This window comes from Canis lupus, chromosome 14 (genome assembly GCF_011100685.1).
Source record: "Canis lupus familiaris isolate Mischka breed German Shepherd chromosome 14, alternate assembly UU_Cfam_GSD_1.0, whole genome shotgun sequence".
NCBI classification, from domain to species: domain Eukaryota; kingdom Metazoa; phylum Chordata; class Mammalia; order Carnivora; family Canidae; genus Canis; species Canis lupus.
In genome coordinates, this window is record NC_049235.1 from 9,801,974 (window position 1) to 9,874,062 (window position 72,089).

The following is a 72,089-nucleotide window of genomic DNA, read 5'->3' on the forward strand; positions in this document are numbered from 1 at the left end:
ATCATAAATAACTACATTCAGAGGTCTAGCCTAAGTAGCTTGTTCAGACTTTTGTTTGTCTTCATCCAATTACATGGCTTACCAAAATAGCAGTTAAATGAATGAATAAATGACCCATTCACAAGCCAGAAGAAAGGTAGCTTATTATTTGATTACTATTTGATCACCGATCACTGCTCAGTGAAAACCAGGAAACAGGAGGAGACAGAGCAGTGATGCCGAGCAGTGGTCTAGAATCAAATGGAGACAGGAGAAAGCACCCAGGGGGGCAAACCAAGTGTCAGAGACTAGCCTCTCCCTTCGTCTAATTTCAGTACAAAATGTGTTGAAGGAAAGAAACAACAAAATGAAGAGTTTCTCTACTGTGGGTATTGGGACAACCAGGCCCTGTAAGGAGTGAGTTTTCTTTTTCATTTAATACAAAGGAAATTTGTAAAGATGAGGATATTTTAAGATATTATCATTCTTCTAATTATTAGAATTATATTATTTTGAAATAAGGACATTAGTATAAAGCCAAGCACCTCCTTCTCTCTTTTTTCTTTCTCTTATTCCTTCTTGGTTTCTCTATACCTCTGGCTCTCCGTCTGTTCTGCACACAGGTGGGCTCTGTCTCTGTTTCTGTCTCTCCCTCGCTCTCTTTCTCTCTCTGTCTCTCTCTGTCTCTCTGTGTCTCTCTCTCTTTCACATGCACACATGCACGCACACATCCTCTCAGGCATGCACCTCGATACAGTTAGCACTGCTTACTGATAGTAGTTAACCCTGGGACTTAAAGGAAAAAAAAGCATATCTAAATACTTAAAAATGCCAGAGTACTTTATAATACCTACAATTACTCATTGTAAAACTGATTATAATTATCTTGTAAGATTACCTCTTGCAAAAAACAAACAAAAAAACAAGATCCCTCAGTTCACCATCTATTAAGAAATCTTTTTTCTTACCCTGAAAAGCTCGCATTGAATGACCAGAGTGGCCCTTTCTTGTGTGTTCCATTATTTGGTGGACAAGTCTGTGTTGATCTTACAGTATCATAGAAGCACTAGGCTAAGAAAGCCCACACCAGGCCACTTGAATATGGATAAGGAAACAATTCCTTTTATGTATTGGGAATAATGTGATAATATTTCCACACCAAGTGATGAAAAAGAAATGAATGCCTATTCTTGCCTGGTTTAAAACTTGGTGTTATAATCTCTAACTAAACTTTATGTACCTGGTTAATTAATGTTCTGGATTAATCCCTGACTTGTGATTCCTATCGTGACACCCAGTTTGGTGTTACATTGTCCCGTGGCTTCTGTCCATTCACTGATTAGCCAAACTTCAGGAAATTGTTGTAATAATCCTTCTGAGCCTGGGTTTGGGAGAGGGCACAGGGGAATTGCTGACACCAGCAGACAGTGCATAGTCTCAGCGTGGAGGGAATGAAGCAGTCCTGGAATCAAAGTAGAGTGCACACAGGCACATGCAGGTTGGTGAACTGATGCCCCTTGCTCAAGCTGTACCTTTATCTCCACATACCTCTGGCTAGGTATTAAAAAAATATATATTTTATTTATTTATTTGACAGAGAGAGAGAGAGAGAGAGAGAAAACACAAGCAGAGGGAAGGGCTAAAGGAGAAGGAGAAACAGGCTCCCCACTGAGGATCCCAGGACCCTGGGACCTTTACCCCAGCGTAAGGCAGATTCCTTACCTGACTGAGCCACCCAGGCACCTCTCCACAGTATTTCATATTATTTACTGGGTCACCCTTAAGAGGACTCTTCTGACTTGATACAATGCTTAGTTAGGTCCTCTCTGTACCTCTCTGATTTCTCTATCTCTATTCTCCCAAAATACTATACTTACCTCCATTTAGGCCATTTTCCCATTCTGTGGGCATTTTGTTGCTTGTTTATTTATTTATTGTTGTTGTCATTGGGTTGATTCTAGTTACTAACTCTCTTTAAATTCCTAAATCAGTACTTTCATTCCTAACATCCCTCCCAAGTCATAGTCACACACTGCAGATTGCCTATTAGATCTCAAATACTGTTTAGATTTCAGTTGTAAAGTAACTCCTTCTGTGGTTTCTACATTTTATCATTATCAGTTTTCTTGAAAACTCACATGATTCATTGACAACTCCTTCACCCTTTGCATAAACCCCTCAATCTAGTGAATTCCAAGTCTTCTTTTATTTCTAATTTTTAATATGTATGCTAGATTGACCTGTGCTCTGCATTAACCCTTGACTTGTGATTACTATTGTGACACCCAGATTGGTGTTACATTGTCCCTTGTCTTTTTTTTTTAAATTTTTATTTATTTATGATAGTCACAGAGAGAGAGAGAGAGAGAGAGAGAGAAAGAGAGAGAGAGAGGCAGAGACACAGGCAGAGGGAGAAGCAGGCTCCATGCACCGGGAGCCCGAAGTGGGCTTCGATCCCGGATCTCCAAGATCGCGCCCTGGGCCAAAGGCAGGCGCCAAACCGCTGAGCCACCCAGGGATCCCATTGTCCCTCGTCTTATGTCTATTCACTGATTAGCCAAACTTCCAGGAAATTTAATAAGCCTTCTGAAATTAACATTCTGATTATATACCCAATCCCCTTTTATAGATCTTTGGCAATTCTCTGTTTTATAACAAATGTCATCAAGACACATTCAAAGCTCTTGAAAAATCTGATGCTATATCATCCCATCTTTTAAGGCCACATTTCATGTGTCCTATACCAAAATTACATTCCTTGGTTTTCACTGAACATGCTTAATGCTTGATTTGTATTGTGTCCTCTGGTTGACATGACTTTCATCTTTTTTTTTTTTTTAAATTTTTATTTATTTATGGTAGTCACACAGAGAGAGAGAGAGAGGCAGAGACATAGGCAGAGGGAGAAGCAGGCTCCATGCACCGGGAGCCCGATGTGGGATTCGATCCCGGGTCTCCAGGATCGTGCCCTGGGCCAAAGGCAGGCGCTAAACCGCTGCGCCACCCAGGGATCCCGACTTTCATCTTTGTATGTTAAAATAACACATGTTGTTCAAAGATATGTGAAAATGCAATGCAGCATCCAGGAATATCTCTTTAATTATGCTTATCTCTTTTACTGTTTTGTATCCTTGTATCTCTCTCTTTATCAATGTATTTGTCCCATTTCACCAACTAGATTCTAATAAGTATTTTTTTAAGTGAATGACTATGTTATCATGTCCAATCCTTTTCCTAGTAACTTTCAGTAAGTATTTAATGAGTAGATTAATGAAATATAACATCAAAATCACATAACATAACAAACTACCACATTAAAAATGGGGTTGCAACAGATTATCCCTTCAAAACTCCTCAAGTGTACTAAGATTCAATAAAATCAAGAGGCTTAAAGATATCTTAGATAGCCTGATATAAATAATGAAGTATATATCCTTTATCTCTCTTAATAATAATTTCATTATAAAATAAAATTCTAATAATTTTTTGAAATAATGTGAATCTTACATCAGTTGGTAATATCACAGAGGTGTCCACAACTATACTGGATTGGCAAAAGTTCTACCTTTTATTAGTGCATTCCTCCCCCCCCCCACTCTACTTGATCCCTGATACTGTTAGAATCTCATTAGTATTTTCAAATTAAGTCACAAAATGAACCAATCTTAATTTTATCTTGTCATTTTCAGTATTATTAATTGCATACACTATATCCATTTACTTTACTGTCGGCCTTGTTTGTATTGGCAACATATACCTCTGAGCTTCATTGAAAATATTTCATTGATGGCTCAGTGGTTTAGTGCTTGCCTTTGGCCTAGGGCATCATCATGGGGTCCCGGGATCGAGTCCCACGTCGGGCTCCCTGCATGGAGCCTGCTTCTACCTCTGCCTGTGTCTCTGCCTCTCTCTCTTTGTGTCTCTCATGAATAAATAAATAAAATATTTATTAAAAAAAAGAAAATGTTTCATTGTTCAGGAAATGCTCTAAGATCATGAATCTAGTCATTATCTGATATTCATTAAGGATGCTATGTAGAGATTAGTTGAGGCCAAGGAAATACACTGCAATCTGACAATTTAAGCACCAATGCAGTGACGTTGTTGGATTTATTGATGGTTTCAAATGAAAACTAGCAAATACTACATGGAAGAAAGTGTATGGGCTGTTCACATGATAACATTACTACTTAGTGGCTTGACCTTGAATGCACTGCCAACACCGTGAGGCTCAGTTGTTTTATTTATTTATTATTTTAATGTGAGAAATGAGTAGGCTAATAAAGCTAAACTTACAATACTGTTAAAATGAATAACAGAGATAATATAAGTCAAGTATCCAAAAGCTAGTAAAGGTTCAATCATTATGGCTAAACTTCTTTAATATATGAAATCACATGAATTGATGTTTTCAGTATTCATTTTAAAATATAACACTGTAACAGATATTTATAATTTTTTTAAACAAATATGTTTTGAGTAACTAATTTGTCCATTGTCAGGGATCAATAATACTATTACATATTTGAAGCTGCTGGACTACCATTCATTAATCTATTTCCTGTGCAGTGTACTTGAGATCTGGATACTGCTTAGGAAAAGTTCATTCACTGAAAGTAAGCATGACTATGGAGAGGCACAAGCTCAAAATTATTTCCAATGATTTTATTAAAACAGAGTATCAAAAAAAAAAAACAGAGTATCATTAAAGTGGAGAAAGCATTCTCTAAAATTTCACAAGGGCAAAAAAGTTTAAGGGTCTATGAGAAATAGCTTTATTTAATATTAAATTTGATTAGAAATATAAGTAAGAGGTGAATCAGAAAAAGAGATCTAGGTAAAGCTTGATAATAATTTGGGAAGTGATAAAAATCTAAATACTTTGTTGCTTTTGCATCTCTTAGAATTAAAATAAACTTATACTAAAATACATATCCTTTCTTTTCCTAATTAAGACTAGTTTCTATAATTTGAAACTGTAGTTTCCATGGTTAGAGTGTTTCTTGACAGTTTCTAGGGAATTTGGCTAAAGAACTAATATTGGAAACTATTCTTTATCCACACAATTATCATCCTGGTCTCTTTAATTTCTGCCTCCATCCTAGACTTGGTGGTTTCTCCTCTTCCTCTTATACTAATGAATGGCACAATTTCATCTCTTGATTCTGGCTTATAATTTCCAATTAAATGATAATGATCCATGTATGTTTTGGATACTGTTAAGTATTATTTAATTTGCACCTTCTCAATTACAAATGTAATCTTTTCTTTGGACTCTAAAGGGAAGAGCACTGTTTGTTTGCACTTATAATTTGTCAAGCATTTCACATACTACTTGATTTTAAATTTCCAATGTTTGTTATTTTTCTAAGAGAACAATAAAAAGATGCATGTGAATCAATTTTTCTTCTAAAATCTTTAAATGTTGTGCTTTCCCAAGACTGCTTACCATAAATATTGTTTCTCAAGATGTTCATTTTTGAATGACTAAGAAAGATACAGTTAACTAGGATATTATCAAATAAGGTTGGTTGTGTTAAATTATTTTAAATCAATACTAAGTTAATGTGTTCTAGTAAATCTGACCAATGTGTTCAATTTAGCTAGAAGATGATATAAAGAATCTAAACACAGATATAAGGCTGTATTTGTTTTCTTAAAAATTTTATGTATCCTGAAAAATCCTTTTAGTATATCTAGGAGGATATCCTTGAATATCCTTGAGGCAATAATTCAGGAATAGCTATGAGTGGATGACTTTGAAGTGCACAATTCATAAACAAGGTATCTGCTTTAGAGAGGTGTCCTGTAGCCTCTAAATCCATAAGGGAAAGCTACCAATAGCAAGGTCTTTATAAATAGTTTGAATTGGTTAGATTTGTACTCAGTGTAGAAAGAACTTGGGTCACTAATTCTTACTTTTGACTATTCTTATTATATTCAGAAGTCAATAATTCTATCTTCAGCAGCATCTTTAAGTGAAAAAATATGATTTTCTCCACAACCTTCATCACCAGCCTTATCCTCTTCTCAATCTCATTTGGCCAGATTATTTCTCTGTTTCAACATTCTGTGAACATTACAGGAATAATTTCATGTCCAATTGGAGGGATTCTCAGTCTTGTAAGTTGATTCTGATTACCATTTCTCTTAAAAATTCAGTGTTTTTCTGTATAATTCAATTCCATTATTAAAAAGTCTGTTTATCTGGCTTTACACTTATTTATCTCTCTCTAGTTTTGACTTAGGATGTTACTTTATTTATAGAGTAATATTACACTCAATAAATAAGTCACACAAGTAGTTTCATAATTTTTGTAAATCATAGTCCTTATCTTTATGCTATATGAATTACCCAACACGTGATTTTTCTGACTTTTTTTCTGTCTTAGTTTGATAAATTACATTTCAAAATATGGCCACATACAGATAAATTTAAAAACAACATTGTTGAACTCTGGGGAAAATGAGAACAGAAAAATGCAATTACTTTTGCTGGAGTTGAACTTTAGTCTTGATATAATCACTCACGATCCAGATAAATATCAGATTGACTACACTATGGCAGCATGACAGCATTGACATGAGTGTCCACAAAGCATACACTTCCTACATGTGTTTCTGAGTCTGGTATGGATATATTGTTTTAGATGTTCAGGATTAAATATGCACAACTGGGAGAGAAGCATGATCACAGCCCATCTAGGAGGAAAGTCATAACCTGGAATCACGAATGAAGAAAATCATTATGGATATCAGAATTTTAAAATTATCAGATACTGAGAAATCTAAAGTTGTTTCTGCACTTCCCTGATCCCAGCACACTCACCTTTTAAAGATCACAAAGACAGGTAAGTGCATTAAATTGTTAACATGCTGTGGAAATCAGATACCAGATAACAATGTCAAGGAGAAGGAAATAAATAATGTGGCAGAATAGAAAACAGGAAGATAAACATGATAAGAAAGGAAGAATTCTATCTCAGTGATCAATTACACTGGATTATTCTTGTGGTTGTTTTGTGTGCATTGTCAACTGTTATATAACTTAAGAGGAGGAAATTCCTAATTCTTAGGCAATTAAAATATGGAAAAAGTTGTTGTGAACTAGCTGCTTGTGAATTTTTTTTTTTTAAGAAATCAAGATGAATTCTCTCTGGCGTCATGTTCTTTCTGATGGAATACAGACTATTCTTCTCCAAGAAAGCAGGCCCATTAAGAATGCAAAAAATTCCAGTTCAACCCATAGGTAGGTTATGCTACTGCCATTTTTCCAATTTTGATTTTGTATTACAGATGTTGACCTTCTCCTGATAACTGAGCCTTGGCAAGATTCAACCTATATAGACAGATAAGCAAGAAAGACATGTGATTGAAACTGAAGGAGTAATCTGTAAGAATACAGGTGAGTTGCAAAAGGCATTCTAAATGGTAGAAATTCAATCTGCCTAATGTAGTAGGTAGATTTTCCATATTATGTATAAAGTATGACTGGATGGGGTAGGGCATGAATTGAGTACATATTTAGTGCAAAGAAGAGTTGGAATGCTGTGCAAACTCTGTATAATACAAATTGTAATATGCTGTATTGTAACTAAACTGAGATTTCAATGGATGCAGAAGAGACCATCTTCCCATTCATGAAGTTATTAAAGAAATTTATTAAGCATCTTCATGCCAAGTTCTGTTAGACATTATAGAGTAGACATAAAAGAGACATATGCTTATTCTCAGAGAAGACACGTTGTGATAGGTAGAGAGGAATAATCATAGTTACCAATTTAGTATCTAGCTTCTTATGGCAGAAGTCTAATATTTTATAATATGGAGAAACATGGAAAGAATAATTCAGTTTTCCTGGAGAGGTTGTGAAAGATCTTAAAGAGAAGGGAATATCTGAGTTTAAACATATGAGGGCAATAGAAATGTATTTAGGTAGTTTGGAAGACAATTCATTTTCTGAGAGAGGGTTGCAAGTTGAGCTATCTGTAAAATCAGCTCTAAAACAGGGATTAGCTTGCAGAATGTTTATTAAAGGGTAGTATTCAGACCAAGCCTTATGGAAGCAAAGGAAGGGAACAGACTGGAGTAGAAGGTGAAGTCCTAGTGTGTTGGAGGTCCTATTATAGCCTTGGCCTATCCCATAGGCAGCTCTGGAAATAGAGTGGACTTTTAGGTTTGTTCTGAGTAGACTGATACAACTAAACCTTTATACCCTTCATATCAATCAGGCATTTGACGGGCCATCTCAAGAAGGGACAATCCTCATAGGAGAGATCCCATATCAGGGATTGACAGCTACATAGTGTATGCTGACCATGTTCCCGTCAGCTGGGCTAAAAGTCCTACCTTAAAGAAGAATTGGGGTATATTACAATGACCATGACAGAGGTGACATAAATAGAGGCTTGAGCTTGATGGAAAAGGATGGGAATAACCACTTGATAATGGGAAAACTTATTGGATAAAATACATATTATAGAACCTGAGGAATAGGGACGCTGAAGGTTCAGTGTGGAGATTGGTTACCTATGCTGGAAATGACATATCCTGTTACCCCTTTGGGGCAGCACTACTGATTTAAGCATTCTAAGTAGCAGACTTTCGGGCCAGTTCAGGGTGGTAGAAAAGGAAGACAGAAGAGAGCATAGTTAGGAGAATATGTCTCTAGGTGAGGGGAAATGAACCCTATCATCTCTTGGTAAAGGCAAAGCAAGACACAGTTTCCACACCAAATTGCTAGCAACTACAATGGAGCTGTCCTAGGCAGAATAATGGCCCCATGGGTAAAAGATCCATGTTGTAATTCCCAGAACCTTTGAATATGTTACCCCAGATGGCAAAAGGGACTTTGCAGACATGATTAAAGGTATGGACTTTGAGATACGGAGTTGATGATTCATTATGTGGATGAGCCCAGTATAATTACAATGGTCCTTAAAAGTAGAAGAGGGATATAGGAGAGAAGGTCAGAATGATGTAATCTGAGAAAGACTTGTACTGTCATGGCTAGCTTTGAAGATACAAAGAGCCTGTGAGTCAAAGAAGGTGGGTACCCTCTAGAATCTGGACAGGGCAAAGAAATGGAACCCACCCAGAACATACTGATAGGAATACTACCCTACAGGCACTTTTATATTAGCCTGATGAGGCCCTTGTCATACTCTTTTTTTTTTTTTTAAAGATTTATTTATTTATTTATGATAGACATAGAGAGAGAGAGAGAGAGAGAGAGGCAGAGACACAGGAGGAGGGAGAAGCAGGCTCCATGCCAGAAGCCTGACGTGGGACTCGATCCAGGACTCCAGGATCGCGCCCTGGGCCAAAGGCAGGCGCCAAACCGCTGAGCCACCCAGGGATCCCCCCTTGTCATACTCTTGACCTACAGAATTGTAAGATAGAAAATTCATGGTGTTTTAAGGCCATTAACTTTCTTAATTCATTACAGCAACAATAGAAACTTAAAACAGAAGTTGCATGTTAGATGTTAGATTCTAAATTCAGCATACAAAGTGAATTCAATTAGTAAACATTGAGTTTGACAATAGTTCATATGTCCATAAAATATAATGAACATGATCTGGCTTATATGACCCTGTATATTCATCTTTATCTACAAATACATAATATGTTAAATAATGCAACAGCATATACACTGTACATAGTATATACATAAAAAGTACATATCCAAAAAACTTAGGCTCCTTTTTAATATCACACACATAATCAAGCTTACATGAACTAATAGCATATATATGATGTTCTATTCTACTAGATAAAAGGAGATAAGGAAGACAAGAATATTATTGGAAATGAGGTTTAAATAACTCTTTGATAAAATGAATGAGGCAGGATATCGGCTACAAGAAAAAAGTTAAAATATCAGAATAGGAAAAGCATATAACTAATTCTGATTTCATGGGGTACCGATGAAAAGGGTTTTACTATTCTTCCCATCTAGGAATAGAATTACTTCTAGCATTTGGGGCAGGACCAAAATTCTGGGAGATGAAATATTTCACAGTATTCAGAGGCATGGAACTAAGTAGATTAATACAGAGCCTGCTGATTCACTAGTAATTTCCTTTATTCAAAATCCCTGGAAACACTTAAGCTGTTTTTGGTCCTTTAGAAAATAATATAACGATAAAACTGTCATGATATAATGATAAAACTAGCATATAATGATAAAACAGTAGTGTTTTTTAACTGAAAACAATACATTTTAATCTGTAATTAATGCTATTAAAAACCTATATTCTTATGAAATGTATCACATAAATTTGAAAAAAGACTTAATTTCAATGTATGAGAATAATTATTATAGTAGTTAAAAATGAATCAATCATATAAGTTTAGTTAACAGACAGCATATTTCTCTTCCTGTTCTGTATCCCAAGAAGCTGTAATAAACCCAGAATCTCTTTTAAGGTGATAGACGCACAGTCAATTAGAGCTTCACCCTTGAACAGCTTCCCATGCGCAGGAAAACTAAGTGTTCTGATTTCCTCCTTTTGGGAAACAGATCCATTTCATCTCATGGACTTTTCAGTGATGTAGAAAGTGCACGATAAAAAAAAGGCCTCATCTGCTAATCCTTGAAAATCCAAAGCCAGGCTAAGGAGATGGGTTTCGCAGAGAGAAGGAGGAAAAAGAATGCAACACTAGTATATTTGATTTGTTTTGGGGTTTGATGTCACTATGGAAGAAAGTCACATATCCCTAGAGCTTAGTTTATAATCCTACTTGTAGTATATAAGAACAAAAACTTGGATTTTTGTATCATTATTGAGTAGTAGGTTGGTTTTGTATCATAAAGCACCAGAAGTGGGCATCATAAAGATGCGATTTAATAGCTAAGAAGATATAAACAGCAAAACAAAAGTCTCTGGAATAAAGGAAGTGATTATAGGTCATTACTAAAAGTTGTGAATCCATGAGTCTAAGTTGCATTTTAGATTCTAACAGAACACATGGCTGCAGGAAATACCCATTCCATCTCTTGGCTTCCCTGATTCTTCCCCTCATGCCTGCTTCACACATTAAAACTGCAGACAAATTTTTAATCTGTATTAGACCCTCAATAAATATTTACATAGTGAATAAAGCAAGGAGTAAATTAATCAATGGTTTAACAAATATTTTGTGCTTAAGGATGCTGAACTGCTTGCTCCAATGGCCATTCGACTGTAAAAATACTCCACTTTTGGCATTTCTCTCTGGTGGTAAGTCTGTGTCTGGGGTTTGTGTCCAGTACTAATTAAGTGCACTCTCCTTTTAAACACTAATTTCTCAAAAGTGATTCTTTCTTGGCTTATAGAACAGCTCACTTAAATCTTCTAAATTGGTTTGCTGGGGAGATGCCCCTGACCTTCTTCCTCTTTAGATACAGGCTCATGTTCTACATCTCTTAAACTGAGGCTATGTTCACACCAGAGTAATTAACAGAATAATTGCCCTAATGGGATTTAACCTTACTCTCAGACTTAATTGGATGTTTGCTCCAGTGTGAACATACTCTAATAAGCTCCCTAAGAACTTAGCCTTTACCTTATAAAACCAAAGTCTGCTGTGCTTTCCTTTCATTGAAGTTACTTCATTAGAGATGTAATGAATGTTAAAAACAAAATACTCAAAATAGAAATATGTGTCCTGGAAATAAAAGTTTCACTGATGACACCCCACAGGGATATTTACCATTAAAAATTTACAAAGCTTTCCAGAATTTATTTTCTCTCTCTCTCTCCCTTTCTCTCTCTCTCTCTCTCCTCTCCTACTGTCTGTTGCTATATATATATGTGTGTGTATATATATATATATATATGATGTGTTTGTGTATATATATGTATTATATATATAATGCATACATACATATGTGTACACACAAACACAGGCCATACACAAAGATACACATACATATATCCATATATTTATTTTTATATGGATATATGTATGCACATACATACACAGATATAGACTCGTGAAAGAGGTCGAAGAATTATTTGTTCCAGTGTGAGATGGTCAAGTACTAGCATAAATATTTATCTAAAACCTAGGTCAGGGCAGCCCTGGTGGCACAGCGGTTTAGCGCCGCCTGCAGCCCGGGGTGTGATCCTGGAGACCCAGGATCATGTCCCACATCTGGCTTCCTACATGGAGCCTGCTTCTCCCTCTGCCTGTGTCTCTGCCTCTCTCTCGCTCTCTCTGAATGAATAAATAAATAAATCTTAAAAAAAAAAAAAAAACCTAGGTCAAAGTCAAATATAGTTCACTATAGAGTGAACTTCTATAAACTATAATACAAATAAACAAATAAATATAAATAAAAATAAATAAAACTTCTATAATACAGGGGTAAATCTGATACTTTGCTTAAAATAATTACTTTAAGTTTATTTCTAAAATTTTTAGTTATACACATTTAAAATTTAATATTATACTGCTGGAACAATAAAGTCTTGGCACTCTTCAAGAGTGATCTTGTGGCTCTTACATATTAGTCTTAGCACTCACTAACATTATAAAGCTAAATAAAGACTCAGTTTTACCAGATGTTAGTAGAAGTGAAAGATTTTAGTAGGTGTGGGGATAATCCCATTTTTTCTAAGACTTGGGTTTTTTTTTCTTTAAATTCTTCATGTTATTATTGCTGTTACCATGATTATGATGCATTCATTCATTATTTTGTAGATTTCTTTCCTTATAATTAAAATCCTCTATTGAATTAAACAACTAGACATTAAATGCATTTATAAGAGTTATATGTTAAGTAATATAACACTTATGGAAGCATGTGACATTTCAACAAAATAGAATTATGATACTGAATACCTATTTTTTGAGATTGTATAACCATTAAATAATTTAAATAGGCTTATTGACTTGAAAGGGATATTGTATTTTCTCTAAAGCTATGTAGTAAAGGTGCTTTCATGACATTCATATTAGCAATCTATTTCTCTATTTAGTTATTTTAGTTATTAATTGTTTATAATTAAATTACTGCAACGTTTTACTTTTTCTATATTAAATGTATAACTAAGTTTAATTATTTAATATATATTTAACATATAAATTACCTAGGAGATTTTTTTCACTTGAAGGTATGTCCACAATACTTATATTTAAAAAGTATCATTTATTGAGTCTCTAAATAGCAGTATATCTCTGTATATGTGTGTGTGCAGATATGACACACATGTATTTTGATATATGTTTAGACATACATTATATAAAAACTTAAAAACAATGTTGTTTTTTATTTAGCATCTAGTAGCCATTTTTCATGTTATTATAAACAGTTATATACATATGGTTGTAAGATCTTTGATGCTTCTCATGGGCATATAAGCTGTTTGCAATTTTTAACTAATACAAACCCTGGTACCATTATCATTCCTGATCATGGACATTGTTTTTTGCCCACCCAACATCCATTCTCTCCCATCTGCCTTTCTAAAAAAATCATGATTATGTTCAGGAATTCATTCCTTTTCTACAAGACCCTTCTGTTTCAGGTAAATGTGACAATATTCATGGCTTGAGGTCCATATAATTGGTTTAAATCCTGCCCACTTCCTTAGTAAGTGGCTAAGGAATAGAACTGACTGGGTACACCAAGATGTGAAAAGATATTTTCTGAGAAAGTTTAACATCAGTATTTTCCTTTAGAAACTCACAGAGAAAGAAACTCCTTCGTAGTTATTTTGGGTTTATATTCACTATTCCTGTACCCATTTTTTCAATGCTAGGAAAAGTTTTAATTAGATTATTTACTCTGGCTGTAACCTCCAAAGTCAACATTACAATTGTTATCAGTTGTCGACCTCACCATTTTTCTATGTTTAATATCGTGATATTAGGAGTACATCATAAAATTTATGAAGAGTGGTAATTTAATTGACAGTATTTTTTCACTCTTGAAACAGGCATAAAATAATTTTTAAAGCTCGCCAATGATTCCAAAATGCAGCCATATTTGAGGATGTTTAGAGTGCCTCTGCCCATTGTCAAGTCTTTTCTTACTCAAATTTACACATTCAAATCTTTACTATCAAAACCAATCTCATAGAAGAAACTAGCCTCCAAATTAGCTAAAACTCTTTTTAAAAAATATTTTATTTATTTATTCATGAAAGACACACAGAGAGAGGCAGAGACATAGGCAGAGGGGGAAGCAGGCTCCCCACCAGGATCCCGAGATCATGACATGAGCAGAAGGCAGATGCTCAACCACTGAGCCACCCAGGCATCCTAGCTAAAAACTTTTATAACCAAGACTGTAGTTAAACCCACAAAATACATTTTCATCTTTTCCTTGTTATTTACATAAATTCTTATCATACTTTAATTCATTATACATGTATTGGGCACAATCTTCGCTATTGCCTGAAATGATAAAAAGATATATGTTTAAAATTGTAACAAAAACTCACTGAATTGTAGATATTAATGGAATTTTTACTTGTAATATTTTCCCAAATTAAAAAGAAAAAAATAATCAAAAACACCTGCTTCTCTGGTGCCTTGTGTTCCCTTCCAGCCATCATCCTAATTGGTCCTTCCTGCCTGAATGTTACTTTTGATCAGTCCTGACCTGTCCTATCCTCCTTAGTTCAGCTCTTTTTCTGAGTTTGGAAGGGCAGTTGGCCCTATCCTATGAGCCTATGAGGAAAACTTCAAATAATTGGTTGTATATATTTAAGTTTCTGTCTCTAGGTGATAAAATGGGGGGCAGAGGCTTTTTCTCTGAGTTGATCTGTCTTCGCCAGAGACCTAGATAACTGAGAATGACAGCAGCCGTGTCACTGCTCTAATGGTGTGGATTCAAGCATAGCACTAACAAGATGCACAGACAACAGGGAAACATCATAGCAGGGGAATGGAGAGGTTTACAAATGCTGTGGCAGTTGTGTTCAGATCTCGTCATTTCAAAGTGGGGACCCCACAGTGCAAATGTGTCCCCAGAAGGGTACAGAGTTAGAATGTCTGGAAACTCAGGGAATGCTAGTGGTTGGTGATGGTGGTGAAGCTGGCAATCCTTAACAGTTCACTGCCTGAGTGACAGGACTCAGAAATGAATGACAAAGCAAATTTGGCACATTAAAATTAAATACATATATAGCAAAATAATACTTGTACAACTAAAGAGCCAAAAGTGGAGTTTTGTCGCAGCAATGTGACTTCATGAGACATTCCTATGCTAAGAGGTGCTTACATGGGGCACATTTGACCCTGCAATGCAGTTAATAATTTCAAATTGCAACTTGTAGTTTCTGTCAGTTTTTGCTCTTCCCATCCTCTTCATCATTTATATTTAATTATGAAGAATGTTCTAAAAATTATCGAGAAAATCAACCTACATTTAATTTAAAATTCTATCCCGCTACTCTTTCCACTGCATGCAATCACAGGAAGTCACTGATAGAATCACCCACTGATTGCCACAGACTTACCATTGTCTTTTTCTTTCTCAGAACACAGCCACCTCAGCAACCTGCTCTTCCTTCCTGTCCCAGTTGGAGGTTTAAAGAGAACTTGTTTTTTTCCTATAAGTTAGATTTTATTTTATTTTTTTAAAGATTTTATTTATTTATTCATGAGAGACACAGAGAGAGAGGCAGAGATACAGGCAGAGGGAGAAGCAGGCTCCACAAAGGGAGCCTGATGTGGGACTCGATCCCAGGACTCCAGGATCACGCCCTGGGCTGAAGGGAGACACTCAACCGCTGAACCACCCAGGCATCCCTATAAGTTAGATTTTAATTTGGTCATTATAATAGCACTAGTGTGATTCAGAAATATGTGCTTCTCAGTCCTCCTCATAGACATTAGTGCCACTGCTCTTTTATTTATGAATGAACAAAAGGGTGAGTAAGTAAGTGAATGAGTGAATGAGTGCTGGCAGTGAAATTTCCCACTGAGACTTCTCATATTCCTTAGAATTCTCATTTAAATCAGGTCAGGAGTATGAGGGGATCATCTATATATTCACCATCACTTCCCTTTCTACTACTTTAAAAACAGGAAGTTTTGGGCTACTATCAGAGTTTAGCGCAATGTTTTTCCTTACTCCTCATGAAGTGGTAACATAAAGTAATAAATAATAACAGTGACAGCAGCCAAAGTGCCTGGTGGAGCTTTAAATACCCCTTCAGCTCCATCAGTTTTCTCCCTCATTCTGACATGGAGAAAGACATTTTCTCAATCTCACGTAAATTACTCTACAAGCACTGAACTGGTTTCATCTACCTGCCAATAAATCACTACCCTTGAGTCATCTTATTTTGAAACCGGGCCCTCGTACTGAATATAAGGAGTATACAGCAGTGTACTTTTACTGCAGTAGTTTTTACTAAGCATTTAATTTATTTCAGAGAGAAATGTTCCACTTCATTGTCACCCTGAGTATATGAGATACTCACCATTATTATTTCCTCACTTTACAGATTAGCAAATTATAGTTTAAAAATATTGAGACACTGGATCAAAACCACACAGTTAGCAAAGGAGTCAGAATTTGAACTCAACAGTTTACTATTAAGCAGCACATACTACTGACATTGGCCATAGACTGCTCATAAGCGGTTCTAATATTTTCTCAGTTGTACTTTTCTGAGGTAGGTAGAAATAAAATGGGGCTTCCACTGAATTTAGGCATATGAAATACTCACTTATCATCAGTTAGCTAATAGTCATTGTGAAATATGAATATCTTATGACAAGCAGTTTCTTTTCTGAAATGTGCTTAAAAAACTCTTGCTTGATCAACTCTGTCCCTAGAACCCAGTGCATGTGAATATTTTATAACAGTTTATTGTTAACCTGCTGAACTTAGATTAAGATTATTTGGGATTGGGATAGCAATATATTCATTTTTGTAGTCATCTTCTAATTCATAAAGTATTTGTTGAAAGCTATAGACACTGCGTGGATGGTGGGCAATGAGTATGATATATTTGGGGGAAGAAAAATCAGTCTGAACTACCAAAGAGAGAGAAAAAGTATCTTATTTTTCTAGATATTTTACAACTGATTAAATATAATTGGTACCTAGGAGAGAGGAGAGAAGATATTCCCAGTGAGATTTATTCTAAATGGATATTAATCCAAATTTACCATATTTCTCAGGAATCACCTGACTACTTGCAGTTTGTTACAGTTTTTAGAGCATCTGGAGCTAGAAGGGCAAGTGTCCCCCTGAGAACCATTTACTCTGAAAGTTTAAAGATCATCGTGAATTTACAGATAATTAGTGGTTCTTTTCTTGGCCAAATACATTCTCTCAGGCCGCATTTAAAGAACCAGTGAATCTTCCATAGTATTAAAAGATTCACTGGTTTGATAAAACATCTGTTTGCTATATCATACCCAGTTTAGTGAGTTCTGAAAATTACTAAGCTAACAAATTTCAAATTTTGATATGCTGATTCATGATCTGAATTCTTTCAGTTTGGACAATGAAAAACTATACCACTCCTGGACTTTGAATCAGATAGCTGCTTAAAGGCAGATGTGGGGTTGTGATAACCGGATTCTATTTGTCTTAAAAAGCAGGTTGCACCACTAAGATCTATAAGCTCTGTTGTCACCTGTAAGCAGCTTTTAAGAATATAGGTTCATTTAATGCCTCTATTCACTACTTGCCCAATGATACTCATTTCTTTAAGATCATAGAAACAAGTCATCTTTGGTTTAAAACAGTAGAATAAAATGTGTAGACTCAAATTGTCACATTTGCAAAAGTTCATAAAAATATTTAAAGATTCTCATTCTGCCTAAAGTTGGATGTCATTGTAAATCAACTCTCTTTATTCTTTAATGCTAATTGTCTTGGAGAGCATAAGGTTTCAATTCTACTTAGATCCAATAACCTCGGTACTGCTTGGTGATTCCTGGCATCCTGTATCTGAGGCTTTTTTATTGTCTTCATAATTGACCTATAATTTTCACATTTAGGAACACAGTGATGTCAGAGATGTTGAAGTTACTGGGCACACAGAATGCCTGAGGGGCATGCTCTAGTCTGTATGATTTAAAGAACTAGGTATGCTGTCCCTTTTACTTCTCCAGGTCCTCTTTTTGCTCAGTAGCTCTAGCCATGATTGATTTTTTACTCTTTTAGAAGTCAGAAATATGCCTCTGCCTAATTATATCAAGAAATGAAGGAGCATCCCCGGTGGCTCAGCGTTTTAGCGCCACCTTCGGTCCAGGGCCTGATCCTGAAGACCCGGGATCGAGTCCCCACGTCCGGCTCCCTGCATGGAGCCTGCTTCTCCCTCTGCCTGTGTCTCTGCCTCTCTCTTTCTCTCTGTGTCTCTCATGAATAAATAACTAAAATCTTAAACAAACAAAAAAAAAGAAAGAAGAAAGAAAGAAAGAAAGAAAGAAAGAAAGAAAGAAAGAAGAAAGAAAGAAAGAAGAAAGAAAGAAAGAAAGAAAGAAAGAAAGAAAGAAAGAAAGGAAAACAAAAGAGAAAGATAATTTTAAATATAAGTAAGCATTTTTAAAGTCATTCTTCCCTAGATGTGAGAATGTCCCCTGAGTTCCTCTGGTTTTCATATGTACTGCGGGTTCTATTTCTTTTCATTTTTTTCTTTTTAAATTGAAAGTTGCAAAAGCTTGAAATTAGGATCAGGGGAAATCCTATATGCCTTTCCCTTACAAGCAGCTTCACTTCCAGAGGGTTAAGGTTAGGAGTTTAAAGCTTGGTCTACCCCAAGTGCTCTCGATCCTGCATGCACCTTAGAGTCACCTGGAGGAGGATTCAAACAACTCCTGATGCTTGTACCCTGCCTTCCTTACCCAGAGATTCTGATTAGCCTTGGGCGGGGCCCACGCATTGGCAATTTTAGGAGCTCCAGAGAGGATTCTAATATGCAGGCTGGTAAGAGTCTCTCTGTTTATTCTAAATAAACAATTCTGGTTTCATGGAGATTTGGATGAAGAGTGGAGATTCAGAGAAATTCAGTTTTTTTTCAGTATGGACACTGAAAGACTATACCACTCATGAACTTTGAGTCAAACCTCTGCTTAAAGATGGTTTCAGGAATTGAGAAAAACACAGGAGTTGTAATAAATATGGAGGCACAAACCTGGTCCTGAGCAATTACCATTGAACCACAGCTGGTCCAGAACAACCAAGAAGCAAACCAACCAACCCACTGCCAAACCAAAAAGGAACATTGACAAAGGACACCTGTATGAGGTAGCACCCATTAAAGCAGCTCTCCCTGTACTTTTTGTCTGAAATAAACTCATTTTAAGATAGTTTTTGATTTGCAAAAAAATTGCAAAGATAGTACAGATAGACTCACTATACACCACACTCAAATCCCTCCATTATTATCATCCTACATTAGTAAGTCACATTCATTTTAATTAATGAACCAATATTGGCACATTATTATGGAGGTCCATATTTTTTATCTCCTTTTTAGGGTGCCTGGGTGGCTAAGTTTCTAGGCATCTGCCTTTGGCTCACGTTGTGATCCGAGGGTCCTGGGATCAAGCTCCGCATTGGAGTCTGCCTCTCTCTCTCTCTCTCATTAATAAATAAAATCTTTAAGAAAAAAAAAATCCTCCTTTTTTACCTAATATTCTTTTTATATTCCAGGATCCCATCCAGGATATCATATTACACTCGGTTTGTCATGTATCCCAAGGCTCATCTTGTCTGTGACAGTTTACTCAGACTTCCCTTTTTTTTTTTTTTTTTTTTGATGACTTAGGCAGTTTTTGAGTACTGGTCCGGCATATTGTAGAACGCTCCTTAATTGGGATTTGTCCAATTTTTTTTCATTAGACTGAGGTTATTATTATTATATTGTTTTTGGAGGAAGACCACAGAGGTAAAGTGTCATTTTCATCACATCATAACAAGGCTACATACTATCAATATGACTCATCACTGTTGCTGTTAACCTTGATCACCTGGCTGAAGAGTGATCTCCATCTCATTTTTCTTCTCTGTAAGGTTTTTCTTTCCCCCCTTTCCCTACTGTTCTCTTGGTAGAAATCTCTACGTGTAGCCCACACTTAAGGAGTAGGGGGTTATGTTCCTTCTTTTTGAGGGCAGAGTATCTATATAAATTATTTGGAATTCTCAGTAGAGGTTTGCCTCGCCTGCCACTCAATTTATTTACTCAATAATTTACTAATTTTTAAGATTTTATTTATTTGTCAGAGAGAGAGAGAGAGAGAGCACACAAGCAGGGGGAGCAGCAGGCAGAGGGAGAAGCAGGCTCCCTGCTGAGCAAAAAGCTTGATGTGGGACTAGATCCCAGGACCCTGGGATCATGACCTGAGCTGAAGGCAGATGCTTACCTGACTGAGCCACCCAGGCATCCCAAATCATTTATTTATATAAGCATGAACTCATGGATATTTATTTTATGTTTTGGGTTATAATCCAATATTGCTTTATTCATTTTGTTGTTCAAACTGTTCCAGCTTTGACCACTTAGAGCTTTTTTAGTTGATTCCTGTGTCCCTTTGACACATACCTTCACTATAGAATTATTATTATTATTATTATTATTATTATTATTATCATTATCATTTTTCTTTAGGAATTCCTTATTTTCTGGTGCTAGAAGAGCTCCATGTTCATATTATTTCCTGCTCCATTCCCAGAATCAATCTTTCTACAAGTCCTGATTCTTTTTATTGGAGAATAATGTTAGTGACCAAGATCTGGATGATAGATATGTTCATTGCTACTAAAGTAGTTTACTTCTAGACCCTCTGAGCTAGCACAGCAGCAACTACATGTGTGCATTCTGGTATATATGTATATATGTATATATACATATATATACACACACACAAATATATATATATATTTTTCTCTATGTAACCATCTATACCTATACTAAGATAAATATGAATTCATACTGTTTCCAACCCTAACCCCATTACTACATAGGTCACTCTAGACTATTTCTTTTGGTTATCTGTAACCCCCAACTCCAACACTCAAAACCCGGTTCCTATACTTTGCCATCCATATATCTGATTGTTCAATTCCTGTAAATGAATATGTAATAGCATTAGAATGGTGAACCCTTACACCCACATAGGAAACAACTTTCCCAAATAGCTTATATTGTGGATGTCAAATTCTTTTTACCTTTAGTTCTTTTATCTTCAGTCAGTTTCTAGTCCAAACATTTTCCAAAATTTGTTAGGTCAACACATTCCCCATACCCTTATCCTCGCCCATGAGGTTATGGCATAGAAATGCAATTCGGCTAGATTCTTTCATCAATAGTGTGCATTCAATGGACTTTTAGAATTATCACTATGTATGAGAGATATCCGTATTGTTGGGAAGAAGAAGTGGAATAAATAGCATGTGTCTCGGGAACTTATTAGTGCTTCATACATGAAATGAAAACTAAGAAAAATCAGTTTTAAAAGAGTAAAAGAAGAAAGGCAAATAATAAGAAAATTAAGAGATTGAATAGAGAGGTAATGATAAACAGCCCTCAGGTATCAGAAATAACTTTTGCCCCTGAGTAAGTCTTAGCTTCAATGACTTTTATTCCAGTCATAAAAAATGAACTGGAGGCTAGATACAATAATACTGTAAAGAATTGAAGTTGGGCACTCTAAAAGGTTTATACACATTCAGAAGTTGGTAAATAGAATTAAAATAATCCCAAACAAAATAAAATATAGAGCACTATATCTACCCTTACCTAAGCCGTCTTGTAACAGTGTAATTCTTTATGATTCAGGGAATATGTGTATCTATCTATCATCTATCATCTATCTATCTATCTATCTATCTATCTATCTATCTATCTATCTATCTTCATCATCATCCATCTATCTTAAATAGAGAAACATTTATTGGGAAAGAACTAGTGAATATTTGTTTAATAAAATCAACAACATTTGAATGTTGTTACTAACTATAAATTAGTTGAAGGCTGAAAAGGTTCATGGGATTTCTTTAAAACAAGTTCATTAAATGTATAATTGTACCTTTTCTAAAGTCTTTATTGATAAGGTTTTACTGCCCTTCATAATCTGTTAAAAAGTTATTTCAATTTAGCAAAAATTTATTGAGAGTTACTTTTCAGCTCTGTATTTGAAATGAGCCATCTTGCCTCTGATTACTGCGCATCAGGGGGCTCTGGAGGCTGGTGCTGTTTCGGGGCAGTCCTGAGCCATGCAGGAGCTCTGAAGGAGTTCGGTTGGTTTTCTTTGTTACAACATTATTACACACAGTGGTGTTGCTCCAGCTCCCCTTACAGTTTGCATTTCATACATAAATTCCATGCTACTGTCAGTTTCCAGGAATTACCAAAGCCAAAGGAGTAGAATCTTAAGCACTGCCTTATTTTTAAAAGAAATATAAACGGTGAAATTCACAAACATTACAGGTATGGCTTTACGAATTCTGACCAATGCTTGCACTCCTCTAACTACACCCCAATTAAGATTTGGAATATTACTTGACCCCTCGATAGTTGCCTGAGTTCCTTTCTGAACCCTATCTTAGAGAACCATTTTCCTGATGTCTATCATCATCAGTTAGTTTTGCTTCTTATTGAAATTCATAAATACAATCATATATTACATGGTTTTTATGCAGTTTCTTTTGCTCGGCATGATGTCTGTGAGAGTCATCTCAGTGGCCATACTTATTAGCAGTTTGTTCTTTTAAATACTTATGAATTGTATTCCATTTCAAGTATACATTATTCTCCTTTTGATGAATACTCAGTTTTTATTTTTCAGTTTTGGACTCTGAATAAAGCTACAAAGGATATTCTTGGACAAGAGATTTTTTGGGCATATTTTTTCATTTATCATGAGTAAATAACTAGGAGTGGAAGTGCTGCATTACAAAGTATGTTTAACTTGACAGGGACTTGCCCAAGAGTTTTCCAGCACTTTACACTCCCGTTAAAGGACTTTACACTCCCGTCACTAACCAGAACTTTGGTTATTCCACATTCATGCTGACATTTGGTACTGTCTATCTTTTTAAATTTTTAGATATCCTTGTGGCAGTATAAAGGTATCTCACTGTTATTTTAATTTGCATTTTACCTGATGACTAATGTTGAACACTTTTTCATGGTGCATATTTGTCATTCATGTGACATATCTATTCATGTATTTTGCCTATTTTTAAACCGGATCATTTCTTTTATCTTATATCACATTATTATTACATTATATTACATCACTTCTTTAATATACGGGAAAAGCCCTTATATTAGGAGTACAAGTCCATTGTCAGATACATCTACAGCAAAATCTTCTCTCAATATGGCTTTCCTATTCATTTTCTCAACAGTGACTTTTGATGAGAAATTTTTAATTCTAAAAAGTCTAATTTATCAATGATTTCTTCTATGGTTAGTTCTTTATGTATCTTATGTAAAGAAAAAAGTTTGCCTGTCACAAAATCTCAAAGGTATTCTCCTGTGTTTTCTGGTAGGAGTGTTATAGATTTAGTTTTAGCTTTTAGCTTTGCATCTACAATTCTCTGAAATTAAAATTTATGTATGATGTGAGAAAAAAAAATTCATTTTACCCCCATATGAATATCTGGTTGTTTCAACACCATTTTTTGAATTGTATCTAGGACTATTGTTTTCCCTATTAATCAGTTTACTATATTACACATGGGTCTATTTCAAAATTCAAATTCTTTCATTGTTCTATTTCTTGTCGGCCAAGATCATACTGTCTCAATTATTGCAGCTGTACAGTACATCTTGAAAACAGGTAGTACAAGTTCTCTAACACTGTTCTTTTTTTCAATTATTATTTGGCTATTCTATGTCTTTTACATTCCCATTTGAATTTTAACACCAGCTTGTCAATTTCTACCAAAGATCAAGTTGGTTTGTTTTGGATTGCACTGAATCTATAGACTAGTTTGAAAAAAAAAAATTTAAACCTTAACAATATGGAGTCTTCTAAAACATTTGCATGGCATTTTTCACATTTTGCTCTTCATTAAATCTCAGCAGTGTTTTCAAGTGTTCAGTGTAGAAGTCTTAAAAATCTTGTGTTAAATTTATCCCTAATTATATTATGTTCTTGATGCTATTATAAAAGGTGTTTTATATCAATCAGCTTTATTTGTGTATATTTTACATATAACAAAGTACATTTTAGGTGTGTCTCAGTGAGTTTTGACAGATTTTCACTGCCTATAACTGCAACTACAAGGAAGATATAAAGCATTTTCATCACCCCAAAATGTTTACCTGTGTCCTCTTTTAGGCAACATTCCAATTCCTAGACCTGAACATCTACTAAATCTGACTTCTGACATTTCAAATTTCTCTTCTCTAGTTTCACATAAATGAAAGAATAGAGTAATACCCTTTGGTATCTGGCTTACTTTGTTCAGCATAATGTTTTTGATATTATTCCATGTTGTTAGGCATATTGGCAGTTTGTTATTTTTATTTCTGAGTAGTAGCCCATTATATAAATCTCATGTAATTATCCATTCACTTGTTGCTGTTCATCATGGTTGTCTCTAGCTTTGGGCTATAATAGATATATGTATTATGGACAGTCCCATACAAGATTGTGTGTTCATAGGTTTTAATTTCTTTTGGTTAAAAATCAAGTCATAGAATGACTGGGTCACATGGTAAGCATATGTTTAACATATAAGGAACTATCAAACTTCCAAAATAGTTATATCATTTTACATTTTTAATAGAAATGCATGAAATTTCTTCTTGCTCCTTACCTTCATCAACTCTTGGTATTGTTAATTCTTTTTTATCTAAATCCTTCCAAAGAGTTTGTCCTCTTTCATTGAGTTTTTAATATGCAATTACCTAATTACTAATTATGTTGAATATAAACTGATCTGCTTATATCCTATTCTATACATTCTTTTTTTTATTTTTATTTTTTTATTTTTTATTTTTATTTTATTTTATTTTTTATTATTCTATACATTCTTTTGTTAAGTGTCTATTCAAATACAAGGCCCATTTTTTGGATAGTTTGTTGCTTTCTATTGAAATGGAATAGTTCTTTATATATTCTGGATATAAATCTATTGTCAGATATATGAATTAGAAATTTTTATGAACACTGTATTGCAAATATTACATCAAAAGTATTCTGTTGTGAACATACATATTATAAATGTTAGTTAGACTCAGGTATTTGCAAATATTGTTTGATTCCAACAACTGCCCACTCCGAATAAATGAACCTTAGCTAATGTCTTCTAAATAATGGTAAACAAATTACCAGAAGAAGGCAAACTGGTATTGGTAAAGCTTGGTGGTGGTGCCTTCCTGTCTTCCATCTAAAATCTTTCTTCTAAGAGGACTATGTAATGTGATAGAGGTGCTAATTATTGCTACAAAGGCAATACATTTTACTATACATAACTAGCAAATTAACATGTACATCCTAAATTTATACAATGTTATATATCAAATGTCAATAAAGAATTTAAAAATTAAATTAAAAAATAAAATAAACTCTCTATAATTTCATATCTTTCTTTCTTATAGCTGTGCTATGCTGCCTATTACTGTACTAACAGGAATTTTATGGCATATATATCTCTAAATGATTAAATTAGATAACTATGCATCTATGAAAGATTAGAGAATCACCTATACCAAGACTTATGATTTAAGCTGACTATATGGACAATGCTAGCTAAGCTAAGTTTCCCATTATACCAAATGTTGGTATAAACACGAGAATAAATATACTTACTATCATATTTTAATTTCAAAATAATTATTGGATCAAAGATTGTATTTGATCAAATATTATGTTTGATGAAGATTATGAGATAGTATTTCTGATACATGTTTATAAAAAGCCTTCCACATATTTATATTTGAGTGGAATATTAAAATTTTGAACAAAAAATCTGAAAAGAATAGACTCCTTCACTCTGTCCTAAGAGACTTTACCCCAGCTTAACACCAAATAATCAAATTTCTTTCAGGTATGGTCATCAAAACATATGAATCTATACATTTATACTCCAGACTACTTAACAGTTCTCCACTGTGTTTATTAAGATACAAAAGTAAACCTTTTGGGGCACCTGGGTGGCTCAGTCAGTTAAGTGGCCAACTAGATTTTGGCTCAGCTCATGATCTCCTGGGATTGAGCCCCGCATCGGGCTCTGTGCTCAGGGACGTGTCTGCTGTAGGATTCTCTCTGTCCCTCTCACTCTTTTCCTTACCCCCTACATGCTTTCTCTCTTTCTCTCAAATTAATAACTCTTTAAAACAAACAAACAAACAAACAAACAAACAAACAAGAAACCAAAACCAGACCAAAAATAAACTTTTCTAATGCTTTACTGAATATTCAGATACCTCTTGACTTCTCAGGTTGTAAACTTACCAAAACAAAAGTTAATTGGACTGAACTCAAGTAATGCTTTATAAATTAAACTTTCTTATAATTAAAACAATATTTTACAACTTGGTCACAAAATACATTTTGGTCTTAGATAAACATCAACTTTTTTACACTCTATGAGTTTTATTTCTTAGTTCATTTCCTTGGGTTTATCTATAATATTGCAATAATTCACCACTATCTAGTTGGAGGCTTATTGATCTTTTCAAACAAACCAGAAACTCTCCATTGGAAAGGGTTGACAGGGTTGAAAGGGTTGAAAAAATGTCTTTTATCCCCATACCATCTATAGTCAAAAGTAATGTTTAACAACTTATTATCTACTGGTAAATGATTTCAGTATATATCAATATTATTTTATGTATACTTTACAGATATCTCTTACACAGTTGTTATTAAGCTTATTCCTAGTCACTTTATATTGTTATTGCTAACAAGAATGGTTTATTTCCATTATATTTTCTAAAATTTTATTGCTAATATATAAATGGATTGCTGGTTTTTGTATTCTTCATACAATTAGCCTACTTATTTAGCTTTATTTTTGTGTTATTTTATTTAGATGTCTTCAGATTACTATCTTATAAATAGTAGTTGGATTTAATTTTTTGACACAACCTGTGAAGCTTCATGTTTTAATACCAGTTCTTCTCCCACTAGCAGATACTATTTGTGGTTTTCACTCCTTCCTTTCTTCCTCCCTACTCTCCTTTCTTTTATTACAACATTTGCAATGACGTTTTATTTTAATGTGCTAATATTTGGGCCATTCTAGTAAATCTAATAAAACATGAGTGAATCCTGAATCTCTTTTCACTGAATTTAGAAAAATTTGTTCTCTCTTTTAGATTGGGGGCTGAAAAATTTGTGTCCTTTATATCCTCTTGCAGCTTGATGGAATGGTAGCATAGGAGGCAGGTCCAGAGGTGGAAAGAGCTTAAAAAGTTGGAGTGTAATTGATTATAAAAAGCCCAACCCCTGATCTCTCTTCTAAGGTACTTGTCAAACACCTCATATACCAGGATTTACTCCATCTAGTTCAGAGAGGCATAGTAATACTGGGGCCTTTAGGCTGTGGTATATTTCCATAATCCAATATGTAGTCACTGGACTTCACTTTTTTAAGACAAATTTACTTTCAACATTATATCAGTTTCTCCCTAGCAAACATTTCTCCTTCTTCTTCTCCTTCTTCAAAAAAAAAAAAAAAAAATACATGACTTTGCTTCTTTTCAAATTTCATAGTCATGGTACCCTGAAAAATGGCCCCTTGAAGATATGAGGTCCTAACCCCTGGAATGTGTAAATGCTACATTATTTGGAAAAAGGATCTTTGCAAATGTGATTAAATTAAGGTTTTTATGATAGGGAGACTACCTTAGTGATCAGTTTGCACCCTAAATGTCATCACAGGTGCCCTTTATAGGAGAAAAATGAAAGAAAGAGTTCACATAGAAAAATGAAAGAGTTCACATAGATATAAGAGTAGAAGATGATGTGAAGACATGTGGAGATGGAGCAGAGATGAAGTGATGTGGCCATTAGCCAAGGAATGCTAACAGACACTAGAAGATGGGAAAAGCAAGGAATGGATCCTCTCAGAGCCTCCAGAGGGCTCATAGCTCTGCTGACATCTTGACTTCAGCCTAGTGATACCTGATTCAGACTTCTGGCCTCCAGAACTGTGAAATAATGGAATTCATGTAGTTTTAAGCCACTGAGTTCAGGGTATTTTGTCCCAGCACCCACAGGCAACTAATATACAGTATTGGAATTCTAAGAATTTGTTCACCTTATCACTATTACTTTGGGGAATTGGGGTAATTTAAGGAGTTGTGGTAAACTGCCAATTTCTGCTACGTTCCAGAACCCAACTTCCTTTTTTCTTATTTCACTGATTTTTAAGATCTATTGCTTGAATTATGTTCCTTTTCTTGTTTGATTTATATTACTTTTAATAGATGCATTTTATTTTTTCTCACTTGTCATAAGATTCTAAGACTAAGTGTTTAAAATGTTATTTCAATATGAAATCTTAACACATCTGGATTTATTATTATAATTTTCATATCATGTCAAGTTTTGAGTACAACTTTCATAGAAATTTTACCCACTGATCAAATAATTATTGATAGACATTTCAACAAGTAAAAAAAAAAAATCTGGCATTTTCAAGGAGCAAGTGGAATTCCAGGGGGAAAAAGGGGGAACTTGAAATGCATATATTATAGTCCTGGCAGATTCTGTAGTAAATGCATCCTATTTCAACTTGGTCTTAGAACACATGTCTGCAGTTTTCACTTTTGTAATCTCAGTTAGCATCAACTGCTGACCGGGTTCTAAATTTGGGTGTTTAAATCTAGATATTTAAAGTTTGAAAAAGCAATTTTAGAAAGTCACAGCTGACATATAATAATAACAATAATATTTTAGAAACAATCTGTCTTTGAAACGTCATCTCATAGGGTCATACAATCATTCAACTCTTATCAAGGTTGGAGGATGCAGTGAGTAAAGTAACCTCAGCAAGGTCATATCTACGAGAAATTTCTTGCAAAGATTTACAAAGCTGAAAGTTTAAAATTTTTGTATGTCAGATGGGACTAATGTGCTTAGCAAGAGAATAATTAATAAGTTAATAAGTACCTTATTTCTCCTTGGAAAAAATTCATGAAATTATTGCCACAGTTCACCTATGTAAGAGAGAAAGATATTTCTTATTGACTTTCCACATGGGTCAAGCTATGTTGAAAGTCCAAGAGATATATAGTAAGTACTTTCATTATATGAGATGAGCAATATCTAAGTATGTCTTTTAGTTTAATAAAATGTATAAATGGTGTGTACTCATAGCCAAGAGATACTATGCTACCAAATGACAATTTACTACACTATCTGACTCTTGGGACTAGTTGATGGATTATCACTATAAAGTACATTTTCCCCCTTTATCTTCAAAATCTCTTCGATCAATCATAAATACTTCATTATCCTCATACTTTTTTCCTTAAAATATATTTTTGAATTATCCTGTTAAACAGATGTTTTAACTCCTTTTAGGGAATAAAATTAAGATAGCTCTGATGAATCTAGAAAATTAGTATGATCAATATAACCAGGGAAGGACCAGATTCCATGGACCTTTTCTCTAATATCATTTGAGAATCATTCTATTCACATAATATAATCATAATAGCATCAAACATTAAGGTACCAGTATCTTATGAACCTAATACTTTTTAAAATCCAGCCAGTTACAGAAGAAATGTACACTCTGTCTTTGTGTGCACTCAAGACTAAGAAAAGAGAACCACAGCTTCTTATGGGTTTGATCAGGATTCTGGATAGAAGAAAAGATTTGAGCTTTTATTAAATCATATATAAATTGTTAAAAGTAGGTATAGCCTTAAGTCTATAGGTTTACTTCTAGTTTAACTATATTAAGTAAAAATCAGATTTCAAACGTGCTTTGTTGACTGAAACTGTTCTTCTATGTAGCTAGCTAGCTTCTTTACATAGAAATGGAAAGCTCTCAACTGACTTTATTTATGTTTTGCTTTTCTGAAAGTGTTTCCTATTGATAGTGCTATATGCTGATATACTGATACTGTATTAAGTATTACTTCCAATCTCTATCTTCAAATAACTGGTTGTTGAAAAACAAAAATTTTCTTTTGGAAAAGTTGCCTTTTTTCCATCTCTCATTTTAGTTAAAAAATGCTTTTGATAAAAGTGGATTTACAGCAATGTTTAATGTAGATAAAATGATGTAAGATGCCAGTCACTGGAAATAGATGAAAAGGGCTAGGCAGGGAACACATATGGGCTGAAATCCTACATGGAGCCAGAACTGATGCATACCATGACAACTTTATATGCTAAGAGTAGAACCCTAATAAACCTGAAGCTTTACTCCTAGCCAGTGCTGAAAGAGAAAGGTGACCAGCTAAATAAATCACATTATCCAAAATGGAAAGCAAATTAATTACTTGGAAAAGGCACAAATATTCATGATTCTAAGTCATAAAGAAATTTCTCCCAAGGATTTTTATAATTATAATACACTGTTTAGCTTCAGTGGCTTTTGCAGGATTCCAGCACCAAGATTCACTCTAACCCTTAATGTAATCCCCCATGTCCTCATACCAAAGTATGATCAGTGTAGCAATTCCATGCAGGGAGAATGTGGATGTGGATGTGTGTGGTACGTGCACTTATATGTGTGTATTTGGCTAGGGTATACTTGGAATGAGGTATAGCAAGTGGGGCTAACTAAACAATGCTGACTTTAGTCAGCTGAAGTACAGCACCTGACCTGGTGTTTTGCCAATCCACTGGTGACAGTAAAGATCTAGCAGAAGGACACATTCAGCATCCTTCAGAAAATTCTCCCCCAATATAACTAACTACTTTCAGCTAAGGTTTAATTGATATTTGGTGGTTCAAAATGATGTTCTCTGGTAAAGTTTAAATTCTGACAGCAGAATTTAAATTCAATTCTCAGAGTATTTTAAATAATATTGAGAATTAAGTCTGCCACCTTCCCTTCTGTGTCACTGCCACATGATTTGTTCAGCTTCAGTATTCTCCTTTAATTAATCTACATTGCAGAAGCACATCTCCAGCCTAGTGAGCAATACTTACCAAAGCACTGCTAATTCATATGTTATGTTGAGTTAAGGTTTCTCTGAATGATCATTTAGGTTGGAGTTGTGATATGTGAATTTTATATGAAGATAATTAATAAAAAATCAATTTAATGAATAGCATATGAGATCTTCATTATTTAGTCAGACATAGAACTCAATCAAATATTTCTCATTTTACCATGATATTTCTAATTTATGAAACTTGAGGCTTTCACAAGGGAGGAGTCTTCTTTTGTTTGATTAAATCATTTTGTTGAATTAATCATTAAGAAATTAATATTAATAAATCACAGGTTTTTCTTTGTTCCAATAACTAAGCTGCAAGATTAATCCCTGATAGGTACATAGCATCTAACAGGAGGTTAAACTTGTTGACTTCTAAGTTCCCAATTCACACGGAAAAGCTATTATCTATGATTTTTCCATGCACTTATCATAGGACTCAGGAAATCTCAGTGAATAGCTCTATTAATTGCATGGAGGCAAAAGCCTTTGCCCTACTCCCTGATTTGAGTTGCCTTTCTTGGTTAAGGAAATCATTATGCTCTCCCTGACATGTACAGTGTTTGCCTAACATCTCATGCTTGTAACTTTGACAGTTCTATTCTTAGCTCCTCTTCCTTCTTCCTCCCACTCTCTCCATTTTCCCTCTCCTCTTCTTGACATCTCTTCTTCTTTGTCTTCTCCTTCTCCTTATTCTTGAAATGCATGAACACAGCCTTTGGTACCATGTTGGGCACTACTTTATGTGTAATGAATTCCTACTACCTGTCCCTTATCCTACACCTCTGGCTCTATAGTGAGCCTCCGGTTGTGAACCCACATTCTTCTTAAAAATTTTTAAAGACTTTATTTTATTTTATTTATTAGAGAGAGAGAGAGAGAGAGAAAGCCCACGTGCATGAGCAGGGGGTAGATCAGAGGCACAAGGAGAAGCAGACTCCCTGTTGAGTAGGGACCCCAAATCCAGGCTTGATCCCAGGACCTTGAGACCATGACCCCAGCCTAAGGTAGACACTTAACTGGCTGAGCCACCCAGGTGCCCCGTGAACCCACATTCTTTTCACCTTAATTCCTTAACACCATCTGGCTGAAACAGGGATGATATATGGAGATTTGACTTTAGCCAATGACATATAGCTCAAAGGTAGGGAAAAAAATCCATAATAAATAAGGCCCCTAAGGTGACCAGTTTCAGAAAATGGAAGGGTAAGTTATCAATCTACTTGCCTACCTTTTATAAACTCTGAGTCCAGTCTTTTTCTTTTTTATTTATTTATTTATTTATTTATTTTTTGAGTCCAGTCTTTTTCGATGGCTTGCTGATTAGACCACAAAATTATCTGGGAGGCCCACTCAGGCTAATAGAGCCTTTGAGACCAAAGCCTATTTATATGCTTGTTCTCTATTTTCTCTATATTTTATATTGGTTCTGCCTCCTGCCACGGATATCAGGGATGGGGGGAGGGGCATTTGCACAAGAAGATCCCTCTAATGGGTTTGAAACTTATTATTCATGGAATTACTGAAAAATGTCCTTCTTTGTCATCATGTCATCGTTTCTCTTTTTGTTAATGTGTCTTATACTGTCCTCTTTAATCTCTGTAATCTTTCATAGCCACTCAAAGCATTTCTTCAAGATTCTGCTGCAGGCCACAAAAGATCTCACGCAGTTTCTTAAAAAGCTCAGAAGAAGCAGTATGTGTCTTATCCTCAGGTCAAACTCTCCAGCACAGAAGATTGAGAGCGGAGCTATTCCTATCTCAGGGACTCAGAGGCCAAGGAGAGTATTATTTTGATTTTCCGAAGTGAAGACACAACTGGACGTCCTATATATTCCAAGTACTTAGAATTTTTTTCTGTACATTGCAAATATATGATTTATTTATTCTCCAAATTCTCATTGCATTTAACAACTATATCAGATCACTTTCTACCTTGCTGAAGATTACTTCTTAATAGAATCTGTCCTAAAAGCAGATGTAATTTGAGTATGATTTTAAGAGATCACAGGCAGGACTCCTTGTTCTTGAATTTCTATCATATTCTTTCATTCCATCAGTGTTGTTGTTTTATTCTGGTGGTTCCAGGAGCTTTTTAATCTTTCTGAGGCGTTTTTATTAATGCCAACACACACAGGAGTCTTACCTTCTGTTATCACATTATCAAAGTCAACTGAAAGCAGTTTTAGAATAAAATATGAATAACCCAATTTCTATTGATTAAAAAAGAGAAGGTTGTAAAGCATACAAAAAAATAAATAAATAAATAAAACGGGCTCCAGAGGGCCAAGAATGATTTTTAATAACTACACTTTTTTTTTGTGAAACCATTTCTGCTTCTATATAGTTTTTTCTACTGCTCATGTTTTCTTTCTTTTCTTTTACCTGTGCAAATTATAAATTTCTTGAAGAACTGCCGTGATTTTCTTAATTTAGTTTGGGCAGGAATTAGCAAATTTTACTGTATTCTTTTTTCCTGACTTGTATTATAAGAAAGAAGGAAGTATGTAGAACAATGGGATCAATCACTACAAGTTCCATTTAATCAAGTCAACTTACATATTTACATTCCTAGAATCTTAGAAGTTGATATTTAGAGAAATCACCCTTTAGCAATACAGAGATCTCATTTGCCAATGAAAATTTTAAATATTTGGAGGGGTGTCTTATTTTACTAAGAAATATAAACATTCTACTTAACTAAAGTTTTACTATTTGTGGGGCTGTGTGTTTCTCTGTTAGGCACACAGTGCAGGTATAACAAGAGCTTATTGACTAAGGACCTAAGTTTTATACACTTGGAACAGATAGTTATATTTTTTTGCCAGTTGCAAGGTAAAATGCAAAATGAAACATACAGTGGTCACCTCTTAACTGCAGAGGATATGTTTCGAGGATGCCCAGTGGATGCCTGAAGCACCAGATAGTACCAAACAGAATATATACTATGTTATTTACCTATACATAATACCTATGGTAAAGTTTAGTTTATACATAAGGCACAAACAACAAATAATAATAATAAAATAAAATAATTATAACTATACTGTAATGAAAGTTATGTAACTGTGGTCTTTCTCTCAAAATATCTTCCTGTCCTGGTTCTCCTTTCTCTGATGATGTGAGGTGATAAAATGCCTACCTGATGAGATCTAGTGAGGTGAGTGACATGGGCACCATGTGGTAGCATTAGGCTACTAATGACCTTCTGATGATATATCAGAGGAGAATCATCTGCTTCTGGACCACAGCTGACTCCTGGAAACTGCAACTGTGGAGAGGGAACCATGGATGAGGAGGGACTTCTGTACTCTCCAACATCTGCAGATTGTGGCAAGTAAAAGGGAAAATCCTATCACTGTTTTTTAAGTAGGGAAAATCTTGATGTCTTTTCCTGGTACATGCCTTGCCCAAAATGCTAAAAGAAATAGTGTACTAAAAAATATTTTCAAAAATTATCCCAAATTTTCTTCATAAGATTTTTTTTCTGTGCATTTGCTACTTTTTCATTGTTTTATATTCTGAACATGCTCACTAAATTTAGTCAATCCATTCTGGTAAATGGCCATTCACAGAAGATGCTACTTTCTATAAATGTTATCATCTGATTCAATTTTGTCACCTTATCCAACTTTTCAAAAACTGTTTTATTTCCTGTCAGATCTTTAGTCATCTTAGATCTTGAGTAAAGTAGGATGTCAAAATATCAAATCATCCCTTCTATCCTTTTTTAGTTCTATTCTCTGGTGTTTTCTGGTAAATGAAGGGATTGGCTTTAGCGAGGTGAGGCTTGCTTGCTTTGAAAATGAGAATTCTTGTGCAGTTAATATACTCATTTTTCATTGAAATAGCAACAGTTGAAACACTGGACACCACACTGGAAAATGAGATGACAGAAGTATTGTGTTATATGGAAATCAATTCATTTCGAAAGATGCAACCCATTTGCCAAAGCCATGGTCTCACCACAATAATTTGCAAGTTTTACCTAATTACTAGTGCCATGGTTTATACTTCTGCACGATTTCTGAACTCTAGGTATATGAAAATAATGATGGCTAAGGGTCCCCATTAGATGCAGTATGGCAGCCAAAAGAAAAGAGCAGGAATCATAGAACCCTCCATATCCCTGATCTGTTTCCTTATTCCTATTTGTGTCAGATGAAGTCAGACTTCAGGCAACACCAAAATTGTACAATGGAAGTTGTATGCATCAAGCACTTAACAGATTCTGAAAAAACACTTGGACATAGTTTAGCTTTTACAGAGTTTATCCTCTAAATTCTGAATCTAATAGAAGGTATTATAAATAAATACACACACACATATATATCTCAAATACATCTCTATATAATAAAACTTAATGAAACACCAAAAAATCAACTAATCACTAACTATGACATTGTGATTTATACCGGGTCACTTAAATGACTAAAATATGTATTTCTCACATATATTTGCTTTTCATCCACAGTTCTTGGCTCACAGTTCCCCAAAGCCTTGGAATCTCCTGAGTGATGAGAACAGTGGGAACATCTTTTCTTATAATATTTGGTCTCTTGGCTCTCAGTTCTCAGAAATGCTTCAGTATCCTAAGAGTGAAATGGGTGCCTTCTCATTCATAATAAGCCCCTTTCCACCACAGTTGGGTTCACATTAATGAGGTGACTTTTGGAAAGTGCCTAAGAATGGGGGCTTGTTGCCAGGGAAACCAATCCCCAAAAGAGGGGTGGACATTCAGTCCCATCCTCTGATTTCCGGGGCTGGGAGAGGGGCTAGAGGTTGAATCAGTCACCAAGGACCAAAGAATTAATCAATCATGTGTATGTAATGAAGGCTCCATAAAAACCCAAAAGGTGGAAGTATGGAGAACATCCAGGTTTCTTGTGCTATCATGCTAAGCCCCAAACTCCAGGAGGACAAAGAGTCCTTTGTTCAAGACCTCACTCTGTTGAGACTATTGATCTGGCTGTTGATTCATATCTTTTATATCCTTTACAATGAATCAACAATCTAGTGAGGGAACAGGTTTCCTGAGTTCTGTGAGCTGTTCTAGCAAATTAATTGAACCCAAAGAGGGGGCCTTGGGAACCTCTGATTTATAGACAGTCAGAAGCACAGCTAATTACCTGGACTTATGATTGGAGTCTGAAATGAAGGGTGGTCTTGTGGGGCTGAGCCCTTCAATTGTGGAATCTGATACTGTCTCCAAATAGATAGCATCAGAATTTGAGTTGATTGTAGGAGACTCAGCTGGTGTCCCATGCATTCCTTGGTGGTGTGGGGAGAAAACCCCTATTCCACATGTTGGAATTAGGTGCAGAGCCCCAAATACTATATTTATTGACTACTAAATGGCAATAAAGAAATTTCAAATTAAAATTTTCAAATTAAAATTTATATTATATTATTGTTTAACCAATATGATTGTTATTTTCCATTTCCTTTTTCCCTGTGCATTACTTTCCAGTAAAAGCAATTTTAATTGGTTCAATTTCCATTTTTTAATAAGCAAAATACTGAAGTAATTAAAAATTAATTTGGTTTGATTTATTTGTCATTTACTCTGAGAATATTTGTCATTTACTGTATAATCCCTGTGTTCTAATGGAATTTAGTGCACCAACTTTCAGAATACAGTAACTTATCGAATGCCTTCCTCATGTGCTCAAATAATATACTCCAGTGATTCATGAGATTGTCATTACTTCTGTTGACATTTTATGTAAATGGATCAAAAAAATATTCCAAACCAAATCTTCATCTTTTTTAACCTGGGCTAGCTATAAGACATTAACTTAAATAAATAACTTATGCTTATCTTATATGGCTCAGTCGGAATACACCAAAAGAGGAATAAAAACATGCATTTAATCCCCATGAAAACTGATTTGCTTGGTTCTTTTCCCTGGTCTTTGACTTTTCCCAAACTAAGCATTTAAAGTAGGGTTTTTTTGTTTTGTTTTGTTTTGTTTTGTTTTGTTTTGCATAATGATTGGATAACATGAAAGAGTTGGTAACATAGTGTGATTCCACCTGAGTACGAAGGACACTTGGAATACACTCTATCGCCATGTCAATACTTAGGCAACAAAAAGCACCATACATTTCAATAGAAGTTAGCTGAATGCTTAGATATTGTTCTGGTATCCATTTAGTTTTATTCAACATCAAGCAATTTTCTCATATGGAATGTAGCATCAAGAAAGAACCCAGAAGGGACAATAGTAATGATACGCACAATCAGATTTGGCCTTTAAAGTATGTTTTATGATCAAAAAAATATTCCTTGTTGCAAAGTACTTTCTGTGAAATTAATGAATAGATTTTGATTATAAGTTTAAAATACTAGATTATTTATTATATGGACCTTTATTCATAATCATTTCCCTTAGATAACCATTTGGTGAAATGGAATAAAACTGGATTTCAACCAATGAAGGACGCATTCCTGGAAAGCGAATTCCCCTGGAAAGCCACAAACTACCAAAACTGGAACAGGAAGAAATAGAAAACCTGAACAGGCCAATAACCAGGGAGGAAATTGAAGCAGTCATCAAACCTCCCAAGACACAAAAGTCCAGGGCCAGATGGCTTCCCAGGAGAATTCTATCAAACGTTTAAAGAAGGAATCATACCTATTCTACTAAAGCTGTTTGGAAAGATAGAAAGAGATGGAATACTTCCAAACTCGTTCTATGAGGCCAGCATCACCTTAATTCCAAAAGCAGACAAAGACACCACCAAAAAGGAGAATTACAGACCAATATTCCTGATGAACATGGATGCAAAAATTCTCAACAAGATACTAGCCAATAGGATCCAACAATACATTAAGAAAATTATTCACCATGACCAAGTAGGATTTATCCCCGGGACACAAGGCTGGTTCAACACTTGTAAAACAATCAATGTGATTCATCATATCAGCAAGAGAAAAAACGAGAACCATATGATCCTCACATTAGATGCAGAGAAAGCATTTGACAAAATACAGCATCCATTCCTGATCAAAACTCTTCAGAGGGTAGGGATAGAGGGAACATTCCTCAACATCTTAAAAGTCATCTACGAAAAGCCCACAGCAAATATCATTCTCAATGGGGAAGCACTGGGAGCCTTTCCCCTAAGATCAGGAACAAGACAGGGATGTCCACTCTCACCACTGCTATTCAACATAGTACTGGAAGTCCTAGCCTCAGCAATCAGACAACAAAAAGACATTAAAGCATTCAAATTGGCAAAGAAGAAGTCAAACTCTCCCTCTTCGCCGATGACATGATACTCTACATAGAAAACCCAAAAGCCTCCACCCCAAGATTGCTAGAACTCCTACAGCAATTTGGTAGTGTGGCAGGATACAAAATAAATGCCCAGAAATCAGTGGCATTTCTATACACTAACAATGAGACTGAACAAAGAGAAATTAAGGAGTCAATTCCATTTACAATTGCACCCAAAAGCATAAGATACCTAGGAATAAACCTAACCAAAGATGTAAAGGATCTATACCCTCAAAACTATAGAACACTTCTGAAAGAAATTGAGGAAGACACAAAGAGATGGAAAAATATTCCATGCTCATGGATTGGCAGAATTAATATTGTGAAAATGTCAATGTTACCCAGGGCAATATACACGTTTAATGCAATCCCTATCAAAATACCATGGACTTTCTTCAGAGAGTTAGAACAAATTATTTTAAGATTTGTGTGGAATCAGAAAAGACCCCGGATAGCCAGGGGAATTTTAAAAAAGAAAACCATATCTGGGGGCATCACAATGCCAGATTTCAGGTTGTACTACAAAGCTGTGGTCATCAAGACAGTGTGGTACTGGCACAAAAACAGACACATAGATCAGTGGAACAGAATAGAGAACCCAGAAGTGGACCCTCAACTTTATGGTCAACTAATATTCGATAAAGGAGGAAAGACTATCCATTGGAAGAAAGACAGTCTCTTCAATAAATGGTGCTGGGAAAATTGGACATCCACATGCAGAAGAAGGAAACTAGACCACTCTCTTTTTTTTTTTTTTAAACTCTTTTTTTTTTTAAATTTTTATTTATTTATGATAGGCACACAGTGAGAGAGAGAGAGAGGCAGAGACACAGGCAGAGGGAGAAGCAGGCTCCATGCACCGGGAGCCCGACGTGGGACTCGATCCCAGGTCTCCAGGACCGCGCCCTGGGCCAAAGGCAGGCGCCAAACCGCTGCGCCACCCAGGGATCCCCTAGACCACTCTCTTTCACCATACACAAAGATAAACTCAAAGTGGATGAAAGATCTAAATGTGAGACAGATTCCATCAAAATCCTAGAGGAGGGATCCCTGGGTGGCGCAGCGGTTTGGTGCCTGCCTTTGGCCCAGGGCACGATCCTGGAGACCCGGGATCGAATCCCACATCGGGCTCCAGGTGCATGGAGCCTGCTTCTCCCTCGGCCTGTGTCTCTGCCTCTCTCTCTCTCTCTCTGTGACTATCATAAATAAATAAAAATTGAAAAAAAATATTAAAAAAAAAATCCTAGAGGAGAACACAGACAACACCCTTTTTGAACTCAGTCATAGTAACTTCTTGCAAGATACATCCCCGAAGGCAAAAGAATTAAAAGCAAAAATGAACTATTGGGACTTCATCAAGATAAGAAGCTTTTGCAACGGGACTTAAAGTTTTCTGCTACATTTTTCGTCTTTTTACTTGAGTGAATATCTTAAAACATTTTGTATTTACTTACCCCATATCACAGTGTGTATTAATATTCTCATTATAACTGTACTCATCCTCCGTGTTCTTTCTTCATGTATTTTCTGTATCTTTTTTTTTTTTTTTAAGATTTTATTTATTTATGCATGAGAGACACAGAGAGAGAGAGAGAGGCAGAGACACAGGCAGAGGGAGAAGCAGGCTCCATGCAGGGAGCCTGACATGGGACTCGATCGTGGGACTCCAGGATTATGCCCTGGGCCGAAGGCAGGTGCTAAATCCCTGAGCCACCCAGGGTTCCCCCTGTTTTCTGTATCTAATCACATACATACATGTTTCAGGGTCTATCCCTTAACACTTATACTCAATTTCAGTTGATTGAAATTTTGACTTAATTTTAATATTTAACTTCTATATCTGCCTTTTACTTTTTTTTTCTTAAGTAGCTCCACACCTAATGTAGAGCCCAAAGCAGAGCTTAAACTCTTGTCCTGAGATCAAGACCTGAGCTCAGATCTAGAGTCAGACATTTAACCCACTGTGTCACCCAGGTGCCCCTATCTGTGCCCTTTATCTTTAGTTCTCATTATTGTTATCTGCTATTTAGTTCCTTCTCTGTTACCTTTACATTTAAATCTTTCCAGGGATGCCAAGGATGTGTCCTTTCTACCCACCTATGCACACTTAATAAGTCAAATTAATACCTTTTGGTTTGTTTCTTCAATGCTTTTTACGTGACAGCCTCAATTTTCTATTTGCAATTACAATCCTCTGCAATCCTGTGCTCTAGTCTGGGTGGAATTCAGTGAGCTACCAGATGTGTAAGACCCATCTTTGGGAGGACAAAGATACATTATCAGATGGGCAGAGAAAGGCAGTGAATGGAGTACAGTGAGAGGGATCAGTTTTGAGGGATCTGGTCCTCACAGGACCAGAATATTAGGATTTTTCAGTATATAAGAAATACTCTGACTCAGTATTTATCTTATCCTAATCTTATCTTTTCCTGCAAACTCATTTGTTCCCCCTGCCCTATTGATTTTTAACATTGGCATCTTTAATATCACTACCCAGATTGTGGGTTTTGTTTGTGTTTTAAACTTATTTTGCCATTGGATGTTAGTCCCACCGTCAACCCTGCCCTATATTCCAGCACTGGGTAATATCAGACTAGCTGTTACTGACCTACTCCATCTCATTTGTCTGTACTGAGAGCTGGCTCCAATCCTATTCTCCACACAACCAAAGTAGACATATGCCTCATTACTGAAAGTCTTCACTAGCTGAGATTGCACTGATGATCAGTTCCATTCATTATGTGATCGAGCTTCACTTTGACACTTTCATCTACTCTGTTTTTGTTGACACTTTCTACTCCTTTGGTTTCTATGATAATATACTATTTTAATTTTCTTAATTCTTCCTTAGCTTCTATTTTCGTATTGTTTGTCTCTTCATCTTCCCCTTCTTTCCTCTTAAACACTGGTGTTTCACAGCTTTCTAAACTCTGCTCCATTTGCTCTCACCCACTAAACATTTTTTTAAGGATGAGTTAATCCAATCTCATCGATTCAGATATTGCCTGCGGGTTTATGTCATCTAACATCGAGTGTATCCACATTATCTACATCAAACTTTTCCTTCCAAATGACTGAAATTGCTGTTGTCGTAGTTGCTAACAACTATTATGCTGCCAAATGCAGCAGCTTATTTTCTGTTCTCACATTTCTGGGGTCACAGCAGTGTTTTCACTTAGTGGCCTTATCCTTTGTTTCTGACATGCTTTCCTCTTGCTTTTCTTTTGGCTTCCATCCATTTTAAAAATTGAGATATTATTGATTTATAATAGTATATTAGTTTCGGAGTTAAAACATGATAATCTGATTATCTATATATACTTTGAAATGATCACCACAGTAGGTCTAGTTAACATCTGCCACCACACACAGTTACAATCTTCCTTTTCTTTGGCTGAGAGCTTTTCAGGTTTGCCCTCAGCAACGCTCAAATATGCAAAAAAATATTGTTAACTATAGTCACCCAGCTGGACATACTTTTTAACTGAAGGCTACCACCACTTAGCTTTCTTTTCTATTGTTCTTCCTGGGCCTTACCAGTAAATTGTGTATGATTTGGGAGTTTTTTTCTGAGCCCTCCTTTCTTGTCTATATCAATTGTCTTCTTAGTGAGCTCATCCAGTTTCATGGTCTAGATCCCATATTCCGATGATATGCACAGATAGATATGTAATGATATGCTACATATCATGCCATGATAATACACTATCAATATGTATATATACATATGTATGTATTAAGATATTAAATGTGGAGCTAAAAAAAGAGATCAGAACTGAAAATTACCTATCGGTCTAGATAGAGATCTGAGAGATATAAGATGATCTTTCCAGTTATTTGGAATGGACATGATGGACATGTCCTTAATGGATGGACATGTCCTTAATGGACATGATGGAATCTAATTCATATTTTATGCCAACCTCTAATCTTAACCCCCTCATATTTTCCCATCTCAGTTAATGGACCCACTACCATCTGCATGGAAATTCAAGCCAAAAAACCCATATTCGAGTCTGCCTGTTCCTTGTGCTCTCATATTCATCATCAAGTCCTATTAGCTCTAGCCTCAAATACATATCTCAGATATTTCCACTTCTTTCTATAACAGTGTCTTTACTTTAATAAAAGCCACCACCATTTCTTGTTTGGTGTAGTGGACAGTACTTCTTATTGATCAATATCCATTTCCCTCACCTGGTCTGGCCATATGGTTACTTTAAAAAATGAAATGTGAGCAGTGGTGAGCCTTGCCACTTACCAGCAGAAACTTTAAAAGAACACTATACTTTACTTCATCTTTTTTTCCTCTGAAATAGTGACAGTGTTCCAGAGAATGCACACATCATCAGCTTGGATCCCAACCTGAGCATGGTGACAGCATATAGCAGAGGCCTTAGCAACCCACAATAGAAATGATATTTGGTGAAAAGCAAGCCTTTGTTGCTGTGAGTCACTGTGATGTTGGTGGTGTTTGTTACCACAGGATCGGCTGGTTCTGACCATACAGCAAACTGAAGGCAATATGTCTTCAATGTATATCTCTCCTCTCACACTTCTCACACCATCCATTCCCCTCACTATACTTAGTGTCACCTTTTCCAAGAACACTAAGCTGTCACTCCTCCCCCAGTAACTGTCTGTTGCACCTAGAGTAATATCCAAAGTCCTTTAATGGCCTCCACAGCCCTGAAAAGCCTGGGCCCTGCCATCCTCTTAGACTTCCTCTCATCCCACTCTCGGCTGACTGTCCACTTCTTATGCTGGCCTTCTTTTTCCCTCTGAATATGTTAAAGTTGCTACTAAATGAGAGCCTCCATCTTTCCCGTTCTCAATACTTCCCTTACTTCTCCTGTGGCTGTCAGTTTCTCATTCCTCAAGTACTACTCATCTCCCTAACACCCGTGCTCTCCTTTATGTGACCACCTTCTCTAACGCAGTGTCCCTCTGCCCTACTCCTTCTGGCATGAAGAAGTTAAAATTTCCGTAGGATTCTGAATGTAACATGAAATGCAGATGGTAAAGTGACAATGTATATAGTTTCTCATATTTTTCTCTATTAAGTTTTTAGGGGGCAGGGAACTTTTCATCTTTGTGTCCCTAATATCCAGTGCTATACAACACACAACATATAGTAGGTAATAAATAAATGATTGAACTGAGTTAAGTATCTCTACATATCCTTCCACCTTTGTCTATTTTTGAGTAGATTAAAGATTAGGAAAGACCAAAATAGTAAAGCTTCACAACAGTTTTTATCCTTTTGTAAATAAATGTCCAAACAAGACTGCCCTCCTCCCTATCTATACACACCAAGTGTCTCAGAGTATTGACCCTTTCATATCATATATTTTAAGTGCAGGGTTCAACCTACCTGATCATTGGTGGTGTGTTCTCTACAGAAAAAAAAAAATATTATTTTTAGATTTTATTTTTGCCAAAGTAAAATATGCAGCTGAAAAAATGTTTTAAAAAAACAGAAAAACATAATTTAAAGCAATGCATTCACACATCATCTCTTCCCATCCTCAGGCCCATTCCCAGGGCCTTTTAAAACCACTTCTACTTTTATATAATTTGCTTACATGCATAATTAACATGAAAGAAGTGTGAGGATACTAAATCATCATCTTTCATGGAGGAGGTGGTAATTCACATCTTGCTATCAAAACAATATAAAAATTAATTATTATAGAGGTATTACTTGTATTGAACTTTTCACTAGCTAGGTTTATAAATGTTCTGAGAGGAAAACAATGTAATGAATAAATAAATGACACAAAATAATAGAAAAAAACAAACACAAAAAATACTATAATTCAACTCTGAAAACTTGAGATAAAAATAACTTTGACAATCAAAGTTGAATTTTAGTAACAAGAGAAGTACAAAAAGATGATGTTCACTTACCTATGCATTTGCCTTAAAGAAGCTTCTTTCTGTCTGAATACCTAACATTTTAACCTTACAGACATTATCTCATTTAATAACCACAATGAAATTACTAAGAAGATATCAATTGGTGAGATGTGCAATTATGCAAATGAGAACACAGACTTGGGCCATTCAGTGGTGAAAAAAAGAAAAACAACAGAAAATGGCTGAACCAGTCTAAATCTAAGTGTGATGACTTCAAGTCCAATACCCTTACTTTGTATTATTAGCTTTGATTCCTAGCTCTGGGAAATTAAAATCGGATTGCATATTATCCCCTTTTTTATTTTTATTGTTTTACTGCCTAATCCAGAAGTATGGAATTTTGGTTGGTATTCCAATGTGATGTGATTCATTCTATAAGGAAACTAAAATTTTATTGATTTGTTTTCTCTCCTTGCTGACTACGCAGACATTTTTCTCAATCTTAATCAATTCTCAATTACAAAAAAAAAAAAAAAAAGGGAAACAGAGTCAGAAAAAAAATAGTTTATATAGAATGCTTCAGATATCCAAGGGATTGTAGAAAAGAACAAAAAGGTATACATGCAGTGTTCTCCCCTAATCCGAGCTCTTAAGCCTAGTGTGTCCTTTAGTCTTTTTGTTCTTCTAGTCACCCAGTATGTATATGCTGTAGATAAAAGCATTTTCCTACTTTAGTTGAGACACTATTTCAAACTTGAGGCTTTATGCAGTTCTAGAATATTAAATGGAAGTTAAAAAAACAGTTAATAATAAGAGCTGGAAATCTTACAAATTTATTCAAGGAACATGAATGGTGGGTGAAATTTTATGGACTATTATAAATATTAAAGACTGAAGGCAATTGCCAAACTCTGTGCTTTGTATATAAAAATCACATTTCTTTTAAAACAAGAAAACTGGTATATTTCAAATTGAGCTTTCCTCGAATTATTTTTACAAAACAAAATAATCCATCAGATATGATAATGAGATATAGCAAAACATTATTTATTTAAAATCAAATGATATACCTACTGAATTTATATATATATAAATATATATACATATGCATTTGTATAGCTCTATTTAATTTTCAAATACACTTAGTAGCTCACAAATTTCAGGTATGTTTGCTATAACCAAGAACCTTAAGAAAAATAAAATATAATACTATAAACTTATATCCTTGCCAGGATCCCCTACACCAAGCTATCTTTCTTTCTTTCTCCTCCTATCTATCCTTGAAATTTACTTTGACTCATACTGTGAAGTAACTTCTGGCTGGTCCAGAACCCACAGCACTCTGCTCAGACATTTGCAGTCAGCGGTCTCTTATATTCTCACTTGTAACATATCTTGAGTAGTTATACAATGTTTCATAAATTCATCATGTTAAGCTCTATCCTCTCAACTGAAACATCAACTTCTTGAGATCACTATTTGTAACCCCTCAGAACTCATCAAAATTCCCTTCAAAGAAGTGATAAGTTTCTTTCAAAAAAGATAGAGTACTTTCATGATACTTTCCCATATCATAAAATAATGTTTTCTTTACCGGATTTGATTCATTAAAAACAAACAAACAAAACAGATACTGGATTTGAAATCAAGTTCTTGGTTGTTTAAAACAATGTATGTGAAAGATACACTCTTAATTTTTTTCAAAAATATTTGAGAATTTGTTTTACCTTAGGTTATTTATGCAATTGTTTTAAAGAAGTGTATTTTCCTTTTATATGGTGACAATTTTCCTTAGCAGTCCACATTTTTACATAAAAAGAAAAAAAGTGAATTTTTTTAAGCATCCTAGAAGAATGCTGGACTTTTCAACATCTATTTTCAAACTTACTTATTATCTGTGTTCTCTCCCTATTTGCCATAACAATGTTTTCCTTTACCAAGACCCTAGTTGCTTTGAAAGTGATTAACTAATATTACACATTTACATAAATGAAATAATGTGAGTGAAACCCTTCAAATGGTATTTGGTACATAGTAAAAACTCATAAAAGATAATCATTATCAAATCTGACCCATAACTTGACTGCCTAATTTCTTTTCCCAAATACTAAACTATAGAATACTCCTGAGTAATTAACTATTACTTCCTTAAGAATGTTAGAAAAAGTAAAAAAAAATATTATTAATAATAATACTGCTTCACTTATTTTTCCCCTTATCCATTCCCAGGGTATTTAAACTAGATAAACTAGATAATTTAAGTTTGTAAAGCAAACATTTTTCTTTTGGGTGTATAAGAAACAAAGAGATCTATTTCTAAAACACCCTATATTTTACTCTTGTAATCAAATCTAAATCTCTTTGTGTAATGTTAGTAGCATTAAGCACAGAACATATTTCCATTTTATCTCAGTGAATTCAGTAAGTGGATGAGAGCCATTGTCTAAACAGTGCTGAGAATGCTAATGCTTTATAAATCAATGGTGCATTTATTTGCCCCTCAAAGTGAAAGATCAGTTAATTGCAGCAGTAATATCATATTCTAAATTGTGTTCCAATTGAGCAATCCTGAAAGAATTAATTTCCAGTCATCCTTCTTAAATTGTCAAGTAGACTAGGATGAGCTATATATCAGAGATATACCCACATGTTCTTTTTGAAAGGTATTTGGAAAGATTTCTTTCTCTCCTGAAAGAATAAAGATATCTGTTATCTAGAGCTTGCCTTTCCACAATTCCTCTTCTTATTAGCAATGTCTAAAGAGACAATTTAAAAACAATCTCTGTTTTGGTTTACAACATTATTAATTGTGAGACTGAGGTGACAACCAGCTAGCATGTCAAAGAGTTCTGAGATAACTGAGGGAAGTTTAGAGTGCTCACTTAGTACGTTGGGTTCACTATACACAGATAAGAAATAAAATTCTAGGAAACATAGCACTTATTTTTGCTTAGCTCTAATTGATCAAATTGCTGTTTTGCTTGTGAATGTGTCTGGGGTTCTTGAAGTTGTTTAAGTTCATCAGTGGTTCTGATGAAAAAAATACTTTCCAAGGAATCAGAAATAGTAAGTTCAGTATCGAGTTGGCAACCAACTGGCTTAATTGAGTCCTCCATTTGCTACTTTTAAAGGAATTTTGACTTTAACTTCCAGTTAGAATGTAGAAAAGTGCAAAAAAAAAATTCATCACATGATAATAAAAAACTCAGGAAAGAGAAAATTATATTTTCATATTATTTTGGGCTAGCAAACAACACTATCCTTTATTCATCAAAGAGTGTGCATTAATCTAATGACTTGTTTGCTAAAAATTTGACTATTAAGTAACACTTAGCAGTCCCCCTTTATGGTTATGTGGAGTTTTCCACATTGTAAAATACAAATTAATATATATTTTATGAGAGCCAAGGATGCAGAACAGCCAGCTGGTCCCAGATTTAAGAGGGTTACAATCTCCTGCAAGGAAAGACAAGATGTGATCACTTAACAGAGGAGACATAGTTGGGCACTGATAAAAAGTCAGCTATAATAGTTAACTTTTCATTCCACTCTTTCAATTAGTAACCATTAAAATAAAGCAACATTTTATTCCATTATATAAAATTTTCTTGTCACTAGCTAAATTAAAGAATATTACTTAAAAGCTATCATTTAAGAAAGAATGTTGGGTAGGAAACTAACTCCAAAGGATATATACAAGTGTTATTTTTTTTTGGGGGGGGGGAGTGAAGAATTGTGTAGTTTTGTCAAACAAAAAAAAATCGTTTTAGATAAAACAAAATGAAACTGATTGCTTAGATCATTATGATGTTTACTCTTAATATTCCAAATATTCCACACAAAGGTGTGTAAGAATTATACACACCTTTCACAAAATTATTTAATAAAGAAACTGATTATATCTATACAATTTTTTGCTGTTATTTGAAAGAAACACAACTCAGAGTAGATATATTAGGTAAAGATATATTAACTCATTTAGCTGGGCAGTTCTGGGGGCTTTGGGTGGTCATGATTGAGGAATGCTAATGATATCATAAGAAATTGTTCTCTTTTCCATCTTATTCTCTGTTTTTTCAAGCCTTCAAATTGGTGGCAAAGATGACTATTAAGATACTGTATTATAACTGGCTAAGTCTGAGTCATGTATGTTCCCTTGTGGATGAAAGCATCAATTCCAATCAAACCATATTGAATATGTCATGTATTTAAAAAGAGGGTTCTGATATCAAACAAATCACAGGGGTTTCTGTTATAAAATAAACTGAGAGAGGATTGTATAGTATTTGTGAAAGGGTGATATATGCATTTCATGAAGGATGAACAATTTTTCCATTGATATGATGTAGAAATTTTTAATTAATTTTAGTTTTTTAAGATATTATTTCTTTATTTGACAGAGTGAGAGAACACAAGCAGGGGGTGTGGGAGAGGGAGAGGAGAAGCAGGCTCCCCACTAAGCAGGGAGCCTGATGTCGATGTGGAGGGGCTCACCCAAGACCCTAGCTAGGATCATGACCTGAGCTGAAAGCAGATGCTTAACTGACTGAGCCACGCAAGCGCCCCCTAGAAAATTTTAATTTAATAAGGAAAGCCTCTTCATAGGCAATTAAAAATTACTTATTAGAAGTTAGAGCATTTCATGTTAGATTATGTCTTTGTACAGCAAACTGGTCTAACTGGTCTATTTCTTTTTTTAAATTTATTTATTCATGAGAGACAGAGAGAGAGAGAGAGAGAGAGAGAGAGAGAGAGGCAGAGACACAGGCAGAGGGAAAAGCAGGCTCCATGCAGGGAGCCAGAGGTGGGACTCGATTCTCAGTCTCCAGGATCAGGCCCTGGGCTGAAGGCGGCGCTAAACAGCTGAGCCACCGGGGCTGCTCTGGTTACTTCTTTTACTGTTTCCCAGAGTTATATTGACAGAGCCAGAGTGTTGAGTTCTGTGGTGGATGAGTGACCATGCATAATCTAAGGGATCAGTTATCATTCTTGTTCAGACCTTCAAAAATAAATTTCTTTACTCATTCTCAAAGAGAAAGCTCTCTTTTATCTATCAATCTGGTCTTTTGAGAAGATAAAAGTGATTATTTTATCAAGCTAATTTCCAAACCAATTTATTCATATTGATAAATTGATTATCCTAAAGGCATATTAATAATTATCCTACTAAGGCTGTTGTTACCTGAATGATTTAATAAAGTTTATTGAAATATAACTTATGTATTATAAAATGCATCCATGCTCTATAATTTTATAAGTTTTGTTAGGTTTCTTTATGTGTATTTCACCAGCACAATTACATTTTAAAGAATAACATTTGAGTTAGTTCAAAATGGCAAATGAGCATAAACATTTACTTGGCATCTCTTCAAAATCTCCATTAAATTAAACTAGTAGTAAAAGGCAAATTATAAAAATGGAAAGTAATAAGAAGGGGTGGCCACACAGATGAGAAGAGCCTCTTGAGAGATACAAATAGAGAGGGCTACAGTTATGCCATCCAATGGTTTCGGTGTTATGAAGAAGAATGTACCTTTTAGAATACAGCAGCTCTCTCTTTCCAGAATCTACTACCAGAACCCTGAAGGGATTTTTCTGTATCTTCAGTTTGGGAGCTTGGTAGAATTCCTAGCAGGAAAACCCAGGAACTTGTGGAAATTCCGCTTAAACTACAGACTTCCAGGAGTTTCTCGCTCTCATGGTAGTCTATATTGATCCAGTACTTCATCAATAGAACCATTCGAACATTCCTAGAGGTGTATGGCTCTAGGGGTGTTTGCTCCCCAGGAACAGATCAAGGCTGTATCTCTCTATGCACCTGTTTCTTCAGATTCTGGAATGGTAGTTTGCCTTATGACCTCAGTGCACTGCTAACTCCAAGAAAAGATCTGATTTTCAGATCTGTTCAGATTTTGATTACTGTAAAGACGAGGTTTATGACTTCCAATCTCTTTACATGTCAGAGCTGACCTGAAGTGACTTTCTTAATGTTAAACATTTAAACACTTGTCTAGTCACACTTATTTATTCCTACTTCATCTTTGCATTCATTTTGATCTCTGATTTGTTATTTTTTCATTTCATTTATTTAGAATAATTTTGTTTAATATAGCACAACCAATATGAGCAATTTAATATATTTCTTGCCATTAGCTTTTTTCTTACATTTCCATCCTCAATCTTTTATATATAGAGTAGCTTATTAAACCTGTTGCATTATTTCTGCTCATCCTTTTTAAAACATAGCTTCTGTTGTATGATTTACAATGATTTTTACTAATATTAGTATTTCTATTCCAAGCTTTTGTTCTTTATAATTAAATGATACAGTAATAATATTTTTCTTTCCTCTTCTATGTTTTCATTTTTAAATAACATGCAATTAATGCTTATGAAATATGTTGACAATAAATACAATGCATTATAATGAAATTTTGCCTGACTTCACAGAATAAAATCTTGAACAGTGGCAAATTTTTATTCATGTATTCCTATATTCCTGTCCATATCTAACTCCTAAATCCAAATTTTATTTATTCATGTATGCCAAATTATAGGCTACTTGTAGAAAAATACTTGAATTTTATGGTTTACTTTTACAGTCCTTGGTTGGTTATCTTTCACATAGTAGATAGTTGATAAATATTTTTCTCAACTAAATTCGGATTTGAAAAAAAATTTACAAATTCCCAGAACCATCTTGTTCTTGAATTGATTTACACTAAAATAAATTTTCCTATGTTGTGAACTGATTTGTGTTGTTCAAGTATTTCATACAGATATTAATTCAAGCTATAGGTCTGTATTGCCTTTAGTATGTATAATTGGTGTCTGTTCTATTTACTTTTATGGGCAGAGATTACCTGTTTATTATAGCAGGTAAGGCTAACCATTTTTTATGTACTTTCCTTTTTATCATTCAGAGAACAATCCTATAGACAATCTAAGAAAGCCATCAGGAATTACCATTTGAATGCATTCCCTTTCCAGTTTACCATTATTATTATTATTATTATTATTATTTTGAAGCGTCTAAATATTATCAACTAAAGAAACTCTTTCATTTATAGGACAAGAATTATATGCATAAACACCTTTCTTGTTCTGACTACCATCAGTGTAATCAGACAGATGTTCTCTTAGAATTAATGTTTCATTTTATCAATGTTTAGCACATTCAGAAGTACACATTTAAAAATATGCCTTACTGGTTGTCTTCATTTCTATCTTTGCAAAATTATTGCTGTTCTAGAACAGAGAACATTGAGACTTGACTATGAAAGTGAATGCTAAAATAAATGAAGTCTTATAGTTATCAACTTCTGAGAGTTGATGAAATGTAATATTGTTACTGAAGTCATCTGACCAATTATCATTAGAATCTGCAGAAGAATAACATGGATCTATTGATTTCAAAACCATGTAATTAAAAAAAAAGAAAACACCACATAGATAAATCATTTTATGGTAATTAAAAAGGTGCCTTTATAATTGAATGCTTATAGGATCCTCTCAAACAATGGAGTAAGAATAGAGTAATGGAAAAATGGGGAAAAAAAGAAAATTCTTAGAATTTTAATTATAGATGAGGAGTGCATAAACTGTTTTCAGTTTATGTATATTATGGTCCAGCTTTCAATTGATATTAAGAAATTATTGCATCTAATTCTACAATTAGTATTGTCTTAGTAAATATAATTTATTCATTATTGTCATTATCTCCAAATTACAGATTTCTACTTGATTTTGCACACTATGTAATGCTTAGTTAGACATAATCAGAAATTTGTTAAATGGAAGTTTATTGGAAGTGAAGGTCTGAATAAAAATTTGGTCTTCAGTGACATAATAATTACAATTTAAAAAAATTTTTCTTTTATTGTCTAACCAGGGCCTTAGAGCTGGCTTTTTTTATTCTTTCATATGAATTATTTAGATAATGAATATTCTTCTAATTTGGTTTTTAAAGCCCAAGAAATAACTAAGACTATATAGCTAGTTTAAAATGTGTTTGTTTTTGGTGACTAAAAAAAATTGATGATTAGAAACAAAGGCTAACTTTACTTCTCTATACCTTAGGTTACCAGTGAAGGAAAATAGTATGGTTTTCTGCTCTCATAGTTCATCTTCAGTGGTAGACACTATACTGCTACACCATTACCTTAAATTAGATTTTGTTCAGAACTCAATAATATTTTTATATATATATATATAATTTTTTTATGTAATTGCTTGGATAATTTCTTTCTCTAATACAAGGTTGCAAGATCTATGATGAAGTCTACTTTTTTGGCTCAAGCTCATATATGATTGTCCAGTGCTTACCTACCACAGGACCTAGAAGGTGAGGCACATTCAGAAATATTAAAATGCCTAATAAATAAATCATTTAAATTAAATTCAATGCTGGAATAAAATCAGTGAATTTAATGAACAAAATTAAAAAATAAAAACTTTTGGGTTTAGATGATGGTTACAGAATTTAGCCAGTTCATTTGTACCATAGAAAAGGTGGAATCATCATCTGATTCACTCATATTAGGGCTGTAATATTTCTTACTACTTCTTTTCCTAACCTCTCAGTGTGGGTTACAGTTTACCTCTAAATTAGCTTATTATTTTCTTATGCTTTTTAAAAGTATAACTTGAAAGAATTGAAGACTAAGACTCAAGATATCCTTAGACTATGAACTTGGGATATCATCCCATGCGACCAAGTGGACCTTGCAAATGTTTGTGTGTGGACTAATGAGAAAATTTTCTCAAAACATTAGCATTGATTTAGGTTAATGCTAAAGTTGTCAGGAGATCTTTTCCATAAACAAATATGAATTTGTTAAATAGCAAGGTAAACACTAATTTGGTATAACCTCATACCCACACACAGTAGGGTTCATGCATATAAAATTCGATTATAGACAAAGCAAATATTATATTGTGGGGGTACATATTTAAGTATTGGACAATAAGTTCAAAATTAGAGTTATTATTTATTTCTGGGAGGATCAACAGTATCCTGGAGTGATTCTTGGAATCTTCAAAATATGATGTTCTATCCTAAGTTTGCTGTTGGGTTAACTGGGTGTTTGTGTCTTTGTTAATATTTATAATTAGTATATATTATGTTTTCTTTTATATTCATGAACTTATTCATTAAAACAAAAAAAATAGACATTATAATTTCTGTGTGGTTTTGGCAAAACTTCTATGGTTACTGCACAATTTTTAGGAGTAAAAGTATTTGGTTTTGTAATTACTTCAGTTATTTTGAAATACTGGATTTAGTATGTTAATATAACATGAAAATAAAATCACTAATAGGCATGTTTGCCCTAGGGGGAAATATCCATTTTCATCAACAGAAAAGAAAACTAAGTGATAGTAAGAGACAGCAATAAATCCATAGAGGATGACAGTCTCCAGAAACAAGAGAATGTGAAAAATTAATTCTACCTTCTTGAAGGAGCAAAGAAATTTGGTTTAAAAAAACATGTATGTATAACCGAGAAAGATAAAAAGAAGGTACAACAATCTTTGTATAGTGTCTAAAAATATAATGCAAATTGAAATTCAGTGTGTTCTTTTAGTGATTTTTAAAATGGCATTTTATATTTGAATATTAGATATATTAAAATTATATAAAGTTATACGTGTATTTTTTATGAAGTCACATAAGCAATATTATATGACTTTTGTTGCAATGTGCCAGCAATTCTTCTTGCTTTGTGTGGTGGAAACTCCTTATCATAAATATTGTCATAAATTATTATCTGAGTTCTTTTGGTTGTTGTTTTGGTCTTATGCATTACTCATGGTATATTATTAAAAAAATCTTGAGGTTCAAAATTCCCTATAAGTTAATTCATTATGTATAATTATGAATATATATGATTTATAAAATATAAAGATGAGTTATTTATGAATTATGTGGATATTCTGTATGATTAATATGTAATATTAAATTAATATTCATACCCCATATAATTAATAACAAGAAGCTTCCATATAGATACAATGAAACAAGCAAACCAACTCACGGTTTTGTTTTGTCTTGTTTTGTTTTGGTGGTCGGAAGAGGGGAAGAAAGTCACTTCATTCATATTAATTTGCAAACATATAATATCACAAAGCTAATTTAAGGACACACAAACATTTACCAAGCCCCAAACTACCATTTCAATGAACTTCTACATAGTAAGAATACTCTCTTGCATTGCAATTCTGAAGTGAGGAAGCTATTAGTGATAGAGGTGACGTTTAACTGGTGGTTTTAACTTTCTACTTTCACTATCAATTATATTTTCATGCTAAATTAACTTGGACATGAGAGATGATTTTCATCTCTTTCAATTTGGACTTCTTGATTAGGCTAATCCATTTGTAAATCTGCAGTGTTTCAGCATCTCACTGAAACCCTCACAAAGTTTTAAGAACCCTGGTTCTGAGCACACTCCAAAAATTGTTTCATCTCACAGTGGTAACAGCCAAATTGCTGCTGCTAAAGCATGCAGGGTGGCTTCCCTGAATCTCCTTGTAAGTGATGTCAGGCCTTGAAGGCTCAGCCTCACTTCCTCCACTGAGGCCCCCAGAGAAAGCGCAAAGTTCTAACTTTAACTCAATCCTTAATTATCCATTTCTCATTTTACGCCCAGCAGTTGAAAAGCTTTACTCTCTTCTCTACACCAATGACAGTCTCTTTTTCTTTGAGACCTTCAATGTACCACCTCCATGAAATACACCTTAAAAACTTGCATCCACTCTGAATGATCTTTTTAAGTGCATTTCTTAAGTTTTCACTAAAAGTTAGACTAGTCTGGTAATGGAGTATGATATTAATTAAGTGTCCCGATTATCTACAGGTCAACAAAAATATTCCCTCTGAAGTCCATAAATTTTGGAAAGTTTCTTTAGGTTTTACCGAATAGCATGTTTACGCAGGATTATTTAGAAATGTTGAACATGAAAGTAAAGAAGCATTATTTCTAGGTAATATGGGGTAGAGGTGGACTCTAACTGTTGAAATTGTTTTAGTCAATAACCACTTACTTTATACCTGGAACTATTAGAAGAAAATTGCTGCAGGAGAAACCCTGGCTAGTAGGATAAATACTCTGACAAAATTATGCTTTAAGATATTTATCATAGAGTTTATTAATTAATTTAATGTATATTTGCTAAATACCAAACATGTGCCTGCTATTTTTCTAGGAATGAGGGGGCACGTCAATAAACAGGACAGAAAAAAACTCCATGACCTTCTAGTGCTGGAATTATCTCCTCATATAATTATGGCTAAGAAATATTGACACTTATAATCCATTTTGAAATTTAGTATAATGCCTTCACCCTCCCCAAAGAGTTCAGCATCTCATCAGACAGTATTGAACAAACCCAGCTTTTCTCCACTCACCTGAAATGTCTCCTGTCACATACATTATTTCTTTATATATATAGTCAAGCTTATATTTAAACACTCTTTTCTTTTATTGGTTACCCTTATTCTTCTCATGCAAGGACCAAATGATTATCATAAAAATGAAAGTGTGGCTTTTTCAGGAGGAGCTGTTATTATGATCATTATTACCACTGGCATCAAATCTGGAGTGTCTTCATTTCTAAAATAAAATATATTCTTGAAGACAAATCAGAAAGTGTGAATTTTACTGAAAATGTGTTTTAGAGGAAGGGGCAATATTGTATAATAATGGAGAACAATTCATATTAAACATTTCTCTTTGCCAAAATTGCTTCCTTCTAATTTTTTTTTTCTCTCAAATTCTCAACTTTCCCTAGCCTCCAGCCTTTTGGCTCCAGCCTTCAGCCTCCTCAAGCACTTTATTCTTGGTCCTTCATTTTGCATGTAAATTTATTTAGTTCTGTCCTCCTATTGATTCAGTTTCTTTCAAAACCAACAATTAATATCCTCTAAGGATATGAAAGTTCTTTATACAGAGAATGAATTTGTGCTGAGGAAACCAAATGCTCCGATTATTAAAATCCACTCCATTTAGAAAAGACAGAGTAGGAGATTGAATAACAGAAAGATGATGGGTTATAAATAACAAAAACATCGTTTTTGGTGATCTTAAATGCAACTGAAACAACAAAATACTTTACCATATCAAACTAACTTTCTAGGGAGTGGTTATGATGTGCTGGACATATGTGCCAGGCATATTACTAACTATTTTCTAGTTGAAGGTATTGAATTCAGAAAGAGATTACATAAACTGTTCAAAGAACATTACTAAGTGGCAGTATTGACCTTTGAACTCATACTTGGTTTAAAGCTTTTGGATATTATGTTTTATATGCAGCTTGTTCTGATATCTGAAAAATCAGGTACCCATTCATTAGCTACTAGTATAAAGTTTTCCTCTGTGTACTTGGTTGCTATTATTGCAGAAAATACTTAGCATATAATAAATATAATTTAGTGAAATTGAAAAAATATATATAACTAAGAATTCAATCTTGATTTGCTACATTCATAGATGTGTACCTGTGGTATTTAGTTTTGTGTGTCAACTTGGCTTTACTGTAATATCTAATAATTTAATCAAGCAGTAATATAGGCATTGTTGTGACGGTTGTTTGTCCATGTGGTTAACATGGATTGTGTGCTAATGAAATCAGTTGATTTTGAGTAAAGAATATTACCCTCTGTAATGTGGGTGGTTCTCATCCAATCAGTTAAAAGTCTCAAGGGCAAAATCTGAAGTTTCCAGAAGAAGAAATTTTGCCATAAGACTGAAACATCAACTCCTACCTGAATTTCTAGCCTACTAGCCTGACCTATAAATTTCAGACTCATCAGCTACCACTGTGCATGAAATTCCCCAAAATATATCTATAATTATTTTATAGATTATATATTTATATATATGGGTATAAATATACTGTATATAAGATGAATAGATATGTATAGGATTATTTAAACACACACACATATTATATACATATATGTGTGTGTATATATTTCGTCAGTCAAAACATATATATCAGTATATGTTTTGAATAGATGTCTATCTATATATATGTTATGAATACATACACATTAATATCCTGTTGATTCAGTTTCTTTAGAGAACTCTGTATGACATAGTACCCAATCAGGTATCTTAATGGTGCAAGTAAATTTTGTCCTACAACAAAACATTAGAAATGTCTATTATACTTGTTGTTACTTACACAAATTAAAAAAACCTTAAAATTGTATAGTCATACTACACAAGTGACTTAGGTAGCATTTCCATTTACAGAAAAAAAATATTTTTAATAGTTTATTTTTATTTTTAGATCATAAATCTTATAGGTAAAACTTATTCTCAGTAAGTTTAATAATTTATCAGGATTTTGATAATCGTCAAAAGTTAATCTGTGGGTAATTTAGAAGAATGTATATATTGAGATTATAAATATATGTGCAAAAACAAATATGATATTTTGGAACTAATATTATATAATTCTTATTAAACTTCTGCACTATAAGGTAATTTTAAGTAAATAATTTTAGAATTTCTTAAACATTTGTCTAATTTATTTACTAATCGATATAAAGAAATAAACATAACTCTAAAATTCATCATGGAATGCCTGGGAAATTATTTAAATAATACCAAAATTAACAATACATATCTGCACACAGAAATAGAAACATATATGCACACACTACATAAGCAATGTAGTGAATAAAACACTTTGTTATTTAGTAGCTTCAGTAGTAGACTAATGTATTACCCAATGTAAAGACACAAGTTTATTGAATTTCCACTATATTTAAGTATCTGACCATAGTTCATAAAATACGGTGGAGTCACAGCACTCAATCCTAATCATGGAGGAGTGTTTTCCATATTTATGAAAAAAATAATGCCAGCCACAAAAGGAATTATTCTCCTATTTAAAGTTCAAATTCAAGGGTTATACTAGGGTACTATAATAATAAGCAAGGACTGTACTGTTTCAAAACTAAACTTCTTCAGCTGATAAGAGAAGAATGTGGCTTGGATTGATTTCTGCTTGTAAAAAAAATATCACAAGATATATCATTAAATGGATCCTAGAAGAGTGAGGCATCTCTAAAGGATTTTGTTGAAATGAATTATTTTCTAAGTTAATTTAAGTAATGTGTTTAGTAATGTTATTCAAAACCATTATACTAGGTCGATAGTTTTAGGTTCAACATAGCCACACCACAAGTTCAAATAAAGAAATCTAAAGAAACTATGGGCAACAAGCATGTATGTAACTGGTAAATGGTAATAGCGGTAGAGTTAAAGCTCCCAAATATGGTTATTAGCAGGTGTCTTGTGTTACCTGTTTTAACATCATTTTACTCTTAATTGGATAAAACAAGCTATTTTAAAATAAAAGATTTTTGGATTTTCACTTTGAGATTTATCACTACCACTGCTGGCATACATTGCGTTCTTAAAATGTGTCTGATTTAATTTAGGCATGAAAGAGATATTAGGATTCTCAAAGCAGAGCCACTGAAAATCAATCTTTATAAATTTAAATTATTTGGTTACATTTTCACATATGTATTTCTATCTTAAGATAATATAATGATAAATGCAAATTCATCAAAATTACTTGGGGCAAGTAGAGAGAACATAATATAATTATACAATAGCTATAACATTTATCTTCATTTAGTACACAGTATCAAATGTAGGCAAAGCACACATTATTTTAAAAATATCAAAGTCACCATGATAAATTATGCCTCTCCTTTGAGAAAAAGAAAAATAAATTCCTCTTTGAGATTTCTCAAATTGAACATTCATAAATTATAGCAATCTAAATTGTATATTTTTTTTTTCGCCTAACCCCTTTCACCTCACCTTATCAAGTTGGTAGTTTAGACACAGATTGGATTAGAGCAGGAACCACCAGATGAATTAAATACTACTTGTGATAAAATGAAAGTCACAGCTATTATGTAGGAAATGAAAGGGGACTTCTTTCCCTGAAGAGTCTCAAAATTGCTAACATAAGACAGTTTTTGCCTGTTGCTCTCTTTCTCTCTCACTTCCAATAGAATCCTAGGCTGTTTGAATCACACTCTGAGGTACAAGGTCACTTAACCATCCAAAGGAAGAAAAGGGTATTTCCAGAATTCACCAAAAAGCAACATCTACACTAGTAATACAGCAACTATATAAATGCAAGGTGTTCGTAATTAAGCTTTTCAGACTAACATAAGGATATAATTCTGCTCATTTATTTGATCTCATTCCTCGGGGGTTGCAGCTGACTCTACTGGCTAATGGAAATTCTACTGCATTGCTAGCTGCTGGTTAACTACAGGGAAACCTGCCATTGTGTATTTCTATTAGACTAGCAGATATTATAGGGGTCCATTGTGTGCTTCTATTAGACTAGCAGATATTACATGGGTCAATATAAATATGACCAAGATGGTTTCTTATGAAACATATCCCATTAACCTCTGGGAGGTTCAGGATAATGAAATCACAGAGGATATTAATTTTATTTTTCTTCAGACCCTGTTTCACAAAGTCAAGTCCAAACCCTGTAAATCAAATACACATATACACTCACATACACACTTACTCATTTTGAAATTTTTGATAAAAATTAAAATAAGCCATCAGAATCTGAGTGTTCTCTTATTTTTCTTGTTATTTTGATTTTTTTCTACTCTGCATTATAGTGTTTATGTAAATCTAATGTTTTATATTTGGATCAAATTGTTTTATATGCAAAGCCAGTCAACTAAAAATAGTTTGCTCTGGAGGAAAGCACTTCCAGAATGATGGAGGTAGGACCTGAAACAGTACATTCCTTTAAAATTACAATAACACTGGCAACAGTTCTCAAAATCAATACTTTCTCAGAACTTTGGAAATGAACCAAAAGCTTATAACACTCCAAAAAGAGTTTATTCAGGAACAGTGGTTGATCTTGGTAAGAAAAGTGAGCTTTGTGATGTTTCCACTTATCCTATTCTCATACTTTTCTTCTTATCTCTGTGGTAGCCTTGAAAACCAACAGTAAAGCAACTATGAAAAAACAGAAACCTAGCAGTCACCAGAAATGACAAAATGGTTTGGAGAAAACTGTCATATTTGATGTGTCTGACATGTTCCATATCAGAATTTGTTTTTACTTGATCTGATTCAGAAATAACTCTGTGAACAACCCCTAGACTCTTGTTGTTAATAATCAGCAGCAGAGGTTTAACATGGTGTTATGAGTTGGGGCTAACAACAGTCTGACCAAAGTCTTAAGAGGTCTGAGTAAGAGATTTATGGGTAGCTTGACAAAGATCTGATGTATTCTTAGAGCTATAACAGCCACACAAAGGTGCAGTACTGTATGCAGGAAAGTATTGAGAAGTGCTAAATTCTTAGGTGTGGCTGACCTTGAGGGTCTGTGCAAGCAGAAAGTGAAGTCTTAGAATTATAATCTCCCTGCTAGAGCATTAAAACTATTCCCAGAGCATCAGATTTGCCAGGCAAAGACTGGTTGAAAGAACTTAAGGATATCTCTGCCTAATCATTATCTGACCACTCAGTTAATGAAGCAGAGACTTCAATGGCTATACTTGACAAAGAATACACACTATGAAGAATTAGTCCAGAAAACGTGCTAAACAATCAATCATAATAACTACTATAATGACAACAACCAGCAACAAACTCAAATCCAAACAAATTAGGTAAAATCTGATTCCAAGGGATACCATATTCTATTACTTAAAATGTCCGGTTCTCGATAAAAAAATCATGAGGCACATAAAGAAATAGGAAATTAAGGCCTATACACAAACAAATAAAAAATTCCAAAGAAAACTGTTTCTGTGGAAGCCCACATATAGAACTTATGAAAGAAAGATTTTAAATGCACTATTATAAATATGGTCAAATAACTAAAGAAAACATATCTAGAAAATTAGAGTATGAGAATAATGTCTCAACAAATCTAGAAGAGTAATACAGATATGAAACTAAAAGAAAGAATTATAGAATTTCTGGAGTTCAAAGTACAATAACTGAAATGAAAAATTCACTGGAGGAACTCATCAGCATATTTGAACTGGTAGAAGAAAGAATCAGCTAACATGAAGAGAAACTGAGATTTCCAGTTGAACACAGAAATAAAAAGAGACAAAAGCAAATGAACACAGTATCAGAGACCCACAGGACATCACCATACATGCCAATCATGTACAGTGAGTCTCAAAAGAGAGAAGAAAGAGAAAGAGGCAGAAAGTTAATTTGAAAAAAAAAATATAGCAAATAATGTTTCAGATTTAGTGAATATAATTAATGGAAAATTTCTGCTAGTGATAGTTGTTCTCATTTTCTGTTGAACTGAAAATAGCTTAATTTCTCCTTCATATTTGAAGAATAATATTGACAGATATAGAACTCTTGGTTTACAGTCTTCAATACTTTGGCTATGCCAACCAACTACTTTTGGTTTCCATAAGGTCTGAAAAATTTCAAACATTTAGTCTTATTATCCCTTATACTTAAGGAGTCACTTTCTCCTTCTTTGGAGACTTTCTTTCTTTAGTTTTTGACAGTTCAATTCTGATGTGATTAGGTGTATAATTCTTTGAGTTTATCCCAGTTGGAGTTTGTTAAGATTTGTGGATATGCAGATTAATCACATTCACTAAATTTGGAACTTTATTGTCAGTTCAACAACAAATGAGAAAAATTGTCACTAGCAGAAATTGTCTATAATAAAGAGAATCATTCAGTCTGAATTAAAAAAAAAAAAAACAACAGAAAAGAACAATGAACCATAATTCAAATCTATATCCAAAGAGCACTGGTCAAGGCAACCACATAGGTACCTATTAAAAGGAGTATAAACATTTTGTAATTCTCTTTTCCTCTCTCATATAAAAGGCAACTATATAAAGCAATAAGTATAAAACTAAGTTAATAGCTTTATAATGTATAAAGATGTAATGTGTATGACAATAATAGCATAAAAGGGTGGAGCAGTCCTATATTGCAGTAAAATTGTTTATACTACTGAAATTAAGCAGGAGTTAATGCAAACTAGATTGCTTTAAGTTAAGATGAAAACAACTTAAAATTTTAAATGGTAAAGTTAGAAAGTAGTCCACAAGACCACCTTCACTCTGACACCAACTGCAATTTCAAGGATTCATAAGACTACTCTCAGAGCCAATCATCAAATTAGAAGTATTCACAGAACTCACTTATGCTGTTATATTCACTGTTAACGTTTATTACAGTGAACGAATATAGGTTAAAATTAGCCAAGGAAAGAGACACATTGGGCAGAGTCCAGGACAGTTACAAATGTGGAGCTTCCAATTGTCATCTCCCAGTATAGTCATGGAGAGTGTTTTCTCCTGGCAACAATGTGTGTCAGTATACCGGGATTGTTGCCAACCAGGGAAGATCACTAGAGTCTAGGTGCACGAGCTTTTACTGGCGTTTTTTCATATAGATATGGCTAACCACATGCATGGTTGATCTTACCCTCCAGCCCTTCCAGAGATCAAACTGTCGTTTCATGACCCAAAATACAGTAAATCACACTGTTATTATCTGTTGTGTCTCATAGACACCAACTTAGCAAAGAAACTCATCAGGCAAAACATTCAAAGGGCTTAGAAACTATGTTCTAGCAATAGGGCAAAAGCCAGATCTCTACAGATATACTATCAAACATCTATTTAACACAAAAGAAAGTAGTTATGGTGGAACAGAAGAACAAAAATGGTATATAGCATCTAGAAAATGTATAGCAAATAAATATTGCAAAACAATCTTTTTAATAATCAAATGTAAATGGAGTATACACTCCCATTAAAGGCTGAAGATTGGCAGAATGATTAAAAAAAACCATTATACGATTATGTTGCTTTTGAGAGACAAACTTTATATTCAAAGACACATAGATGTATTATGTAATATGATAGACAAAGATATACCATGCAAACAGTAACCAAAAGAGAGCTAGCATGGCTATACTAATATCAGACCAGTGTCATAGAAAACTCTGTAGTCATGTTTTCCCCAATCTTTGTCAGAAATACTTATAATTTTTATTTGTCAACATATAGCAAGGGAAAAATATCAATTCCCAATTTTCTCATGTCTCATTTATTAACTATCTTACTTTGAGTATACAGTTCAATTGCCAGGATACCTGGGGAGGGTGGAGAAAGACCTTTAATTTAATGATATCTAGCCCAAATTAAGCCTTGTGCAACTCCCAGGATACACCGGCACATTTTTGTGTGTGTGTCCTAGCTCATTAGTGTTTTAAAAATTCAGTAGTATATGTTATTTGTCTACTGAGTACAGAGAAGTCTAAGACTCTGGGGATGCAAAACTTCTATTCTTACCTGGAAACATTCACCTAAAGGGAAGCAGAGGCAGCAAAAATAATAACTCGGTAGTCTCACACTGTGATAGAGGTAAGCAATGTGTTCAACTTCCTTGAGGAAGTGAATGTCTAAAGTGCTCTGGGAGTGTTCTATATAAAAATGGAGATCAATAAAATGGTGTTTTTCAGAGAAGAACCAAAAAATGAAAGGACTGAGTGTAAGCTAATATTGGATATGTGGCAGACTGACAAAAACTGATGCAACAGATGTTCTTAGATCCCATATCATACAGGCTTCGTATTTAAGACTATGGAATAAAAGATTTTAAGCCTGACAGTGACATGGCTACATTTACATATAGAAAAATTACTTATGCATATGGAATATAGTAAACGGTATTAAAAACATCACTATGGTAATAGACTACAGGACAGTAAGCCTAGATATATCCCTCAAGTCATGCATGCAAACATTCATTCATTCAATCATATATATTCAAAATATGTTTTTACCACCTCTGATGAGTAGGTCAATGTAACTCATGATGAAGGTGCAATAAAAATAGAACAAGCATCCATTTTCTCCCCATTCCTCCACCTCTTTCTTTCCTTTCCTCCCTCTCTCTCACTGAGTTTACTAAGAAGTGTCACAGACTGATTGTAAACAAAGATAATCAACAAAATAATCTAGTAGATTAATATATATTTACATATTCATCATCATATAAATATATCATTTGCTAAAATTATGTAAGAAATTATGATGACTTGGAATGGATATCTGGTAGTAGTACTAGAAACACATAGATATATTGGAGGAATACTTTAGAGGTACTTTTGTGATATGGGGACAGATTGGAAGTAAGAATCTAAACACAACAGACCATACTGTATGATTCCATTTATATGAAATGACCAAAACAGGAAAATCCATAGAAAGATTAGTCATTTTTTCCAGTGTCAATGGGGGAGGGGGATATGAAATGTGACTGCTAATGGGTATAGGATTTCTCTTCTGGGTGATTATTCTAAATTTAGATTTTGGTGATGATGCACAACTTTATGATTATACTAAAAACACAGAACTGTACACTTTAAAAAGGTAAAGTTTATGATATGTGAATTATATATCACTGAAACAGCTGTAAAAAGTAGAATGCTTAAATATTGCTATTCAAATAAAACATTTTAAGGAGAATGTAATTACTGTAAGTCTGATGATTTTCCAGTAATATCAACAAATAGCTCATAAGAAAAAAGTTCTCTGGTTCTTAAATATAATTCTACTGTAAGTTGTCCTTTTTCAGAGGAATTTCTTCAAGAGTATTTATGTCTTTTTGTGATTTGTCCTTACAAACAATATTTTATTTGTTTTAAGAAGAATATAAGTATGTAAATCACCAAAGCTAGATTTAAATTGGGCAATTGTTTTATTGTTGTGCAAATATCTTAAGCCTTTTTGTTGTGCTCTATGTAGTAATATTTTACCTGCAATGTAAGTCCTTCAAACTATGAACAAGTCTTTTGTTAGATTTATGCTAATAATATTGAGTTAGTTTGGGTTTTCTTCCCAAAAATGAGAGATTTGGAATTTCTACTAGCCTCAAAAGCTATTTTAAAAGAAAGTGATATTTTTGCTTCTATGCTTCAGTAACTTTAAATAAAGGCAGTGGGGAATTCAAAGTGCTGGAAAAAACTCAGCAAGAAATAACAATAAAATACTAGCCATATGAAAGCATTGCAAGAGAAGCCAGTAGGAAATAATTATTACCAACATTATTATGGTAGGTGGGTTATGTTAGTGAGTGGTTAACATCAGACGGTAGCAAAATCAATGAAGCCACAGGATCACAAATTATTAGAAAAAAAACCATATTATCTGCACCAGTTATTCTTTATGTGTTTTTCATTTGAAGTACTGAAATGAAATTTGAATAGGCCTATTTAACAGGTGCCAATTTTGCCTTTATATAATATTTACACCCTTAATTTTCTGGAAGGAAGAAAGTTAAAAATTCACTTAAATTACATATGAAATCGTTATTTCCATGAATGTTAAATTGTGTATTGGTTTTAAATAGAGTTTTATTCTTATTTCTAGAGACCTGACATACACTTTTTTATTCATAGTGACATAATATAGCTACTTTGTTTTGGAATGCAGAAACAGAGATACAAATATAGAATATTCACATAATAAAAAATGGGTCTAAGTATTATTAACTGTAAAAACTATCTTTCATTATCATTTTATGGAAAATAGGACAATATATGTGAAATGGTGAAATGATAATTTTCTATCATTGGGCAACAAGTAGAGAATTCTGAAGGTAAAAGGAAACAAAAGAAGTGAATTTCACATTCCTCCCAGCTTACTGCCGTCAAGTGGTTTTCAAGCTGTTGGGGGGAGGCGGGGCGGCGACTGGGTGGGGCTCGACCCTCTTAAATTAAATCCCCTCGGGCTATGCTTTGTATACTGGAGCTCCCCTGTTAAGGTATCTGTGGGGAGAAATGAAATGGTTGCGCTCCTTTGCAGAGTTAACACTTAATGCAAGGTGTATTTCAAACCACTTAATTTTTGTACGTTTTTCAAATGGGGTCTTCTGACAAGCAAAAGGGTAAGCTTGGCACTTCAAAGCTTTAGAGAAAAAAAAGAAAGGGGAAAGAGGAACAGACTCACAGACCTGTGAATAGTTTCAACTGGACCTACCTACATGAAATGAAAAACCAAGGAGGAGAGCAGAGAGAGAGAGGTGTGACAATTTTTTTTTTACACTTTAAATGTATACAATGTTCATTTGTCAATCATACCTCAATAAAGCTCAATAAAATTTGAATTTTGCAGAGGACAAGCCAGGGTGAAGTAACACAGAAATCAGGATTCCATCTCCTAATACCATCACATTTGGGGTTAGGATTTCAACATATGAATTTAGGGGGGACATAAACATTCAATCTATAACTTCTTATGCAGTTTGTGCAAGTTTTTGGATAAAAATATCATTGTGATGAATGACAAAACAGAAAATTCTTTAAAGAACTTGGCATTTTAGACTTCCCTCAAGAGCACAATGGGAAAAGCCTGTGTCAGACACATGTGAATATGTTAGGTTTCAGTACCTCCAAAAAGGAGCTTCTGAGTGGATCAACAAAGTCTTTTCTGTCTTCTCAAGGCCAAAAAATGTGCAAAGGAACACAAGGTAGAGAGGATAGATGATTCCTCTGAGTAATTACTCAGTGAGCAGAGAGCATGGACTGCATTACATCACGGGGCAGAGGCTGATTCACTTTCTAGCATATTTAAGATTACAAACAACTGGTATACTCCAACTTATCTTCTTCAGTCCTTAGCCAAGTATATGTGCTGCTCTGTGGTGAAGGAAGACATCTTCCAGATGATTGCCTACACTATCAAGTTTGGACATGATGAGGTCAGACATGGGCTCTAGGTTGTCATCAAGTCTTCCAGTTTTTGTTGTTGTTGTTGTTGTTTGTTTGTTTTTAATGGTTTCAACTTTCTTTTTGCTCTCCATCACTTCATATTCAGCTTTACATCCTAAGTGACAACCCTACTGATATATGGTGACTTCAAGCTCATTGACAAATATGGAGACAATAGTCATTCATCTAACATCTTCACCAGCTCCCACAATTGTGTGAGGTCCAATCCCTACATTAATTCCCTGCTTGAATATTATTCATAGCAGGTCTTTTATTTTAAAAAAGATTTATTTATTTATTTGAGGGGGGGGGGGCAAAAAGAGAGGGAAACAGAGAATCTCTAGCAGACTCCTTGCTGAGCATGGAGCCCTACATGGGGCTCAATACCATGACCCTGAGATCATGATCTGAGCTGAAATCAAGAGTTGGATGCTTAACTGACTGAGCCATCCAGGCAACTTGCTTGCTCTTTCTTTCTTTCTTTCTTTCTTTCTTTCTTTCTTTCTTTCTTTCTTTCTTTTTCTTTCTCTTCCCATTCTTTCCTTTTTAATGGAATCCTAATTGTGTGTGATACATGTGTTACCTCAGTAGTGGAGTCTGATGATGGTAAAAAGAACAAGACTGTAGAATTATAAAAAAGAAAGAAAAGAAGAGAAATGAGTATATATGTATGATCTTTAAAAAATGGAGTTAATTGTATTTAAGCATTCATAAAAGTTGTATGTAAATGTGTTTATGATAAAAATATTAATTTTAAAGTAAACATTTTTCCTCACTGAAGTATTTCTTTAAATTTAGGAGAAAAATATTCCCAAAATTCCATTTATCTCTAAGGTCCCATTGCTTAATCTGTATGATATACACATGTCTGAGTTGTAGAGGGTTCTGCAAAAGTGATTATCCAGTAATTTCCATTTTTGGATTTTTCTTTTTTTAGTAAGATGATATTTATGCCGGAGAAATATCAAAGATTTGTATCAAAGAAAATAACTTTTGCTTAGCAACCAACAGAGTTCACCACTAATTCCCAGGGTGGGATGACAAAGTGAATACAAATTACAAAATCTTAATTCCCAAGTCTAAATAAAATAAAAATAAATAAATAAAATTTAGCAAAAATATACCTACATAAGTGATACCAAGAAAGAAAAGGCACAACTAATTGCTTTAATTTTTGAAAAATCAAAATTAGAGAAAGAAAATAAGTCAGATTTCCAAAAGTCATATATTTCAGTTCAGTAAATAATTTTATTGAAAAATGTTTTGAATGATAAAATACATATAAAAATATCACTAATATTTTTCTTTAAAAAAATTTAAAGTAAACTCTACACCCAACATGGGGCACAAACTCATGACCCTGAAATCAAGAGTTGCATGCTACACCAACTGAGCCAAGTGGGCACCCCAGAATATCACTAATATTTTTCTACTAGGTAATAAGGCAATGGTTTATTTTATTGATAGTGATTTATCTGGTAATACCTCACTATGAGTACTATAAGCTGTGTGTTTGCATAAACAATATGATTAAAATTTATACTAGCACTATAGACTTAGATAAATTTATCATGAGAAATGATAAAAGTAGCTTCTGATAGGTGAAATTAGTGTGATTTAAATGAGTCATAATGTAACAGAAACCAAACATTCTATTATTTCAGCACTTGGGGCCTAGACCAGATTGGTCCATTATAACGACTCCACTTCACAGAAGAATATGTCATCTAGTTCAACTACAGTGTTGTTCCTAGTATAAAAGTATTGTCATATCATTTGATGTCTTACTTGGCGATGTTGAGGTCAAAGAAAGGGAGAGAGATCACTTTGAAATATAGACAAAATGTAAAACTGTATTTCCCTGCTTTCTTGGCAGAATTGCCAAACATGTACTTACTTTTATTGTGATGCACAAACTACTAGCAGCATTCAGAGATAAGTACATTCAGACCCCACCTGCTTCCAATCATCAAAAGCTCCTGATATTTACCAAAAGAACCTGTCATTACCTAATGAAAAATTGGCTTACATCAGTTTGTGACAGCCAATTACAAATATGTTGACAGTGATAGGAAGTGTTTAACTTGACAGTAAATATCCTTACTTTCTATTTCAGGATTTCACAATAAATAAAAAAGAAAATGGTCAGGATTGCATCTATTTACCCTAGGCTAGGCAGCACAATAATCATCACAAAGAGCAAATTACCTATAATAATTGATGGTGGTAAATAAAAGAAAAAAAAATAAAAGAGGAAACAACGGATTCAGTGGTAAGACTTTTGCTTTCAACCATGATGGAGTACCAGGGATTGGATTGTCCCATATTCCACTAGTAAAATGTATAAAGTAATGATTTTCACATTTGTGACAACAGGTCAGACAGGACTTTGATCTCTGAGTTAAGGGAAACAGCAGAGGTGAGGCTTGTGCACACAGGGAAATGCAGATAGAATCCAGAAATCTCATTCTGTCGATGAATCAGTTCCAGAATTCACATAGGCTAGTGCAGCTATAATTTGGGGGACAGAATACTGGAAAAAGGGGAGCTACACAGATATGCCTACTCAAGCTTTAGCTGAGTACTGATATGAGCATATATAAAAGGAAATTACATAAAGGCATGAATCCTTTAAAGAATCAATGAAAGAATCATTTGAAGTAATAGGCTTATCAATTCCTGGAGCTCATACATGGCTGAGAAGAATTTATTTTCTCATCAGGTGCAACAGAAAGACCTCCTAACCCACAGAACATGCATGGCCTGAGAAGGTTAGTAAATTAATAATGTGGCTTAATTATGTACACAGTAAGAGTTGCTCTGTGCTGATGCTAATGACTCTTAAAGCAAGCCTTGAAAAGATTCAACTGATCCATATAATTTAATTGCATCCCAAGCAAAAATCCAACACTATTTAAAGGAATACAACAAAATCTATAACCCAAGTCTAAGACTCAAAATATTTAGCATGGAATCCTCAATTATCAGGTGTATCAGTCAGAATTAGTGTTTTACCAGGGGAGTAGAACCAGGAAGAAATCAGTCAGTGTGATATATATTATTATATAACATATAATATGCATAAATCATGACGTAATATATAAAAATTTATTAATATATTTATATGTATAATAAATATTTTTTATAGGGGGATTTGATTATCCAGTTATGTGATCTGGCTAAGCAGTTTCTGCAAGTCTGTCTCTATATAATGCTGGAGCCCAAAATTCCACAGGCAGGCAGTCAGAAAAAGAAGACTGTGTGCAGGCCAGAACCTTGACAGCATAAGCTGGGATCACATGAGGTCAGAATGACACTTGTCCTCATTCTTGTTGCTTCTGACTTTGAAGACAGGGACAAGCACCATCTTGATATGGCTAGGAGTCAGAGAAATTGAAGGAATATCCAGGGGTAAGGGAAAGTAACTGAAGACCCAGCTACTGCTTTACATCAATAGAGCAAGTCAGTAGATCACCAACAGTTTGTATGAATCACCAAATGTTTGCTGTCTCCCCTTTACCCTCCAACTCCAAAATCTGTATTATCTACTGCTGTATAACAATATTACCACAAACTTAGTGACTTAAAAATAACACATTTATTTTTTCACTGTTTCTCTAGTCAGGCATCCAGATTTGACTTATTTGGGTTTCCTGCAGGGTTGCAATCAAGGTGTTGGGTTAGTTTCTCATCTGGAGGCTTAGCTGGGGAAGTGCTTCCCTACTTGTGTGGTGGCTGTGAAAAATTCGGTTCTTTGCAGCTGTGTGTGAATAGCTTCAGGTTTTTTCCTGTCTGTTCAGCTGTCAACTGGAAGTTCCACTCATCCCCTATAGTTTCTTACTAATGGGGTTTCCTAGAATGGCTGCATGCTTCCATACAGATAGAAGAAGGTAGAGACAGGAAAGGGCAGACATACGCACACTGAGAGAATAAGAGATAAAGAGAGAGAGGGAAGGGGGGAAGAAGGGAGGAGAGAGACGAAAGAGAACTCAACAAAAGAGTTACAATCTTATGTAACATAATGACATGCAAATAATAATGTATATCCTGTTACCTTTGCTATATTATACTGGTTAGAAGTAAGAAGCCACAGACCCCATCCACATTCACAGGGAGTTGATCACACACACAAAAAAAGCAAAAAAAAAAAAGCATCTGGAGGTGGTAATCATGAGGACTACCTCAAGAGTTTCTCTTTCACATTGTACATGCAAATACATGATAAAATGTAATTCACAGTTTGGAGGGAAAATAACAAAAATTATAGATTTAATGGAATTAGAATAGGACATTTAGAAGAACTATCATCAGTACAATACACATATTTAAATATCTGGAGGAAAACATTGACATGGTGATGATGAAATAATAAATGATTTTTAAGAGTTTTGTTGTTTTGGAGCTTACACTCAAGTCTATAATTCATTCTGAAATAATTTTTGTGCATAGTGTTAAGACAGTGGTCCAGTTTCATTTTTTTTTTTTTTTTTGGATGTAGCTGGTTTTCCCAACACTATTTACTGAAGAAACTGTCCTTTCCCTATTGTATATATTCTTGGGTCCTTTGTAATAAGTTAATATATGTGTGGGTTTATTTCTGGGCTCTATTCTGTTTTGCTGATATGTGTGTCTGTTTTTATTCCAATATCATACTGTTTTGTTTACTATAGATTTATAATATAGTTTGAAATCAGGAAGCATGATGTCTCCAGCTTCATTTTTCTTTCTCAAGACTGCTTTGGCCATTCAGGGTCTTCTGTGGTTCCAAAAAAGATCATTTTTAAAATAGGAAAACATCTAGTCACAATATACTTAATGGTTGGCCAGATGGAAATAAAAACCCAGACTCCATGAGTCTCAATACAATGTAATTTTTACAATTATGGAGTTGATTTTTTTAGGGAAATGAAATATTCATACCCTCATGATCATAGCAGCATTATTCACAATAGCCAAGAAAGTGAAAGCAACCCAAGTGTCTACTGACAGATGAATGAACAAGAACAACTGTATATATATGTACAATAGAATATTATTCAGTTAAAAAGAAAGAAATGTACATGGTACAACATGGATGAATCTTAAGGACATTATGCTAAATGAAATAAGTCAGTCATCAAAAAACAAATACTACC

The 72,089-nt window shown here is 34.2% G+C and overlaps 1 long non-coding RNA gene across 1 annotated transcript; it reads left to right on the plus strand.

Annotated features, from left to right (window-relative positions):
- The first annotated feature begins 5,929 nt into the window (after positions 1-5,929).
- On the plus strand, positions 5,930-53,972 carry LOC111098662. Its single transcript, XR_005369156.1, has 8 exons — positions 5,930-6,102; positions 6,630-6,830; positions 7,276-7,384; positions 11,134-11,204; positions 32,638-32,861; positions 34,148-34,181; positions 52,423-52,507; positions 53,500-53,972. It is a non-coding gene; the product is annotated as an uncharacterized LOC111098662 (long non-coding RNA).
- Positions 53,973-72,089: the final 18,117 nt, after the last annotated feature.